Source organism: Cryptomeria japonica, chromosome 8 (genome assembly GCF_030272615.1).
Source record: "Cryptomeria japonica chromosome 8, Sugi_1.0, whole genome shotgun sequence".
Classification (NCBI taxonomy): Eukaryota; Viridiplantae; Streptophyta; class Pinopsida; order Cupressales; family Cupressaceae; genus Cryptomeria; species Cryptomeria japonica.
In genome coordinates, this window is record NC_081412.1 from 695796649 (window position 1) to 695868737 (window position 72089).

Below are 72089 nucleotides of genomic sequence, written 5' to 3' on the forward strand. Positions count from 1 at the left end.
GTTCTTTACTAGTCTAAATGACTCAAGCTTTTGCTCTAGCTTAATAGTACTTTTTCTAAACTTAGCAAGTATTTCCTTTGACTCAGAGAGTTCTTTGGAAATAGCAGTATTTGTCTCCATTAGGCTTGCATTTTCAGAGATGGCTATGTTTAGTTCTCCTTACATGTCTTCCTTTTCCATTCTGCTCTCATGAAGGTGAGTAGTTAATGCACTGATCTCTTGTTTCAACTTGGAGATCTCATGATCTCTGTCCTTTACCAGATCTTCATCTTTTCTCCAGTTCTCAAGCTCTTGACTAAATTGGATAGTCAGTCCTTCTAACTCCTTTCTCAGATTGGAGTTTGAATCATTCAAATTATTTACTTCTACAATCATGGCTTCCATATTTGCTTCATCTTAGGAACTACTTTCAAATAGCTCCATTAGCTTCTCTGCATGTTCTCTCCTTTTTGCTTAAGATGCCTTGTATTTGACCATAAGATCATCATAGGCTTGCTCAGACTGAGTGAGCCGTTGAGTAAGTTCCCTCAAGGTGTATTCTCCCATATCTCTTTCTAAGTGGTTAAACTTATAGAAAGGTAGGCTTTGATACCAATTGATGAATACTAAGAGGCGGGGGGGGTGAATTAGTATGCCAAAAATCTCTATCTTAAAATACTTAAACAGTCTGAAGACAAACTGGTAAAACAGTTTAACAGACAGACTAGTTATCACACATGCAAACCAAAATGCAAGTAAAGCATTCACCCACAAAAGCAGTACAACCATAACACAAGATATTTGACATGGAAACCCAAATGGGAAAAACCACGGTGAGATGGAACTCACAAGTCACTAACTACAGAATAGAAACCAAACCGGTTAAGGTCTTACAATGTTCTTCACTAGAACAGATCCTGTTAGGAATCTCAATCTTTGTTAGGAGATAAGTTCAATTAAAGACTACCTTGCTAGAGGATTTTAGATTCACAGATGTGAACCACCTTGTTAGAGGATTTTACAAAGGCTTTTGGGCCTACCCAATTAAGGGGTACAGACTTGTCAAAGATGTGAGTAATCAATAATTGTTTGATCTATCTTATAGCACAAACTACTTGGTTAGATCCAGTATTGCTCATTGTTAATGCATTCCAGCATTACTTCAATCTTCTCTATCTCTCTCTCAATTACAACTTGATCTTCTTAGATAAGATCGCTCTTACAACAACTCCACAACCACCTTAAACCCTAGCACAACATAAACCCTTTCAGCAACAACCTAAAACCCCAGACATGATGTCCTTTTAAAGGAATCTGATTTCATGTTGGTTCAATAGGATTACATTACAATTTCCTAGATTCAATGAATCTAGACATACTCAGTAACATGACACAAAAAGCACCATCAGTGTGTCAGCACCGTCAATCAATCAGTGGATTGGTAACTCATCACAAAATGTCAGTTGGTAACTCATCACAGAGTATTACCGGTTCATAAAATACTGGTTGCCAGTTTGAAAAAAATGAAGACTGGTAAGAATGTGTTATGCCGCTTTTCTTCCTCATACCGGTTGAGATTTATGAACCGCTTGGGGTCGACATGCTGCTTTAGACTGGGAAACACATTCTGCAAAATCACCAATAGTCTAAAGACTAGAATACAACATACCAGTTGGAACAAATACCGGTTGAGCTCTAGCTCATACATATAGAGGGGATCTCAATACAAGTGTGTGTCCATCAATGACAATCACAACATAGACATCAAAAATGCCAACGCAAACCCCTGGAGGAAGTGAAAAAACCATAGGGAGAGCCATTAATTAAAACCAAGAATCTTGCAGAAGAAATACATCCACGAATCCATTTGACCCAAGCTTTGGAAAAACCTAACTTTTCAAGAACAACACATAAAGCCCCCCACTCTACTCTATCATAAGCCTTCATCATGTCTAGTTTAAGTATCATGGTCGGGGTTCTTTGGGTGGAAATAGAATGCAACACCTCATGTGCTAAAATTGCACCCTCTGTCATCTCCCTTCCAGGAACAAAACCACCTTGCTCCAATGAAATGATCCTCGATAGAATTTTTGCAAACCTAAGGGAAATTGCCTTCGTAAATATCTTATATAAAGTGTTACATAAAGTAATGGGACAGAAGTCAGCAAAAGTCTTAGTGTCCTCTTTTTTAGGAATAATTGCAATCATTGTTGTATTAACTTCTTTTAAAACAAACCTATTTCTCCTAGCTTCCTCGAGAGCCAATAAAACATCATTTCCTACAAAATCCCAACATTTCTGAAAAAATAAAGGAGTAAAACCATCTAATCCCGAAGCTTTATCTGGATTCATGGCAAAGACAACACTCTTAACTTCTTCTAAGAAAAAGGGAGACATCACATCTTATTGTCTTCCAAAGATACTAAAGGAGGAATATTAGATATAATATCATTGCTAAGATTTCCATTTTTCGAAGATAATAATGACTTAGAAAACCTAACTGCCTCTGAAGCAATGTCCTCTGGCTCTGTCAATAAATTCCCATTTTGACACTGAATACAAGATATCCTATTCTTACATCTTTTAATCTTAGTTGAAGAATGAAAAAATTTTGTGTTCCTGTCACCATCTAAAAGGCATAACTCTTTAGATTTTTGTCTCCAATAGATTTCCTCTCTAGCTAACACCTCCTTAAGCTGTAATTTTAGTGACTTCAATTCATCAAAAACTTGTGGCACCATACCATGTTAAAGCACATGAGTATTAAGACACACAATCATATCTTGAATCCTTTGTTTCTCCTGAAAAATGTTCTTAAAATGCGATATATTTCATTCCCTAATATTCAATTTCAAATAACTTAACTTCTTAGCAATCTGAAACATACGAGACCTAGAACAAAAAGGAGCATAATTCCACCATTTCATAAGTAGAGGCAAAAAGGAAGAATCCCTAAACCACATGGGCTCAAATTTAAATGGAGACTTAAAAGAAGCCCTATCCTCAATAACTGAAAGGAAAATTGGAAAATGATCAGAACCCGAGACCGGTAGAATAGAGGAAAATAATTCAAAATTTGAATCAATCCAATTCTTAGATAACAAAAACTGATCTAATCTCTCGGCAATTTGAGAAAAATCCCTTCTCATGTTTGTCCATGTGAAAACCCCATTTAGAGACTTACAATCAAAAAGGCTCATATCAGAAATGAAATCCCCAAAGTCATCCATAATCTTTTTATTAGGGACAACACCTCCTCTTTTCTCATCTAAATCAGTGATAGCATTAAAATCACCCCCGAAGATAATAAAGGAACCATGTCTTAAGGGAGAAGAAATCCTCTTTAATTCACCCCATAACTTACTCTTTCCTTGAATTCCTGATGGAGCATAAATGTTAAAAAGCTAGAATTTAACTTTCGAAATCTTGCTTATAACTAAAGTCAACATCCAATTTGTAGCACATGCCACTAGTTGTACCTCAATATTATAATTATTCCAAAGTAGTGCCAAACCTCCTGAAGCACCACAAGCAGGAGAAGAAAGAAAATTCCACCTTCTCCAAGATGAAAAAACCAAATCAGCAGACTCCTTTGACAACTTTGTTTCTTGCAACATAAAAATATGACACTTAATTAAGTCCATCCAGGACTTAATTAAGCGTCTCTTGTTAGGGACATTTAAGCCCCTAAAATTCCAAGAAATAATTCTCATTGTCATTGAGGGGAGGCCGAAGCTCCCCTCTTCCCATTAATCGAAGAATTTTCACTTTCCCTAAAGTAACCTTGCAAATTACATTTCATAGCCCCTGATCTTGTCACAGGAGGACTAGTCACAAATCTTTTACTCCTCTTTCTTTTTACACTTACAGGAGTTAGTCATATTTTCTTAGGCCTACCAAGAGAGACCGAACGCCTCCCTTGCCCACCAGTAGGAGAAAGGGACAGTCTTTTGAATTCCATCATCAATTTCCATTTGAGTCTTAAGATTATTTGGGGGCCTACCTCCCAGGAGAAACCACTGATGGTGAAAAAACTAGAGTTGTTTGGACAATTGGTAAACTCTTGCATGACTTTGGAGAAGCCAGGATAATTGGATTATCTTCAAAACCCAACTTTGTTGTAGCCAAAACTGCAAAAGGATTATTAGATGCAGAAATTGGAAGGGTTGAGTTTATACCCCCCAAATCATTCTCAATTGAACAAACAACTCTATCAGTAATACCCTCTTCCATCTGATGTGCATGATTGTTAAAAATATCATTTACTTGTTGTACCATATTCTCATCTGGCATAATAATAGGGACAACCTCTGACGGATTACTATTCCCTAAGGAAGATTCATTAGCCATATTAATTTCAACATTCAGAGGGGAATTATTACACCAAATTCTTAATTTCTTGAACTAAAGAAGCATCATTAGGAAAACCTATGGCAGGTACATGTTAAATAGATTCCATATCAACCACTAAATTTTATCTAAATTCACATTCTTTGAAGAATCCAAAACCTCCTTATGAGTGCATGAAAACAAATTGCCATCCTTACCCTTTATGTTATTATTTGGCATCTTAGGGCAATCTATAGTCAATGGATGATTTACTCCATTTATCGGGGGATTACCATCCATCACTATACCCTCGTTATTAGAAAATGTCTTTGGTAAGACGAAAGTGAGACCGAACCTGAAGTCCGATCATTTGGTTTCCTAGAACTACAACACAATGGATTATTTTCAAGATTAATGTGACCTGTTTCTACCAATTAATGCGAAGAAACATTTCCACATCCTTCAACCAAAGGTCCCGCTGACAAACTATCTTTATTAAGGGATTTAGGGATAGAGCCAACAACCTACTGGTTTTTCTTAAAATCCATAAGTAACAGAGCATCCAAAAGTAAAGGAGACTTAAGAAACTCTGTATCTAATCTCTCAATTGACTGGTGCCAAATACCATCATGAGACTTGACATTACAAGTACGGGGGCAAACATTGTTAGGGTTAATAAGAACACAAATTCTTACAAGAACCTCCCCCTCCACAAAGTCCATTTTAGATGTTAAAAAAGTTCCAATAGTATTTCCAATTTTCTCAAGAACATCTGGATCCATAAATTCAAAAGGAATTTTAGGTAAACCAAACCAGAAAGGAATAAGTTTCGAACTAGACCAAGTGGGAACAAAAAAAGGTTTCCGAGCCGCAATTCAAATTAAATGTTTTCCAAACCAATGATGCAAAGTTCTTAATACCTCATCTCTGAAAGAAGGAGAATCAAAGACAATAATAAAAGCATTCGTAGACAATAATTGAAAATAATGCATATCCCCCCATCTTTTCTATAATTTATGATAAAGCTTTAACAAACTAATTTGATCACCCCAAATTTCCCCAAAAATAACATTCGTATGCAAACAATTCGCTTTCTTATCGACAAAGGAACCCAGAAGATCGATACAAGGGATAGGAGCCCAAACCTATGATGAATAAACCCCCGACACAATAGGATCCGTAGATATATTACTTACCTTTTCCGGGCTAGCTTCCTTGAGGTTCACATTTACCTTATTTCCCACCTGCTGTGAAGAAACAAAAACCCTAGCCACAGACTCCTTATTTGCCAAGCCAACAACCCTAGCAAACGTTCGCTGATTGCCCAGATCTAAAGAACATTTCCCTGAAAATCCCTTCAATTGCTTCTTAGAATTCCCTTGATTTGCACCATTATTAAAATGCCCTCGAGTGAATCTCCTTCCATTGTTACTCTGCCTCCATGCCACACTGCGTCTATTTCGAAAGAAGCCTTGAAAGTATTTTGAAACTGGCCGAAAAACCTTGTTATTTCTGCTCTGGTTTACCTGTACCGCCATGTCCTTCCATCTGCCATTCGTGTAAACCCACTGTGGAACATGAGGCGGGTCTTCCCAACCCACATCCACCCATGAACCCAAATGCCTTCTATCGGCCATTTCCGATCACACAAAGTTATTCATCGTTATAATATTACCTTAAATGGAGATTATTTGTTCGCGGGCTCAAATCCATTTACCCTCACAAGCCACTCCGATCTCATTATGATGAATTCAGCTATGCTCTAAATTTTGACGAAGACTCTTGGCAAGAATCAGATGATCTTTACCACTGTAGTTCTGCCAGATTCGCTCTGCCATTGCAAAAGGCTAGGGTTTTCTGAATCTAGATCTTTATTCTGGTATGGTTGTTGGTGTTGTTGCTTCTGGTCACTATGTATCCTTCCGCACAATTGCAATTATCCAGATTGCAGATCGCTTTGAGTTTGCAGGAAAAATGAATTCTAGGGTTTGTAAAACTGCGATTCTGATATGCTTCCAGATAACTTATTCGTTGCTGCATAGATTTGATAAATGCACGGATTTTCAAGAGTCAGAGTTCAATTGGGCACTTGTGATTTGCAATGCTGGTCCATTTTGGCTCCTCAGACTTTTTTCATATTATTTCACGTCAGGGCAAAACCATCTGGAAAGGAAATCTCACTAAGAATTGCTCCAAAATGTGTGGAATATGAAGAATTCTCCAAACTTGCGTTGCTGCTCAACTGAACAACTATTTCCAGTCCAGGAAATCTACTATGCTGAAGACCACACGTAAACGATTTAGCTACATCTCTAGTTTTCTCTATATTACAACAATTTTGAATAATAAGCATTTCTTTAATATTTTTTCTAAAATTAGATATGTTATTTTTTAGGTAGTGAAATTTGGCTGATTATTACACCCAATCTTGTTGAAGTGTAAAACCTTATCCTTCAAAAATCTAATATGTAACTTACATCATACTTTAATCATCAAACTAAGACTAGATCAAATGATATCTGTTATTCCTTTTGTAACTTTCTTTATTCTATGAACTATACAACCTTACCCTTTTCAAATGGAATATATAATTTACTCCATAAATTAACCATCAAACCAACTTAGACTATACCAAATGATGTATGAGTCTCTATTTATTTTCTAAGCATTATTTTCTATAAAGATTCTTCTTTGTTCCATAAAGTAAACATCCATAGCCTTTAAATACTAAATATATAACTTACACCATACATTAACCATCAACTAACTCAAACTATACCAAATAAATCATTGTATTTGAAAGACATAGAAATGATGGTACAAGAAGATCCATAACAAACCATGAACAAAATTCTACCCACCCCACCTATGATGATAACATATTAAAACCTTCTTGTTTTTTCAATGACAATTCTTTCAATTTGATAGTTCACACTTTAAGGGTTTGTATTTTGAACATACTTTAGGCCAACTCAAGAGTTCCTATGAATAAATTTCATGGTAAAATTCTACACATTATAGAGATGGTTTTAACCATTCTTGTTAGACATCTCCATGGATTATAATTGTGCCAATCATTATGTATAGAAAATCTTTTGGGAAATTATAATGTATGGGAAGTGAATTTGTGTGTTTATGCATGGTAAATCTGTAATAGTGTGTATTTGTGTTTTATATAAAATGATTTATTATTTGTTACATAGATGAATAGAGAAGAGTAGATAAAATTGAATAACAAACCATAATTGAATCAGAGCAGAAAATGACAAAACAAAACATTTTGAATTGGAGCGGAGCTTTCTATCTTGCATTTCATGATTGTAAAAGAGATTGGTGGCTCTTGATTTAAGATATTGGTGTCTCTTGTTGAGTTGATGTTGAGTTTGTGGGGATTAGTGTCTCCAATAGGTTGGTTCCTACAAATTTGGAATAAAGGGATTGGTGTCGCTTGTGGGTTGGTGCCTGCAAACAATTGTTAAAAAAATTTATTATATTTTTTTAGGCTAGATTTGGATAGTAGATCTAAGTAGTTGTTCATTGTATATGTATATGAAGTTGAGTCCCACTTTTGGGCAAAAAGTGGAAGTGTTTTCTCTATTTTTCAAAGTTTCTGTCGATTGATGTCAAAATTTGATGCACTTAGAGATTGAATCTCAGAAAACTTCAGTAATAGAAAATATAGTGCTCGAGTCTACTTTTCAAATATGTAATTTATTTTAATACTCACCTGTTAGAAATCACTTTTTAGTAGGCATGTTTAAAAACCAGTTTTTAAAAATGCCTGTTTCAGGACCATACCACACATGTGTACGACCACCCTTTTTTGATGTAAATAAATGAATGTTTGCAAATCCTTCTGGGAAATGATACCTAAGACACCAAATATTGATGAGAATATTTTTTCTTATTTTTTTATTGAATATTTTTTTTTTAATTAATTTTTAACTGACAATAAAGTATATTTTTAAAACATTGGGTGTATGACCACCATAATTTGATGAAAATTTCATATTTTTCAAATTTTTTTTTTATATTCAAAAGAATTATATGTAGATCGATGTCATAAAATTTATTTTTCTAAAATTCTAAAAACAAAAAGGTTATTAAAGGTTTAGTGAACCTTGGTATTTTAGGTTTAGGTTCCACTTTTGATTAATAAATAATAAAAAAATAGTAAAAATAATCTTATCACTATGAAATTTACATTTCTAAAATCAGGATGCTAAAAACTCTAATGAGTTTTTGTTTCGTCAAAAAATTCAATCAGAAAGGCCCTCAAAAAATTAGGCCAAGGTAGAAATCTGATGTCGTTTTACCTTAGTCATTTTTTGGAGGTCCAAGCATAGGCTTGGTGGGACCAAGCCTATCCCGAAGCAAAAAAAAATGTTAAGGGTTGTTTCTCGCCCCTAATTTTAACAAATGGGCGCCTGTTTCGCTTTGTACCGTTGAAAGCGAAACGGGCACCCGATTTGAAAAAAATGGATGCCTGTTTAGCTTCAGGCACTCGAACCAAAATGGGCGCACGTTCACGAAAAACGTGCGCCTGTTTTTGAATGGCTCGGGCACCCAAAGTGAAACGGGTACCCGATTTGTAAAAATCGGGCACCCGTTTCTAGTGGGCACTTTTCGAGTAACTTTAAAGTAAATAAAATAAATAAAGATAATTAAAAATAAATAAAACTACTAAATAATTCTTATCTATATCTATATAGAAAGAATAAGTAACTAGAAAACATATTTTTAGAAGAAAAAAAATGTAAAGATGTCAAGGGACATAAGCATGTACTCTATTTGTATATTAAAACAATTTTAAACAGTAAGCCTTTTTTATATGTTTTTTAATCTAAAATTAAATATTCTATTTTTTCACTAGTGAAATTTACTTGATTATCACACCCAATCTTGTTGAAAAAACCAAATTTGAAAGAAAATGATGTTTCCCTATTCCTTTCTTAAGCATAATATTCTATAAAGAAGATTCTTTGTTCCACTGAAGTATAAAGTCTTACCCTTTAAAAATCTAATGTGTAACTCACATCATACTTTAATCATCAAACTAAGACTAGATCAAATGATATCTCATGTTCCTTTTATAAGCATACTATTCTATAAAGAACCTTCTTTATCCATGAACTATACAACCTTACCCTTTTCAAATGGAATATGTAATTTACACCATACATTAACCATCAAACCAACTTAGTCTATACCAAATGTTGTATATGTCTCTATTTCTTTATACAACCTTACCCTTTTCAAGTGGAATATGTAATTTACACCATACATTAACCATCAAACCAACTTAGTCTATACCAAATGATGTATATGTCTCTATTTCTTTTCTAGGCATTATTTTTTATAAAGATTCTTCTTTGTTCCATAAAGTAAGCATTTGTACCCTTTAAAAATTAAATATATAACTTACACCTGCATTAACCATCAAACCAACTTAGACTAACTAAATAAATCATTGTCTTTGAAAGACTTAGAAATGATGATACAATAAGCTCCATGACCCACCATGAACAAAAGTCTACCCACCCCACCTATGTTGATAACATTTTAAAACCTTTTTATTCTTTCAATAACAATTCTTTGAATTTGATAGTGCACATTTTAAGGGTATGTATTTTGAACATAGTCTAGGCCAACTCAAAAGTTTTTATGAGTAAATTTCATGGTCAACTTCTTCACATTATAGAGATAATTTTAACCATTTTTGTCAAATATCTCCATGGATTATAATTGTGAAAATCATATGTATAGAAAATATTTTGGGAAATTATAGCATATGGGAAATAAAAGTTGCGTGTTTATGCATGTTAATTCTATAATAGTGTGTTTCTTTGTGCTTTATGTAGAATGATTCATTATTTGTTATAGAGGTGAGTAGAGAATCTTGAGTAGATGAATTACAGAACAAACCATAATTGGATCAGAGCTTAAAATGACAAAGCAAAACATTTTGAATTGGAGCAGAGCTTTCTATCTTTCATTTCGTGATTCTAAAATAGATTGGTGTCTCTTGATTTAAGATATTGGTATCTCTTGCTGACTTAATGTTGAGTTTGTGGGGATTAGTGTCTCCAATAGGTTGGTTCATGCAAATTTGAAATAAAGGGATTGGTGTCTTCTATGGGTTGGTGCTTGCAAACAATTGTAAAAAAAAATCAATCTTTTTTTAAGGCTAGATTTGGATAGTAGATCCAAGGAGTCCTTCATTATGGAACTTATAAACACTATATATTAACACTCAATTAAATAAATAAACAAAAATATAATTAAAAATAAATAAAAACTATAAAATAACTATTATCTATATATATATAGAAAGAATAAGTAACTATGAAGCCTATTTTTAGAAAAATATATGTAAAGATGCCAAGAGACATAAGCATGTACTTGTGGGGGCGGGAAAAGCAAGATCAGGTGACTAGGACCTAATCCCACTTTTGCCAACACATTGAGAATACAAAAGAGCCTAGGGAGATAGATCACTTTGGCTACTTATTGTGGGAAAGAGAGAGCTAAGAATTATCTCTTAGGGTTTCTATTCCTCTTGTTGCAAATGATGAGAAAAACTAGGGTTTGAATGATCAACTAGACTAGGAGATAAAAAATGAAGCACAAATGAACTCAGAATTGAATAAACCTGCAAATCTGAAACTAAGATATTGAAAGAATGAAAGGGAGAGGATACTAGATGTGTAATTGATGCTGCAAATTGAACAAAACTGACTTGGACTAGGGTGCCCTACCACTATCCTATTTCTACAGACAGGAGGCTGCAATCGAAACACTGCAAACTAGAGGTCCTAAGTCTGCAGCCTGTCATAAATGATTGCAAAATGGAGGGACCAAGGTGCCATGCCCCTATCCTGGGCAGGACCAGGGCACCATGCCCCTGTCCTTGACAAATTTATGCACTTCTGAGTGGTTTTGATGCCTTTTCCAGATCTGAAACTGCCTTCAGATGCCTATTCCTATACCTGCTACTGAAAAGGGAAGTTTTGGGTGGGTATATGGGGTTTTTCCTTAGTCAAACCCCTATTTTTGTGGTTTCCACCTTCACAAATACCCAATAATGTACTGAAAATGTGTGTGCTATAACCTTGTGTGTATGCAAGATCCTAAAATGAAAGAAACTAGAGCTACCCTATGCATGAGAGTAAACCCTAAATGTAAATGTGAATGTAAATGATAATGCTTCAAACCAAAAATGTTGAATGATCTAAATCATGAATATAAATATGCAAATTGATGTAAAGAAGCTCATACAAAGACATGAAAATAACATGAAATCATACCAATCCCCAAGGAAGGGAGAGATATTGCCACTAGATCTCCTATTACTCTTCAATTTCTTCAAGGCTCCTAATTGATGATGAATGCTTGATGAAATGTTGTTGAATGTTGTTGAAGACTCCACATAGGCTTCTCTTTCACTACATAGAAGGCTCCTTATGCTTGCTTTTCTGAAAACTCCCTTAGATTAGATAGATCTTCGTTCTTCTAGTTGCCTTTCAAATGAAGAAAGAGAGCTCTTATGTATGAAACCCTAGATCTTAATTTTGACTTAATTTTGCCTTTAGGCCGACCTAGGAATTGAATTTCCCGCCAACCTTTTGGGTTTAAGCATTATAATATCATAGAATTGTGCTCCCAAAAATTTGGGAAAAAAGTCGAGGACCATGTGCATTCCCGCCACAGTCCATCCAACTTTTCACCAAATTTTCAGGACCGTTAGATATGATAATATTAGAGAGAATCTCAAAGTTACAACTGATTTCGAGGTGTTTTGATATGCAAAATCAAGCCTTAAAGATCGAAATAAGACATAATTAAGGTTTATATGATTAAATGATTTATTGGAGGAATAAAATAAAAAGGGGCACACTTAGGATAAAGGGCCCAATTTTATGATGTGGGGAGTGATGAAATATGACTTTAGATTTAATTAAATGCTTAAAGGGAAATAAGAAATGCAAGATGCAAGACACACTAAGGCGGGTGCTAACCTAAGTGTGAAATTGTACCACCCTAGCAAGGGTGTACAATTTACGACACTACAGTACTCTATTTCTATATTACAATAGTTTAATACAATAAGCATTTCTTTATATGTTTTTTTCTAAAATTAGATATACTATTTTTTAGTTAGTAAAATTTGTTTGATTATTACACTAAATCTTGTTACACAAACCAAATTTGAAAGGAGTGATGTTTCCCTATTCCTTTGTAAAGCATAATATTCTATAAAGAGCTTCTTTGTTCCACTGAAGTATAAAACCTTACCCTTTAAAAATCTAAGGTGTAGCTTAAATCATACTTTAATCATCAAACTAAGACTATATATAATGATATCTCCCATTCCATTTCTAAGCATAATATTCTATAAAGAGCCATCTTTATTCCATGATTTGTACAACCTTACCCTTTTCAAATGAAATATATAATTTACACCATACATTAACCATCAAAGCAATTTAGACCATACTAAATGATGTATGTCTCAAGCATTAATTTTATAAAGAGTCTTATTTGTTCCATAAAATAAAAATATGTACCCTTTCAAAATATATTACACCATACATTAACCATCAAACCAATATAGACTATACCAAATAAATTATTGTCTTTAAAAGACTTTAAAATGATGCTACAATAAGTTCATGACCCACCATGAACAAAAGTCTACCTACCCCCACCTATCATAATACCATTTTAAAACCTTCCTATTCTTTCTTGTTCTTTCAGTGACAGTTCACATTTTAAAACCTACTTATTCTTTCCTTTTTCAAGGACACTTCATGAACTTGGTCAGATACCAAGCCCACTTTTTAAAAAAGAAAACCAATTTAATATTTTCAATTCACCATGTGAAAGCAAATTGAAAACTTGTTCAATACAAAGAAATCCACTAAAAACATGTTTAATACTATCAATTTCTCACATGAAAAACCTTGCAAGCTTGTTTAATCTTTCCCTGTTGCCACTTTTGTAAAAAGAATCTTTTGGGATTTGATGTGTGCCAACTTATAGATTTTGTTGGGTCTTTTCATCGTATGTGCACTGGTCAACTTCTTCAGTGTGTTTTTTTTTTAAACATAACTCAAAAGATTCGTCAGAAATTATAGTGGTGAGAGCACTCAAGCTGTGCAAGTCAATTATATTCGAGGGTGCTATTCAGTACAGTTATTTCTTTCTACAAATAGATTAGAATGTGGCTTTATTGCTTGAAGGTGCTCACTGAGTTTACAAGCCAAGTGGAATATGGCTGTAGAGCCAAACAGAGGACAAGAATGGGTAAATGATGGATCTGTTGATATCAAAGGAAGACCCGTGCTAAGAGCAAAAACTGGCGGATGGAAAGCTTCACTATTCATCATTGGTAAGTCTTCGTTTTATGAATTACATATGCTAGAAAATGGGCTTACAGTAGGAGACCTCTAGTATGTTTTGTAAATAAAAAAGTTGTGAGGATTTTGTAGAGTTTTTTATTTTTATCTTTTTCAAATGAGAGTTAAAGATTGAGTGGTATTCGTTTCACGAAAGTCTACAGGCTATTTTGATTTCATTCTTTTTATATCATATTTTTGAGGGTTTAAATTTTGAGGGTTAGCCGCGTAATCAAAGAAGATATCATTACCTTCACCAGTTGTGTTCAGCCTGAACCAATTGTTATTGAACAAAACTCTTTTATATTAGCTATAAATTTGTTTTTCTATGTCCCTTTTTTTACTAAGAGTCAAGGAACAAGGAGTAGTCATTCCACCAAAGTTAATTCCCGGACATGATTCCAACCTCATCTCTTATATCGTAACCTAACCTTTGAGGTTTACACTTTGGTGGATGGTGTACTCAAAGAACATACCATCACCTTCACCAATTGTACTCAATCTGAATAATTGAACTACAATCCTTTGATGTTTTGTTACTATTTAAAATTTTCAATTATTTCTTCATAAACAACATAACTTTAAACTTGAGAGATGAGTTATAGAAGAAATGTAATAGATGAATGAATTAAGAATCAAATATTACATTCTAAAGAGATTTATCTTAAAATTAATTAAATTAGTTATAGATTTTACTAGATATCTTAATGGTAATAGTGGAATCTTGGATGATCGCGTTGTTCGTAGGAGGAAAGGTCTCTGTACCTCTTCCCATACGCATTCTCCTGTTGTGAGTGATAAGTCAATGGTATAGGGTCGGGGCCCTTGTTTCCTGCGAGTTCTATGTTCTGATCAAAAGCATTGCTGATTTAAGTTTGGGTTTCTCAGTCTTGCTGCTAATCAGACTTGTCCAACTTGCCTCTATGACTGTTCTTGTAAAGATTTGGGGCCCTTCCCACTTTATCAAATCAAAACAACAGATTTTATGACAAAAAAATAATTAAAAGCTATACAATTCTACTTTTCCTTGCGTTATGGCGGCCATGAATATATCTGTGCTATTAGGCTTTCAGAATGGTTTCTTATCTATGCATGAAGGTGCTAGAATCTTTAGTGATAAACTTAACGAATTTTGTCCAGGAGTTGAGGTCACTGAGAGACTGACTTACTATGGAATAGCAGCCAATTTGATCACATATTTAACTACTGTCCTGCAAGAAGGAGTTGCAACTTCTGCTAAAAATGTCAATTACTGGACCGGGGTTACAACTGTCATGCCTCTTGTAGGAGGCTTCCTGGCAGATTCATATTGTGGGCGTTATTGGATGGTCCTCGCTGCTTCAATAATATATCTTTTGGTAAGCAGACATATAAGTACATAGAGGGTTGTTGGAATATTATTTAATAATTTTTTTAAAACTGTTTTAATTTTTTATTTTATTTTTAAGTCTTTCCATGTATCTAATATCTCTATATAATTAAACAATTGTCAAGTCTGATTTTTGATCATGTGTGTATTATTATATTGTGTTTATTTCATTACAGATAGTCGCTATGAACTAATGAACTAGTCATGGTTGTGTTCTGCATTGACAGGGATTAGTTTTGCTTACCCTTTCAGTGTCCCTTCCTGCCCTCAAACCACCTCGATGTGAGAAGGGCACTGTGGGGTGCTCTAGTGAGGCAACACCCTTACAGATTGGGATATTCTTTCTAGCCTTGTATTTGATATCATTTGGCACAGGTGGTCACAAGCCCTCTCTACAAGCATTTGGTGCAGACCAGTTTGATGAACAAGATGAAAATGAAAGGATAAAGAAGACATCCTTCTTCAATTGGTGGTTTTTTGGGCTCTCCAGTGGTATTCTGTTAGCAGTCACTCTTATTGTATACATACAAGATAATGTGAGCTGGGGATGTGGATTTGGGATCCTCACTTTTGCCATGGTTGTAGCAATTGCTTTGTTTACGTATGGGACTCCATTTTACAGGCACAAAGTTCCTTCACGAAGCCCTATAGTTGGCATAGCAAAAGTTTTTGTTGCTGCAATACGGAATAGGAGTAAAAGCCTGCCTTCAGATGAAAACTTGTTCAATGAGGTCGGGGACGTGGAATCCATGAAGTCTGGACAGAGACTGCTATCACACACAGACAATTTTAAGTAAGCATGTTTTTTCTATGTTAATTTAGAAATTTGTCTTTGTTTTCTCTTCTCTCTCTTTCTGAAAACATAGGCTGCCAGTCTAAAAATCCAGCAACATTTTTTATTTATTCATCTCTAGGATAACACCTTCCTAGCATTGGCACGTTTTCATCTTTATTCGCTTTAAGTTTCAGACATAAATTTATTCCAGTTATGAATGAAAAATACTTCCCAGTTCACTAAACCCTAAAAGCCTCGGTGCAGAAAAGCAGTTCATTTTTTTATAATTAATGAATCACTGAAAGCTGCACTGCAAAACCAAACTTTCTTTCAATTCAAAATAAAATATACTTCTTTTATAGTTTGTGACCACTTCAAAACTACACACAAAAAACAAAGTTTTTCTTTTTATTATAAAAGAAAATTATTTCTTTTAATAATTAGAGGAAAGAATCTAGTAATTAGACATTCATATTTCAATAATGGTAATAGTATTTGTTGATTTTTTTACTTTTTTTGGTCGGTAAAGGCAGAGCTAAGATTTATATTAATTTAGATTGAATATAGAAATTTCTCAGCTGAAAATCATTCCATTAAAAACCTATTCTCAGCAATCCCAGCAAACCATGATTTCCTCAACAGGCAAGAAAACATTAAACTTATGGTTTAACCATTTTAACAGAGCCATCAAAATTAAGAAGTCTGAAGAAAATGGAACTAGAAACGATTGCAGCAGATTCCCAACTGCCGAGAACCAGAGTGTTTAAGCATAAAAATAGGAAACCAAAATAAACTTTATACAGTTATATGTTAAGTATCGAGAAGGGAAATTGACACAACAATAAAAGAGAGCCTAGCTTGCAGTGGGAGGATCGGGTCGGTGCAGCTCAATTCTTCCTCTTCCTCGGCCTTTGCCTGCTGGATGACCCCGGCCACGACCCACACCTCTACGGCTTGTGGTTCTGCCTCTGCAGCTTTCATAGGCAGAATTCCATTCAGCTTTGTAAATTGGAAGAGGTCCTCCTCTTTTCCTTGGTGTTGACGTGTATTTTGTACACCATCATACACAGAATAAAATACCAATAGGCATCTTATCCTCTCTTGAGAAAATAGTCTCTAACTGCTGAAGATACGCATAAAGGATCAGTTAGGTAGACTCCAAGGTTCTTTTAGTAGGGTCTCTACGTGTGGACAAGCTTCCAGCGGTATGATGTGATTTGCTGTTTCCTCCAAGGGGCCTTACGTATTCCGAAAGCTCAAGATTTTACTAAACTTAAGAAACTTTTCAAAAATAACAAAAGAGTAGGGTTTGAAAGAGGTCTAATCTAATCTAACCCTATGAATGACTTAGTATGGACAAGACTTGGCAAGATTCAACCAACTTCAATTTTGCCATAAGATAACAACTCAATTGAAATTAGTGCGATCTTCTAAGGTAATAAAATGATATTCAATGCATCAAAGGTCATGGGCACTACCACGAAGGTACATATCCAAGACACAATAATGGTTGAAGATTAGGGGATTCAAAGTATTTTCCAGTCGACCATGCAAGGCGTTCCTACAATCAGCAAGAAGCTAGTGGTTTGGATTACGAATCCTACCAAAGATCAAGTCTCACACTATGTCCTTCAAATTAACAAGCTACTTTGATTGAGCATGATTCAAGTAAGTTAAACAACCATGAAGATAACTTAAGAAAGTTGCAACAAAACACCATAACTTCAATATTTTATTGATTTCCAAGTCATCATATACAACAATTGCTTGAATTTCTCTCTTCAAACTCAATCTTGCTACAAAATAAAATTGCTTCTAACTCTAATCTCTCTTCTCTATTACATCAACTATTGACTATTACACTATTAACTATTTTCAAATGAAATGAAAAATGGGGGTATAAATAGCATCCCCAGTTACAATGAAAGGTCCGGATCGAAAGTAGATCAACGGTCAAGATCATGACACCTAAACCCTAATTAGGGTTTGTTACAAATGGCCTCCTTTTTACTGAACAATATTTAAATGCATAGCCAAATATTAAATTTGGCACAAAAACCTAGGAGACATAAACCAATGAGAAATAAGATGTCATGTCATCTGTAACAACCTTTCATCTAGAATCTTATTCCCTTTCCAATTCTCTTTCTTAGCATATGCAATGAATCTTGAAACGATTCCTTCGATTTCTGTGATTGGAATCTCGGGAAGATTCTTCATACTCTCTTCTAAGTGGATGACCTGATCGAATGCATCTAGAAGAGCTGCGTCCCAAGTAGATTCAAGTTCCTTCGTTCTTTCAATCAAGAGCATGATGGAAAACATCTGATCATACTGCTCATCTGTAACATTTGCGTCCTTGCAAAAGATGATCTTGATTCTATCCTCTAGTTCCTGCATATCCACATCTGTCTCGACCTCGATCCTTCTGCCAAGAATGGTACGAAGTACCTCAAATACTCTGTCCTCGATCGGATTGATCACCTCCTCAACTTGGCCACATCTAGTACTGATGTCTTCGAAGAAAACATTCTTCATATGGAGTAAGGTTGACCAATGAAACAAACTGTGAGGTTCTCCATCCAAGATCTTCTCCTGCGCTAAAATCTTCCTTGATGTGTGTCTAATAACTTTCAAGACAGGAATGATAACGTCCTTGGTATGGGCGAATGCAGCTACTCTTATCATCAAATTGTGGATCATCTCAAGAACCTGGATAGCTTGATGAATAATCTTCATCATCCTTGTTACAAACTCTATAGCCACTGTATGAGATCTATCCATCCAATTACTTGTACGTTGGACCATGTTCCTGAATCTTTCTACTTCATTGATTGATTGAAGCGGCAATGCTTGCACTGGTGATCTAACTGGATCCTGACGTCCCAAAGGTTCATTGATGTGACTGAAATATGTCCTCCATGCACCGACCTCTCTCTCAAGCTTTCTATTCTTCTCCATTTCTTCTCTAAGCTTGTCTTTCAATGCTTCAAATGAATCGGTAGCATCATCTAAAGTCTGCTCTGCTGTGGATGGTCCTAACTCAAAAGTCTGTATATCATATTCCTCTGCTAGGATCTCACCATCATATTTGTCTGCTGCCGGTGTAGCTATCTGCAGTTTTCTGGATCCAGTCTCATCTCGAATCATCTTGGACATCTTGGTAGCCTTCTTCTTTTCTGTTACTTCATGTGAGCGTCCAACAAGGCTCTCTAAATCAATTGCATTGTCCTCATCCTCTACTACGATCACCTTGGTTAATCTTTCCTTCAACCAATCTGGGATAATCGATCTGGTTTCTTGAACTTGAATCTCTTTATGCACTATTTCTTCTTGTCTGGGAGGAGATGTTATTTCATTGTCTTCTTTGTCTTCATCTAACTCATAGTCTTGGAGAGATCCATCTGGTGATCCATGTTGTGCCTGTCCTTCCTCCTGCCTATCGTTCTGTACCATCGACTCCATGGATTCTTCAACTTGAATTGTTCTCTTCTCAGGTCTAGAAGAAGTACCGGATGATCGATCTCTGTTAGCCTCTTGTTTCTTCTTGGAAGACTCTCTCTTTCCAGGTCTCTCTTTCCTCTTCGAACCTCTTGAATGGAGATTGCCCTCACTGGCACATCGAAGGTTACCTTCACCTGAATTCCTAGGATTAGGATTGCCTTCACTCACACTAGCTCCACCTTCGGCTGGTTTTTCTTCCAAAGTGAAAGACATAGCTATGCCTTGTTCTCTCAACTTCTGATGTTGAACGTCTACCCATCTGCGAGTACAAGACAAGACTGGTGCCATCAAAGCATCTAAATCCACGACCTCGGGCTCATTCCAATCCAACCTTATTGATTTGCTTTCTCGATCATAGGAAGACTGGATATGTCTGCCACTGTCCTGAGCTTGGTCGGCCACTCTGTAAATCCTGCATTTCCTGATGAAATCCAAAGGCAATCTAGAATGCATTTTCCGTTTCACTTCAAGATCATCTAAGAGATTCATCATAAAATCTTCAATCTGGTACTCATGTCTAAACTTCCTGCCGACTGTCTCCTCTAAATGTCCATGTGGATCAAAGCTTTCTCTCAAAGAAAAAGATGAAAAAGAATACAAGGCTAACTCCTTCTCTGCGTCATCCTTAGCTAAAGCATTAGGACATACCTCAACTGAATTACCCAAAATGATAGGTACTGGAACTCCATTCTGATGTCTGTGTCTGAATGCCTTCACATATGCTGCCAACTGTCTTGTTACTTCAAGTAACACAATTCTGTCTGTCGGATATCTCGGCAACATGTATGGAGGTAAAGGACATCCATGCACTCTAATATAAGTGAACTTGGGAAACTGAATGAACCAAGCACCGTACCTCTTTATGAATTCCTGGGCATCCTGAGATAATCTGTTGTGAATTCCACCTTGCAACGTCCTGGTGATGTTCATCGTGAAAGTATCGTTAACCAACTTATAGTTGCTCCCTGGCGGATGATGCAAGTAGGCGTAGGAATCACAAGCTCTGACCTCGCCAGGTCCTCTTCCAATCACTCCTCTGTGAGGTAGTCCTGCGTATTCAACACTCCTGATCAAGGCATAGATGACATATGAACTCATGTGGAAGGACTTAGTAGCCTTGAGTCTCCTCAACTGTACGTCCAAGCAATGGCTAATCATCCTAGCCCAATGTATCGTACCTTTCCCTTGAACAATCACCTGGATGAAGTAAAACATCCACTTCTCAAAATAGAAGGCATGAGGGGCTCCTTTAACTCGGTTGAGCATGGTAATTAAATCTCTGTACTCCTCCTGGAAATCAATCCTGTGCGGTGTGTTCGGGACCTTGCTCAGACGGGGACGGCTTTTGAGTAGCCAGTTCTTATTGATAATGCTTAGACAAGCATCTGGATCATCTTCGTACATTGATCTGGCTCCCTCTATTCTCTTGTATATCATGTCCCTGTGCTCTGGAAGATGGAAAGCTTCACTTATAGCTTCCTCTGAAAGGTATGCCAAAGTGTTTCCCTCTTTGGACATGATCGTCCTGGACTGTGGATCATGGTGACGAGCACACTCGATCATCAACTCGTGGCACTGAACAGCTGGAGGAAAGCCGGCCGCCTTAATGATACCACTCTCGATTATTCTCCGGGCGACGGGTGATGGCTTGCTAATGTAAGGGACCTCTCGAAACTTCTTCGTGCTGAAGTTCCCCAAGTTGGTATCTCCAATGTTGTTCCACTTCGACACGATCTTGGTCTCCACTTCTTCGGTCTTCTGATCTTCTTTCATGAGAGCTAAGCGACTGGTGGATGCTCCTGCCTTCGGGGTCGCCATACCTACACAACATTTCATAATGAGAAGCTAGATTTTGCAATAAATAACATAGATTAGAGGATAAATTTTAGGAAACTTCATGATAAGTCTTTGAGTTATCATTTCCTAAAATAAAACGATTGAGCTAGGAATTCAAAATTCAAAATAACTCAAAATTTAAAATATGACGATGAATAAATAAAACAATAAAAATCAAATCGCCATACCTCAATAGAGAGCTAACTCTAGAATGCAAAAAGACAAAATTCGCCTAGGCAAAACTGAGGTATAAATGATCTTCAACGTGATCTCCTCAAGAAATCAATTTCGCCACCTTTGTCCTCAACGTGATCTTCAAATATCGCCCTTGACGTGACCTTCAAATCTTGGCAAATTCGCTCAATATAGATCTTCAAATATCGCACCACCTTGGAAGTATTAGCGCCACCTTTGGATGATATTCGCACTTCTTCAAACACAATTTCGCACCACCTTTGATTGGGATGAAAGCTCGCACTTGAATGATAAAATAATGATGTAAAAATGATAGTTTTCACTCTCCTTTTATAGCGCTCACCTCTTCCATTCATTAAGGCCGACTTGGTGATATAAATCAATTTTCAAACGATTTTAATTAGATAATAAAGGCCGACCTCCATGTCAAAGCGCTCCATTCGATTTTTTCTTTTTTTGATTAATTAATTAATTATTAAATGCCTTTGATTTTTAATTAATAAATTTTGATTTTTTTTTTTAAACAAGGCAAAATAATTAATAAATGCCAAATGCAATTTTTTAAATGCTAATTTAATAGGATTTTCAAAACTTATCAATCTTAGCATTTAAGGTAAATTTAAAATGTTCATTTGAGCGCCAAATTTTGAAAATGGAGTAGACGTACCTCATCGCCTTGGTCCCTTGGAGAGGGACAGGAGCGATTCACCATTTTTGTCATGATTTCTTGTAACTTCCACGTTCAACTTCTTCATTTCCACGTTCAAATCACCCATTTTGTCGTGTCCTTCAAGTTAGATCGCCTTGCATGTGCGCATAAGTGGCTTTGGATGTATCATCGCCCTTATCCCTTGGAGAGGGACAGGAGCGATCCTAAGGTTTTTGCTTGAAATTCTCCATCTTGATATGAACTTTTCCTTGTATCATCTTCCAAATGCCATTTAAAACCTTGTGCGTCTTTATCTTAACATGATTTTCAAAGGATATCATGTGTTTTGGCTAACATCGCCCTAGTCCCTTGGAGAGGGACAGGAGCGATCTCCATGTCCTGGCTCAAATTCGTAAACATCTAACCTTTGTTCATCGTTTATTGCCTTCCAAATAGCATCTTTTACCTTGTCCATCCTCGCCTTGCCTTGACTTTGAAGGAGTATGAGTGTTTTTGATGAAATCGCTTTGGTCCTTGTCCAAAGGACAGGAGCGATATGAGCTTTTTAGCTTGTTTGACAACATTTGGACGTTCCAAACTTTGATATATCACCTTCAAAAGACACCTTGAACCCCTTACGACCTTGTGAAGTCTTGTCTTAACGTCATTTTTGCATAAATTGATCAATATACCCAATATCGCTCTGGTCCCTTCCTGAGGGACAGGAGCGAAGTTCAACATTGTGAGCTTGTTCTTGTTTTCTTCAACTTGCAATTATCTTCAATGCGTGAAATGACGTCCTTTCGATTCTCTTGGTAGCTTGACACTTTCTTGTCTTTTGAAATTCATGCCTTTATGGAAATATCGCTCTGGTCCCTTCCTGAGGGACAGGAGCGAACTGGGTCTTAGAGTGCAAATTCCTTCAATGTGATGACCTTGGTAACTTGTGCTTGATTGAAATGCCTTGAAACGTCCTTGCCTCCTTGTTCCTCATCTTGGAAGGTCTTGATCTTGGAGGAACGGTTTTAAACTTGAATAAGAAGCAATATCACCATCATATCGCCCTGGTCCCTTGGAGAGGGACAGGAGCGATTCTAGCTCTTGTGGTCTTCATTTCACTTTATCACCTTCAAAGTTATATTCAACGGGTTCGTAATGCGCCCTTCCATTCATCCATGCCTTGGGATCGATTGAAACTGGACAAGAAAATCATGCATAACAAAAATCGCTCTGGTCCCTTCCTGAGGGACAGGAGCGAACTAGGCATTTTGGGTCCTTGCTGACGTTTCAAAATCTTCAATTTGTCTTCAATGAGTTCATTTCATCGTCTTCCTTGCCATCAAACACAAACTTGCCTTGATCTTTGCCTGAATTTTGTCCTATGAAGAATATCGCTCTGGTCCCTTGGAGAGGGACGGGAGCTATAATGTATTTCGCCCTGGTCCCTTCCTGAGGGACAGGAGTGATTTTGGCATTCTGGACCATTTTTCTTCATGTTTGCTCTTCAAGTTATATTCATTTGATAAAACATCTTCCCTTGGACCTCTTCGAATTGTCAAGTCGTCAAAATCTTGCAAGGACAAAGCAAAATTTGATTTGTAGCTCCGGTCCTTCACTGAAGGACAGGAGCGAACTTGACCCCTGGAGGCATTTCCGTGCTCATGAAAATCTTCAATTTATATTCAACGGAAAGATCATGCCTTCCTTGATCACTTCCAATTCGTAACTCATTTTGACCCTGCAGGAATAGTGAGATATTTGAAAACGAGCTCCGGTCCTTCACTGAGGGACAGGAGCGATTTTGCTCCTACAGGCCAAAATATCATAATTTTACACATTTTATCAATTCACGAGGCGAAAACAAATCATTCTCAATGCCCGGGATCAAAAAATCAAAAAACTCAAAATTTGGTCAAAAATATTCAATTGGACAAAAATTCACATTTCATAATCAACACTTAGACAAATTTAAGCTCTGCATTCAAAATTCCAATTGAAAATAGACCAATTTGGCGAAATCATTGCATTCAAAGTTTGCATCCTAGAAAAGGAAGCTCAAAAGCTCTCAAAACTGACTGGATTCTGGCTTGAAAAGACATTAATTAAAACCCTAAGGCTTAACCCTAAATCCAGACAACTGACTGACTAACAAAATCCTAAAAGCGAAGCGAAAAGCGAGCGAAAAACGAGCAAAAAGAAGCGGTCCCCATTTGCGATGGGGCGATGTGTGAAATGGTCACAACATCTAGCGACACCACTAAGAAATGTTGAAAAAACATTTGGGAATCAATCTTTCTACAGGAAAACTCAGAAAACCTCCCTCAACAAAACCAGGAGTTAAGAAACACTTACAAGAAGAGACCATCATATCGAGACAAAGTATCAAGTCCACAGTTACCCATGTGTGTGCAAATGCGTTAATTCCCCTCAACAAGACAATCATGATCTTCAGGTTCCCCTGTGATAAGCTACGTAGTTCGTCTCGACTCCAAAAGCATCCTAGATAGAGCCTCGCTGCCAGTCAGACGTCTATAGTCCCGACGAGGTTATCTCCGCAAGCTCACGAATATTGCTCCATTGCCAGCCAGGCGTTTATAGCCCCGATGGAGTTATTCGTAAATTCCCTTTAGCCAATTTGATATTTCTTTTAGCTCATTTTTTCCTTTTGATTTTCTTTTTCCTTTTTCTTTTCATCTTTTCTTTTGATACTGCTTTTTAGTTCCGTCAATTCTTGTGGCTCGTGAGAAGTGAAACTCACTAGGGTTTGAGGATTGCGGTGGCGCTGAAGCTAGACTTTAGATTTTTCACTGATCACAGCTTCGCCTGTAAACCATAATGACTCGGAGATTATAAGTGTGTGAAAATATAATAACTGGAGGACAAAAATACGTAAGTTCAATAAGCTAATCTACTTCAATGCAAATACGTCCTGACTCAAAGCTTTATTAAAAGAAACTCCCTTTGCAATTCCAAAAGACCTCATGATTTTCCAAATGCAACCAACAATCTAGTGGGAAGTCAGAGCATTACATAACAAAATCACCCACTGTCAAATGGATACCCCTCAAACAAAACAACTAACCTAAAACGAAAACAAAACACCTAAACTAAGAACGAAAACAAACAAACGAAAAACAAACAAACGGAAAACAACGAAAACAAACTAAACTAGCTATGTACAAGGGAAGGCCTTGGGCATTTCAGGACTGGAAATAATGTTTGAGATACCTCCCATTGACAGGCAACGGGATGTCTTCTCCAGTTAAAGTCTGCAACCTAAATGCGTTTTCTCCCAATATCTCTAAAATTTGATAAGGGCCTTTCCAAAGCTTATCAAACTTATCATGTTCTCCTCTTTTTTCATGTGCTTTGTCCCAATACAGGACGAGATCTGAAATTCGAAATGCCTTGACTCTTGCTTGGCGATCAAACCATCTCTTCACCACTCCTTGGTGTTTCGCAAAGTTCTCTAATGCTTGATCTCTCTTTTCTTCCAGGTTCATTAACTGCGTTAGTCGGGCTTGTACTGCATCAGTGTCTTCCATGTACTCCTGAATAAATTTCAAAGTCGGGATCCTGAGTTGCATGGGGAAGACTGGGTCTTGGCCATAAACTAGAAAATAAGGTGAAATGCCTAATGCGTTCTTTGTCCTGATTCTATCCGCCCATAAAGCGAATCTTAACTGGGTGTGCCATTCTCTTGGGCTTCTCTCTAGTAATTTCTTGATGACGCTGAGTAAATTCTTGTTGGTGGATTCAGCTAACCCATTACCCTGAGGATAATAATTTGATGAGAATTTGAGGGTTATTCCGTAATCAAAAGCCCAATTTGAGAATCTCAATGATGTGAATGCCGATCCATTGTCGCAAACCAACGCATAAGGACATCCAAATCTTGTGATTATGTTTTCCTCCAGAAATTTGATTACAATTTCAGTAGAGAAAACTTTAAGCGCTTGTGCCTCTGACCATCTGGTACAATAATCTGTAGCTGTAATGATGTACTTGTGTTGTGCTAAGGATGCGGGGTTAATAACACCAATAAAATCCATTCCCCATTTAGCAAATGGTCTAGCCTCAATCACTAGATTCAGTGGCATGGCAGGATTCCTTTCTCTAAAAGCTGCGACTTGACATGTGTGGCAAGTCCTGATATGATTAAATGTATCTTTGAAAAGCGTAGGCCAGTAATATCCTGCTCTCAGTATCTGGTGAGCTGTAGCGAGGTTGGCTCCATGTCCGGTTCCAAACTTGGAATGGAAATGTTCAATTATCTGCTTTGCTTCATCTTTGCCAACACACCTCAAATATACTCCCTCGTGATTTCTGCGATACAAAACAGATCCTTGAAGCATGTAGTGCTGACACTTCATTCTTAGTGCTCTCTTCTGTGTAGATGTCATGCGGGCAGGACATCTGTGATTAAGTAAGTATGTCACAATATCTTTGTACCATTCATCGTGTGTGACGTCTTCTAATTCATAAATTTGCTGGACTAATCCTGGTCCATCAACTGCCAATGTTTGCGCCAAAGCTTGCCCTCGGACAAGTTTCATGGGCTGGATCTCAATATCAAACTCTTGGATAATGGCGACCCACTTACCTCTTCTTTCTCCTAGTTCATTTTGCATGAGAAGAGTCTTGACTGCTGCATCAGGCACTATTGCATAAATCTTGGCTCTCAGGAGGTAATGTCTGAATTTCTTTACTGCCTTTACTAATGCGTACGCTTGTTTTTCAATGTTAGGATATCTGAGTTCTGCATCTTTCAGCGGAGTACTCATGAATGCAATCGGATTTTCATCTCTTTCTTCACTTCTTTGGGTCAGAATAGGGGCACAAGTGTAATCAGAAGCGAAGGAATATAAATAGAAGGGCTTGAGATAATTAGGACTTATCAATACTGGTGCCTCTGAGATGGCGGTCTTTATTTCTTCAAACACCCTTTTAGCTTGTGGAGTCCATTCAATTTTGGCATCCTTCTTCAGCATCTCATTCAAAGGTCTAACAATCTCGGCAAATCCGGTGATGAACTTTCGGACGAAGTTGATCTTGCCAAAAAATGACTTGAGTTCTTTCTTGCTTGCTGGCAAATTGATAGTGGATATAGCCTTCACTCTTTCAGGATCAATGGATATTCCCCTTTCTGAAATGACATGTCCCAAAAGCTTTCCTTCTGTTACTCCAAATATGCATTTCTTCGGATTGAGGGAGACACCGTATCCTCTGCATCTTTGGAAGACTCTTCTTAAGTCGTCCACATGATCTTCTCTCTGCCTAGAGAAAACTGTGATGTCATCCATATATATAATAATGCATTTACCAATTAAATCTCTGAAAGCGATATCCATAGCTCTCTGGAATGTGGCCCCGACATTTATAAGTCCAAAAGGCATCCTCTTGTAAGCAAATGTTCCCCACTTGGTGGTGAAAGCAGTCTTTAGTCGATCTTCAGGTTCGACTAGAACTTGGTTATATCCTGAATATCCATCTAGAAAAGACATCATCTGCGATCCATTGACGATCTGCAATACTTCATCTAATGATGGTAGCGGATAATTATCTTTCTCTGATGCTCTGTTGAGATTTCTGAAATCAACACACAATCTGATCTCTCCATTTTTCTTTCTAACAGGTACCAAGTTGGCGACCCATGTCGAATGTCTTACTGGGAAGATGATCTTGGCTGTGAGTAGCTTCTTCACTTCTTGGTATATCAGTGGTTCCAACAAAGGATTAACTGGTCTTTGTCTTTGCCTGAATGGCTTGCTTCCTGGCTTCAACGGGATTGTGTGAGTGATAATTGCAGTGTCGTAGGTCTTGAGATCTTCATAGCTCCATGCGATGACATCTGGGAAGTCCCTCATGTTGTTCAGGATTTCATCTCTTTCAGTCGCTGTGTAGGACTTTCCAATGAAGACATTCTTAACTTGTGTCTCATCACCTAGATTGATCGTGTCACACGTATTGCCTTCCACGTTGTGATTTTTCTTTTCTTTTAACTTGTCAGGATCAAAAATCCTTTCTAATTCTACCATTCCTTTTGGAATAGTGTTTGTCTTTAAATTTAGGACACCTTCAACATCGAATTCAGCTTCACCTACCTCATCTTCATCAATGATTTGTGTCAAGAAGACGTCTGTGTTGGTTAGGAAATCTAGAATATGCTTGTCGTCTTCGAAAACTTGGAAGTTGGTAATGTTGTCTGGGACTGAAGGAACTGATACTAACTCGACTGTGAACTTCTTCAATCCTTCCATTGCTAATGGTATCAATGAACTGGCGGCCTGTGCAAGGGAATTAGCCACTTGATTCTGGTGTCTATATATAGAATTGATATTGAAAGCCTCAAAACTTTCAATGAGATCCTAGACTCAATTTCTGTACTTGGTCAATCTTTTATCATGGCAAACATACTGCTTCCTGATTTGCCTTACGGCAATTTCTGAGTCTCCATATACTTGCAATACTTTCGCCCCCTTTTGGATGGCTAATAATAATCCATGAATCAAAGATTCATATTCAACTACGTTGTTGGTACAAGGAAACTGCAATCTGTGAGCGGCAAGGTAAGTTTCTCCTGTTGGACTAATTAATTCGTAACCAGCTCCAGATCCTTGTTTAGACTTAGATCCATCGAACCTTAATGTCCATATTTGATTTTCTTGTCTTTCTGTTTCTGGGCCTTCCTGACTTTCAGATGATGTATCGGATAAGACTTTGTCTTCCACAGAACTTTCATCTTCTGAACCTTGAATTTCTTCTAAGACCAATGTCTGTGGGGCTCTTTTGTATACTTGCTCCAATGCGGTCCGGCATAAAGCACAGGATAATTCTGAGTGGACGGCATTGTGAATTCTACACCAATTCAGAAGAAGCAAATCTCGGATGGATGCTAGGTTGCCAAGTTGCACACTTTGCTGGATGTTTCTATGTACGAACCTTCTTAAATTTTCAAACATCCCTTCATCCTCTTGGTCGGATCCTTGATCGCTTTCAATAACCATCTCTGTTGATTCTATCACCTCTTGCTGGGTATCTTCATCTTGCACGTTTTGCATCATTAAAAATTCCTCCACTTTAGGCTTGTACGTCCCCAAGTCGGATTCTAAAAACAGGACTTCATTGTCTTCCCCATATTCAGTTATCATCAGTCTCAACCTTGGAGTGCTATCAATCTTGATTTGATTCGGGACTCCTCTCCATGGGAGCCACATATGTGCGAAATCAGTCGATACATATCCATTCAATTTTCATGACCAATCTCGACTTAGGAGCATCCCATATGAATCTGGAATATCCACTACTGATATATCTATGAAATTCTGGACTCTTGGGTCTGCGGCCAATTGCATATGAATGTTGTTCAATTCGCCCATGACTGGAACTTCTGTCTTGTCAAGCTGAGTGACTTTTCTCTTGGTAGGAGCGGGAGTTATACCTAGTCTTTGACAAACAGCCAGGGGCATCACGTTGCTTGAAGCTCCGGAATCATAAAGGCAATTGTGTAGTAACTTTCCAAATATTCTAACTGATAACAGAAACGGGGCCGGTTCGTCTTTTCCTTGAGAAGGAACTGAAGAATTGCCATTGTGTTCTTGATTTTTGACTTCATCAATCTTTGAATGATCGTCCTTAGTTAGACTCTCCTCTTTTGAGTGATCGGCTTTGTTTGTGGATTTTCCTTTCTTGATCACATCTTTCTTAGTTGTGACTTCCTTTTCTGGAAGAGTCTGATTAGTAGCGAGGCCTTCCATAATGGTAGGCTGAGTCTTCCTATTTTCGCCCCTTTTGAGTAATACTTTTCCTTCCAACATATCTTCCTTTTTGGCTGGGAAGGTTATGGTCTGGACCATGCACTCGTTTTGTTCGGGTTGTCCTTGGGGATCGGCTTCTTCTTGGGTCATATTGATAGTAGCTTGAACATTTGACCTAGCTGTACTAGACTCACTTAGGCTATTGATCACTGCATCTTTGATTTCTGAAACTTTGAGCAACTCATAGAGTGGTAGGCTCACTTTGACCTTCTTAAGTTCATCCAACACCAGCGCGGCCAATCTTTTCATCTCATTTCCCGCGGGAGGTGCAATATTCCCTGGTCTGTATTCTTGTGTGTTCTGCGGGTACTCTGGAACGTTGCTGGCTTGGGGATCCGGCGGAGTTGAGAAATTGTTTGGAGGGATGGACGTAGTTAGAGGTTCTTGATTCCTCTGATTTCTGTGATAAACTCTTTGATTCACACCTCCTGATGATTGGTGAAATACCTCCTTTATTCCTTCTACTAGGACACTGTCGTTTAATGGTGGAAAATAATACTCTGAATCCTCTACAGGTCCATTTGCATATGCAGGTGGGAATTGAGATCCTGGTGGTACCATCAGTCCATTAGCTGACTCTGGTGGAAATCTTCCATTTTGTACTTGACTAATCTCTTCTGGTGAATACTTGCAGGTTTCCACAATCATGGCTTGACCATATTGTGTGGTTGGAACAATTTCGTATCCTGTCGTGGGAGGATTTTCAGGTGGATTAGTGGTGCGCATCTCCTGTTGGAAAATGTCAGCCGCAATCTTGAACTCAGGACACTGCAACTCGGAATGTTGATTCGTGTTGTGGAGTCTGCACCAACTGGACAAGGCTGCTTCAGCTAAAAACACTTTGCTTGTAGAAGGATTTTCTTGATTTTGCGAATTTAGTGGGTTGTCTAGAGGCGTCACCACATTTCCATTGTTGGGAGCCGTATTCCATGGTCTCCTCTGGAAACCTTGGTTGTTATTTCCTTGATAATTATTCCTAAATCCTTGATTATTGTTTCCTTGGAAATTTTGATTGTTCGTGTGTTGGCTATGGTTGGCTCTCTGCATGCTTTGGAGCTGGTTATTCTGGTTCCTTAGGTGGGTCACCTCGGTCGATAGTCTCTTGACTTGTTCAATCAGTTCTTTCATTTCGTCCTTTTCTTCTTGTGTCCTTGACGAGCTTGTGGCATTTTGCAGGTACACAGGTTGTGCAGGTGGAGCTTGAGAAATTGGGGCTCCAGGGTGAAGTACCAACTGATTTGCCGATTGTACGCTCGGATAAGTTGCCTGCGGAATTGGATTCATGACTGGAGTTTGGTTGACCAAGGCCGTACCAACTGCCTGCATCTGGTTCGGTGCCGCGACAGGTCCCATGTGTAGTAATGGCCCAGTGATATTCTGTCCCATGTGCTTACTCACTTCAATAGCCTTTGCATAGGCCACATTTAGATCATTCGGAGTCGGATGCGTCCTTACAAACATAGCTGTGAGATGATCTAAGGCTCCATAGTAAATTTCTCTTGGATCTGCAATGAGATAAGGGGGACGCAACATTGTGTATGCGCGGTGAAATCTGTTGTTGAAGGAAGTAATAGGTTCATGTTCTCTCCTTCGAACCTCCACAATTGTCTGTATAACTCAGCTGGTGTAGTTGGCATACCAAATTTATCAATGAATGCATCTTTCATCGCGTCCCAAGTCCTGATGGACCCTGTAGGCAAATGAATGAACCAAAAGTATGCCTCTTCTCCCAATGAATAGGGAAAAAGCCTACATGCCACATCTCCATATTCAATTTGTCTGTTGCGAAGAAGGTCCTCGAACATCTTGATATGATCTTCTGCTGTGCGATGGAAATCACTGACATTGAACTTGGAACAAAAGTGCTCTGGATTCTTCGGCATATCATGATAAATTGCAAATTCCAACGGTGATGGATTGTTGACTAGCCAAGTCGCACCATTAAGTATATGGGGAGGAGGAGGTGGAGGTGGAGCACGTTGAGCCATTGTACCTTTTGAAGCTGAACTTGATGAACTGGCTTGGCCTTTTGTTTGGGAAATTGCCTGGATACTGGATTGGATCGCCGCTTGTACTTGCTCTTGAAGAACTTGTGATGACTCAGGAGATCCTTCCAATCTTAGTTCGAACTCTTTGGGAGTGTCTTCTCTTTTAACTCGCTTTGCTTTGGAAGTAAACTGAAGTTCACATAGATCCTTGATGCCTGGTGTGGACCTCAACAACCTTTGATGTTTCTCGGGCGAGAATGAACCAATGCGATCCAGCGTGAAATCTTGTGAAGATTATTGTGGGTTCCTTTGATTGCGAAGTTCTCTAGCTATGACCCTTCGATGTTCTTCGGCTCTATCTTCCTCTTGTTCCAAGACAATTCTGACTCTATTATACTCAATTTGACTTCTCCTTGCGGTCCACGCTACTTGATTCAATCCTGAAATGATATCTTCTTGAGTGTTACCTATCTGCAAATTTGGTTGTATCACTTGATTCAATCCTTCATGTGGCAACACCATCGTACTTCATGATCACTCTTGCAATGTGTTCCTTTTCAAAATCTTTGGACTTTCAGACTTTCGGAAACTAAGGCCCTCCTTCTAGCGCCAATTCTGTTCACGTGTATTTTGTACACCATCATACACAGAATAAAATACCAATAGGCATCTTATCCTCTCTTGAGAAAATAGTCTCTAACTGCTGAAGATACGCATAAAGGATCAGTTAGGTAGACTCCAAGGTTCTTTAAGTAGGGTCTCTACGTGTGGACAAGCTTCCAGCGGTATGATGTGATTTGCTGTTTCCTCCAAGGGGCCTTACGTATTCCGAAAGCTCAAGATTTTACTAAACTTAAGAAACTTTTCAAAAATAACAAAAGAGTAGGGTTTGAAAGAGGTCTAATCTAATCTAACCCTATGAATGACTTAGTATGGACAAGACTTGGCAAGATTCAACCAACTTCAATTTTGCCATAAGATAACAACTCAATTGAAATTAGTGCGATCTTCTAAGGTAATAAAATGATATTCAATGCATCAAAGGTCATGGGCACTACCACGAAGGTACATATCCAAGACACAATAATGGTTGAAGATTAGGGGATTCAAAGTATTTTCCAGTCGACCACGCAAGGCGTTAATACAATCAGCAAGAAGCTAGTGGTTTAGATTACGAATCCTACCAAAGATCAAGTCTCACACTATGTCCTTCAAATTAACAAGCTACTTTGATTGAGCATGATTCAAGTAAGTTAAACAACCATGAAGATAACTTAAGAAAGTTGCAACAAAACACCATAACTTCAATATTTTATTGATTTCCAAGTCATCATATACAACAATTGCTTGAATTTCTCTCTTCAAACTCAATCTTGCTACAAAATAAAATTGCTTCTAACTCTAATCTCTCTTCTCTATTACATCAACTATTGACTATTACACTATTAACTATTTTCAAATGAAATGAAAAATGGGGGTATAAATAGCATCCCCAGTTACAATGAAAGGTCCGGATCGAAAGTAGATCAACGGTCAAGATCATGACACCTAAACCCTAATTAGGGTTTGTTACAAATGGCCTCCTTTTTACTGAACAATATTTAAATGCATAGCCAAATATTAAATTTGGCACAAAAACCTAGGAGACATAAACCAATGAGAAATAAGATGTCATGTCATCTGTAACAACCTTTCATCTAGAATCTTATTCCCTTTCCAATTCTCTTTCTTAGCATATGCAATGAATCTTGAAACGATTCCTTCGATTCCTGTGATTGGAATCTCGGGAAGATTCTTCATACTCTCTTCTAAGTGGATGACCTGATCGAATGCATCTAGAAGAGCTGCGTCCCAAGTAGATTCAAGTTCCTTCGTTCTTTCAATCAAGAGCATGATGGAAAACATCTGATCATACTGCTCATCTGTAACATTTGCGTCCTTGCAAAAGATGATCATGATTCTATCCTCTAGTTCCTGCATATCCACATCTGTCTCGACCTCGATCCTTCTGCCAAGAATGGTACGAAGTACCTCAAATACTCTGTCCTGGATCAGATTGATCACCTCCTCAACTTGGCCACATCTAGTACTGATGTCTTCGAAGAAAACATTCTTCATATGGAGTAAGGTTGACCAATGAAAAAAACTGTGAGGTTCTCCATCCAAGATCTTCTCCTGCGCTAAAATCTTCCTTGATGTGTGTCTAATAACTTTCAAGACAGGAATGATAACGTCCTTGGTATGGGCGAATGCAGCTACTGTTATCATCAAATTGTGGATCATCTCAAGAACCTGGATAGCTTGATGAATAATCTTCATCATCCTTGTTACAAACTCTATAGCCACTGTATGAGATCTATCCATCCAATTACTTGTACGTTGGACCATGTTCCTGAATCTTTCTGCTTCATTGATTGATTGAAGCGGCAATGCTTGCACTGGTGATCTAACTGGATCCTGACGTCCCAAAGGTTCATTGATGTGACTGAAATATGTCCTCCATGCACCGACCTCTCTCTCAAGCTTTCTATTCTTCTCCATTTCTTCTCTAAGCTTGTCTTTCAATGCTTCAAATGAATCGGTAGCATCATCTAAAGTCTGCTCTGCTGTGGATGGTCCTAACTCAAAAGTCTGTATATCATATTCCTCTGCTAGGATCTCACCTTCATATTTGTCTGCTGCCGGTGTAGCTATCTGCAGTTTTCTGGATCCAGTCTCATCTCGAATCATCTTGGACATCTTGGTAGCCTTCTTCTTTTCTGTTACTTCATGTGAGCGTCCAACAAGGCTCTCTAAATCAATTGCATTGTCCTCGTCCTCTACTACGATCACCTTGGTTAATCTTTCCTTCAACCAATCTGGGATAATCGATCTGGTTTCTTGAACTTGAATCTCTTTATGCACTATTTCTTCTTGTCTGGGAGGAGATGTTATTTCATTGTCTTCTTTGTCTTCATCTAACTCATAGTCTTGGAGAGATCCATCTGGTGAACCATGTTGTGCCTGTCCTTCCTCCTGCCTATCGTTCTGTACCATCGACTCCATGGATTCTTCAACTTGAATTGTTCTCTTCTCAGGTCTAGAAGAAGTACCGGATGATCGATCTCTGTTAGCCTCTTGTTTCTTCTTGGAAGACTCTCTCTTTCCAGGTCTCTCTTTCCTCTTCGAACCTCTTGAATGGAGATTGCCCTCACTAGCACATCGAAGGTTACCTTCACCTGAATTCCTAGGATTAGGATTGCCTTCACTCACACTAGCTCCACCTTCGGCTGGTTTTTCTTCCAAAGTGAAAGACATAGCTATGCCTTGTTCTCTCAACTTCTGATGTTGAACGTCTACCCATCTGCGAGTACAAGACAAAACTGGTGCCATAAAAGCATCTAAATCCACGACCTCGGGCTCATTCCAATCCAACCTTATTGATTTGCTTTCTCGATCATAGGAAGACTGGATATGTCTGCCACTGTCCTGAGCTTGGTCGGCAACTCTGTAAATCCTGCATTTCCTGATGAAATCCAAAGGCAATCTAGAATGCATTTTCCGTTTCACTTCAAGATCATCTAAGAGATTCATCATAAAATCTTCAATCTGGTACTCATGTCTAAACTTCCTGCCGACTGTCTCCTCTAAATGTCCATGTGGATCAAAGCTTTCTCTCAAAGCAAAAGATGAAAAAGAATACAAGGCTAACTCCTTCTCTGCGTCATCCATAGCTAAAGCATTAGGACATACCTCAACTGAATTACCCAAAATGATAGGTACTGGAACTCCATTCTGATGTCTGTGTCTGAATGCCTTCACATATGCTGCCAACTGTCTTGTTACTTCAAGTAACACAATTCTGTCTGTCGGATATCTCGGCAACATGTATGGAGGTAAAGGACATCCATGCACTCTAATATAAGTGAACTTGGGAAACTGAATGAACCAAGCACCGTACCTCTTTATGAATTCCTGGGCATCCTGAGATAATCTGTTGTGAATTCCACCTTGCAACGTCCTGGTGATGTTCATCGTGAAAGTATCGTTAACCAACTTATAGTTGCTCCCTGGCGGATGATGCAAGTAGGCGTAGGAATCACAAGCTCTGACCTCGCCAGGTCCTCTTCCAATCACTCCTCTGTGAGGTAGTCCTACGTATTCAACACTCCTGATCAAGGCATAGATGACATATGAACTCATGTGGAAGGACTTAGTAGCCTTGAGTCTCCTCAACTGTACGTCCAAGCAATGGCTAATCATCCTAGCCCAATGTATCGTACCTTTCCCTTGAACAATCACCTGGATGAAGTAAAACATCCACTTCTCAAAATAGAAGGCATGAGGGGCTCCTGTAACTCGGTTGAGCATGGTAATTAAATCTCTGTACTCCTCCTGGAAATCAATCCTGTGCGGTGTGTTCGGGACCTTGCTCAGACGGGGACGGCTTTTGAGTAGCCAGTTCTTATTGATAATGCTTAGACAAGCATCTGGATCATCTTCGTACATTGATCTGGCTCCCTCTATGCTCTTGTATATCATGTCCCTGTGCTCTGGAAGATGGAAAGCTTCACTTATAGCTTCCTCTGAAAGGTACGCCAAAGTGTTTCCCTCTTTGGACACGATCGTCCTGGACTGTGGATCATAGTGACGAGCACACTCGATCATCAACTCGTGGCACTGAACAGCTGGAGGAAAGCCGGCCGCCTTAATGATACCACTCTCGATTATTCTCCGGGCGACGGGTGATGGCTTGCCAATATAAGGGACCTCTCGAAACTTCTTCGTGCTGAAGTTCCCCAAGTTGGTATCTCCAATGTTGTTCCACTTCGACACGATCTTGGTCTCCACTTCTTCGGTCTTCTGATCTTCTTTCATGAGAGCTGAGCGACTGGTGGATGCTCCCGCCTTCGGGGTCGCCATACCTATACAACATTTCATAATGAGAAGCTAGATTTTGCAATAAATAACATAGATTAGAGGATAAATTTTAGGAAACTTCATGATAAGTCTTTGAGTTATCATTTCCTAAAATAAAACGATTGAGCTAGGAATTCAAAATTCAAAATAACTCAAAATTTAAAATATGACGATGAATAAATAAAACAATAAAAATCAAATCGCCATACCTCAATAGAGAGCTAACTCTAGAATGCAAAAAGACAAAATTCGCCTAGGCAAAATTGAGGTATAAATGATCTTCAACGTGATCTCCTCAAGAAATCAATTTCCCCACCTTTGTCCTCGACGTGATCTTCAAATATCGCCCTTGACGTGACCTTCAAATCTTGGCAAATTCGCTCAATATAGATCTTCAAATATCGCACCACCTTGGAAGTATTAGCGCCACCTTTGGATGATATTCGCACTTCTTCAAACACAATTTCGCACCACCTTTGATTGGGATGAAAGCTCGCACTTGAATGATAAAATAATGATGTAAAAATGATAGTTTTCACTCTCCTTTTATAGCGCTCACCTCTTCCATTCATTAAGGCCGACTTGGTGATATAAATCAATTTTCAAACGATTTTAATTAGATAATAAAGGCCGACCTCCATGTCAAAGCGCTCCATTCGATTTTTTCTTTTTTTGATTAATTAATTAATTATTAAATGCCTTTGATTTTTAATTAATAAATTTCGATTTTTTTTTTTAAACAAGGCAAAATAATTAATAAATGCCAAACGCAATTTTTTAAATGCTAATTTAATAGGATTTTCAAAACTTATCGATCTTAGCATTTAAGGTAAATTTAAAATGTTCATTTGAGCGCCAAATTTTGAAAATGGAGTAGACGTACCTCATCGCCCTGGTCCCTTGGAGAGGGACAGGAGCGATTCACCATTTTTGTCATGATTTCTTGTAACTTCCACGTTCAACTTCTTCATTTCCACGTTCAAATCACCCATTTTGTTGGGTCCTTCAAGTTAGATTGCCTTGCATGTGCGCATAAGTGGCTTTGGATGTATCATCGCCCTTGTCCCTTGGAGAGGGACAGGAGCGATCCTAAGGTTTTTGCTTGAAATTCTCCATCTTGATATGAACTTTTCCTTGTATCATCTTCCAAATGCCATTTAAAACCTTGTGCGGCTTTATCTTAACGTGATTTTCAAAGGATATCATGTGTTTTGGCTAACATCGCCCTAGTCCCTTGGAGAGGGATAGGAGCGATCTCCATGTCCTGGCTCAGATTCGTAAACATCTAACCTTTGTTCATCGTTTATTGCCTTCCAAATAGCGTCTTTTACCTTGTCCATCCTCGCCTTGCCTTGACTTTGAAGGAGTATGAGTGTTTTTGATGAAATCGCTTTGGTCCTTGTCCAAAGGACAGAAGCGATATGAGCTTTTTAGCTTGTTTGACAACATTTGGACGTTCCAAACTTTGATATATCACCTTCAAAAGACACCTTGAACCCCTTACGACCTTGTGATGTCTTGTCTTAACGTCATTTTTGCATAAATTGATCAATATACCCAATATCGCTCTGGTCCCTTCCTGAGGGACAGGAGCGAAGTTCAACATTGTGAGCTTGTTCTTGTTTTCTTCAACTTGCAATTATCTTCAATGCGTGAAATGATGTCCTTTCGATTCTCTTGGTAGCTTGACACTTGCTTGTCTTTTGAAATTCATGCCTTTATGGAAATATCGCTCTGGTCCCTTCCTGAGGGACAGGAGCGAACTGGGTCTTAGAGTGCAAATTCCTTCAATGTGATGACCTTGGTAACTTGTGCTTGATTGAAATGCCTTGAAACGTCCTTACCTCCTTGTTCCTCATCTTGGAAGGTCTTGATCTTGGAGGAACGGTTTTAAACTTGAATAAGAAGCAATATCACCATCATATCGCCCTGGTCCCTTGGAGAGGGACAGGAGCGATTCTAGCTCTTGTGGTCTTCATTTCACTTTATCACCTTCAAAGTTATATTCAATGGGTTCGTAATGCGCCCTTCCATTCATCCATGCCTTGGGATCGATTGAAACTGGACAAGAAAATCATGCATAACAAAAATCGCTCTGGTCCCTTCCTGAGGGACAGGAGCGAACTAGGCATTTTGGGTCCTTGCTGACGTTTCAAAATCTTCAATTTGTCTTCAATGAGTTCATTTCATCGTCTTCCTTGCCATCAAACACAAACTTGCCTTGATCTTTGCCTGAATTTTGTCCTATGAAGAATATCGCTCTGGTCCCTTGGAGAGGGATGGGAGCTATAATGTATTTCGCCCTGGTCCCTTCCTGAGGGATAGGAGCGATTTTGGCATTCTGGACCATTTTTCTTCATGTTTGCTCTTCAAGTTATATTCATTTGATAAAACATCTTCCCTTGGACCTCTTCGAATTGTCAAGTCGTCAAAATCTTGCAAGGACAAAGCAAAATTTGATTTGTAGCTCCGGTCCTTCACTGAAGGACAGGAGCGAACTTGACCCCTGGAGGCATTTCCGTGCTCATGAAAATCTTCAATTTATATTCAACGGAAAGATCATGCCTTCCTTGATCACTTCCAATTCGTAACTCATTTTGACCCTGCAGGAATAGTGAGATATTCGAAAACGAGCTCCGGTCCTTCACTGAGGGACAGGAGCGATTTTGCTCCTATAGGCCAAAATATCATGATTTTACACATTTTATCAATTCACGAGGCGAAAACAAATCATTCTCAATGCCCGGGATCAAAAAATCAAAAAACTCAAAATTTGGTCAAAAATATTCAATTGGACAAAAATTCACATTTCATAATCAACACTTAGACAAATTTAAGCTCTGCATTCAAAATTCCAATTGAAAATAGACCAATTTGGCGAAATCATTGCATTCAAAGTTTGCATCCTAGAAAAGGAAGCTCAAAAGCTCTCAAAACTGACTGGATTCTGGCCTGAAAAGACGTTAACTAAAACCCTAAGGCTTAACCCTAAATCCAGACAACTGACTGACTAACAAAATCCTAAAAGCGAAGCGAAAAGCGAGCGAAAAACGAGCAAAAAGAGGGGGTCCCCATTTGCGATGGGGCGATGTGTGAAATGGTCACAACACTTGGGCATCTAGATCGTCTCCTAAAAACCTCCATTTAAGATAACTCAAACCAACTCTAGCAAAGACTCTGTGTCTATCCAAATCTTTTCCTTTCAGATCAAGTAGGAAAGGGTAGTATTTGATGAGCTCTCTGTGAGCATTGAAAAGGATCGAGTGGCTTGGCCGAGGTGCCCCAGAGTCGTGGTAGCATTTGTTGATTTAATGTCTAATATTTTTAACAATATAATCTTAATAGTTGCGACTTTAAAGTTGTTAGTGTTGATCATGAAAAGTCACAAATCATATGATGCCACATTAGCACACCAATAAAACATGATTTGATGCATATTCTACTGTTCTAATCTTTTTTCTTTTTTATCTTTTTTAGACAACTTAACAAAATGCATACCAATGTGATGTCATATCTGATAATGTGACCCTTGCACCTTAATCATAAATAAAAACATGCCAAATATGCAACTGTAAAAAAATAGGACATATCAAATATGCAACTGTTGATGTGATCCTTAAACCTCACAGTAAAAAAAAATCATTCAATTATAAATGATAAATTGGATAAGAAATATCATTTCAAGTAAAATTTTAGAAATGATTAAATTAATTCCTAAAAGCAATGATATTTTGAAATTCTAACTCACTAACCAGGTATGCCTTGTTAAACATATTCCCACTTTGGATGGAGAGTTTGCATATTCCCAATGGCATTGAATATGGAGAGGATACTGTACAAGTGCTGTGCTTTCTTTAGAATATAGACATTGCAACTCTGTATAATTTTATATACAGGTTAATGGTCTTTCATAGAACATAGAACTTTTTCGTGCTCCAAAGTTTCATTTTTTAAGAATTCAATTCGATCATCAAGCTTTGTAGCAAATTTACCTTTGTATGTGATAACAGCCCATCATGAACTGCACTCTTGCTATTCTCGGTATCCATATTTTATATGAAGCCGGTGGCAAGTTCTATGTGCATCAAGTCTTTAGCAAGTTCTACAGCTGCACCTTGCTGAAAAATCCAGAGTGATCTTTTAGATAAGAGCAATAAGCATTCTTTTCATTACTTCTCAATGTTTTTTTACCAGTGAATTGTTAAGAAATATATCTGCATGAAAATATTAGTTTTAATGGAGGTTCATGTTAGAACACGTTTTGTAAATGTGTTAATTATATTCACAGCTAACTATAACTGGTTAACAACAAATTGAAGACTATCAACATTGATTATTCTAACACTCTCTCTTATTAGTAAAGTCTTTTTGTAAACGTGCTACTGTAGCTGATTGACAACAAACTAAGGCTATTGACAACAAATTAAAGACTCAAAAGATACTTATGGGTACATATACATCAGAAGTATAATTCGATTATAAATTATTCTAACACTTCCCCTTATGAATATGGAAATTTTGGTGGACTCCAACCCTACATCTATTGAGTAGAAAATTCACATATTTGTTAAGTCTTGTAAAGTGCATTTTTGGATCTAGCTACTGTTATGGAGATTTAGAACTTGAGAATTTTACAACGTTAACTGCCTTCTTTTATCTATATTTATATGGAAATCACCTGAGTTTTACAGTTGATGTTGAAATTCTTCTTTATTTTCTCAGGTTTCTAGACAAAGCCGCCATTATAGACCCACCAGTTGGGATGAATAGAGCAAGTACAACTATTGAAATTGGCCCAGCAAATCTGAAAACTCATGCATGCACAGTAACACAGGTAGAAGAAGTGAAGCTGATCCTTAGGATGGTTCCTATCTGGCTCTCCTGTCTCATGTTTGGAGTCACCATAGCACAAACAAACACCTTCTTCATAAAGCAAGGGAAGACCATGAACAGAAGATTTCCCAATACCCACAATGAAATCCCACCAGCCTCTCTTTTTGCATTCTCAGTGCTTTCCATGATTACTTTTGTAGCAATATATGACAGTTGCTTTGTCCCAATTGCAAGATACATGACAGGAAACAAGAGAGGCATAACAATTCTCCAAAGAATTGGACTGGGAATGATTATATCCATCCTAAGTATGGTTACTGCAGCTTTAGTAGAAGCAAAGAGGCTGAATGTAGCCAAAAATCATGGTTTGCTTGAAAACCCTAAAGCCACAATCCCTCTGAGTGTTTTTTGGCTTGCTCCACAGTTTGCTTTGAATGGTATTGCAGATGTTTTCACCATAGTAGGATTGCAAGAGTATTTCTATGATCAAGCTCCAGATAGCATGAGAAGCTTGGGGATTGCCTTCTATTTGAGTGTCATTGGTGTTTCAAGTTTTCTAAGCAGTTTTATAATCAGCATTGTTGACAGAATTAGCACCAGAGGAGGACATGAGGGGTGGTTTGTGAACAACATAAACAAATGCCATTTGGACTATTTCTACTGGCTTTTAGCCATACTTAGTGCTTTGAATATAATTTTCTATGGATGTATGGCTCACAGGCACACTTACAAAAAAGTGAAGCATGTCTACTGTGAAAAGGGTATATTGCCTATCAAAAAGTCACATCATGATGAGAATGTGACTGTCTGATTTGAGTTAGGTTCTGGAAAAAAAATTAAAGATGTATTGTAAATATATATATTAATAATTGTACTGTAAGATGTAATGGTATGGTCAAATGTATTTTGAAGTTAGATTTATGAGAATTATTTTAAATGTATGTTTATTTTTATTAGATATATCTGTATAAGTTTTAAAAAGTGGTTCAATGTCTGGTAATAAGATTTTTTATTATCATAATGTTTTATTATTAAATTGATAAGAAGGAATAAATTGTTTTTTAAAGTAGAGTTTTTAGAAATTTTTAGTCATAATAATTTATAGATCTTTGTGTAAATATTTTGAAGAACATAGATGATACATTTCAACCTTGTATATATTATGATTTTTAGATTTAAATAAATATTAAGATTATATTAGTATTCAGTGAGTATTGTAGTTTTAAACAATTTGCATGATTGAATATAATATTATAGAATAAATAATTAAGATGATATGTTATCCTAAGCTTGATATATTATTTCTATAATAGTCCTATTCTCAAAATGCTAAATTGTATTCATATGTGCAACATGAATTCTAGATAGGCTAGACTCAATCAACTTGTATCAAATTTACAACATTTAGATTTGTTATCAAGTTTCAAATGTTGTGTTTCTAATAACAAAATATACAAGTAAAAGTGGTCAGCTTTAGGCTACCAAGGGCAATGCCTCTTGAGTCCATACACTTTTCATAATTCCCCAAGAGATGTCCAATTGTATAAACTCATCGTATCATCAAATGTATCATCCAATACTTAAATTGAATGAGCAATAATGTAATAGAAAATAATAAGAATGGGTCTAATGTATACTCTAATAACATACCAAAAAAAAAAATTGAATTCAAATTTTGTTATTTTTGCATGATTTTTCTTCAAAACCAAATATATTGGAGAGTAAAAATTTAAAATTGTATGAATTTTATAAAAGGGATGATCAAAATTATTAAACTTTTTTTTTTATTGTGAATCACTAACATATATGAATTTAGAAATGATATAAACTAAAGTAAAAATTTATTTGAATGTAGTTTTTTGTAAAATTGACATTATACTTTAGTTGTTGATAACATGTTGAAAAATGGGATAAGAGGGATACTACTTTCCAAAAAAACTTAAAACTAATTTTATAATTTGTTTACAAAACATTCAGCTTATATTTTGGTGTTGATGACATACCTAAAAAAAATTGGGTTTGAATAAATTTTTACCCCTTTTAAGTGTGTATATGTAAATAGTGGAATGATTCAAATCTAATTTAAAAAATGACTTCAAGTTTTAAATTATTAAATTTAATTGTGCTAATTTCAATTGACCTAAAGTATGGATAGATTTGAAATTTCATCCTGAAAGTAAAGAATTTTCATACAATATTGAATATAAAGCAATAAGAATTCATTTAAATAAAGAGAAATTGTATTAAAAGATACAAATTTAGGGCTTGGGAATGATAAGAAAAGTTTCTAACATAGTCCATAGAAAACAAATCAAAAGATAAAATGTCAATTCTAGCACCTTGAATATGAGTGAAGGGATTATTCATTTCTATGAACTCTAATGTCTATCCTTGAACACAGTTTTATGGCATAAGGCTTCTCCACCTACACTATATAGGTAAAATATGCAACACCCAAATTTGTTGTTGTTATCTTTATCACAATAACTAGAGTTAATTTGGTGGATTTGGGGTTGGACAAGAGAGAAAAATAAGTAATTGAGATCAATAATGTCTTCCAAATCACTTGATCTGAGGCAAGGGATTGTGTGGTTGTCCATTACAAGAGATATAATTGTTAATGTGGTTAAGAATACAAAGGAAGTGAATATAATCATGACATGCCACATCATACATGGGAATCCTTGATATATGTGCATTTCTAAGCCTTTTTTAAGGCATGTACTAATACACAATCATCAAATAGTTACTTCTAAAACACCAACCCAATAGAGGCACCTTATGTAGATGGTTGATTATTTTAATCTCCAAGATGAATTCATCTTTTTTTCTTTTTTGAGGGTTATAGAGGCATGTGCTTCACATCATAAATAGTTTTTCATTTGAGAGGGTTGCTTTGTTGGCTCCTAATGTGTTAGAATGATGCTAGTATTTGGTGACACTGGATTTAAGCACAAGGTTTCATAATCATTTTAAAATAGGTGTATACAACTAGTTTTAAATATCATTTGATTCAATAATCAACAAAAACAATTATCTAATAAAAATAAGACAAATATTTATCACCTTTTAATATAAATTAAATATATAATTATTATTGATTGTTTGACTACTAAATTAATAATATTTGAATAAAACAATGTTCTCATTCAATAATCCTTTAAAAAATGCAAATTAATGATTACTCTAAAAAGAAATTGACATAAAATACCACATATAAAAGTAAAACAACTTTCTTTGTTCTCATGGAACAACCAATATTTTAAAGTGTCTGATTTTTTTTTTGCCAAAAAAGTAATGTACCAAAATAAAACAAGAATTATGATATTTATTGTATCAAATTATGCAACAAGTCAATGGGCCCTTGGTCTATTAGTGAAGTTGAATGGCTCCAAATGAGCCCACTAGGGATCAAGTCTTACTGAGTGCAAGGCTCTAACATCATAAGGGAAGAGGGTGGGATCGTGCCCCAGGTGAATTTGGCGGAATGGATACTCCTCAGTCTTTGGCTCTTAGCCGAAGAGGTTCAGCCTGTATCAGGTGGCAAAAAACACTTTGTGAAGGCCCTCGCTGGGCTGGTAGGTCTGTACCTCCATAAAAAAAAAAGAAATTATGCAACAATACTTCCACACCATTCTTTTCATGATTCAATGTTTCCTATGTGATGTGCAACACTCCACATATATTGTAATCATTGGAAATGAAATCAGTATCATAGGCATCATTGAAAATAGGAAAAATGATATTAATTGCTTATTCCATAGAGATAGAAAAAAGAAGACGATGATAGGCATATAAGTTATAAATTTCAACACCATGATTCTCACTCTACTTAAATGTTATATAGTTCATGCATTGAATAGTGACTTTTACATTTAATTTATATTGAAGAATAGTAAATTTATTGGATAAAATTGAGTTTTGATTGTTGAAATAGATTATGTCTAAAAGTAGTCATTGTTTATATTATCACTTTTTGATCATTTATCCAAAAATTTGATAGGTTTTTTAGTAGACACTTCTATCTTTAGGGGTGTAATGAATGAGTTGATAGGAAATTCAAAGGGATGTGTGGATACTTGGTATTATAGTGGTTTGAAATTAATCTTATCATTGTCAAGTTGATATGCAAAGATTTGAGTGCATACATTAAATAATATGGGGCTGGGGGAGGTGGACGGGGAAGGTGGGAGAGAAAAGAAAGATTAGTTAGATGTGATGGATAGCAAGATGTGTGTACCTAATGAAAAAGGCCATCAAAGAAAAAAAATGTTATTTTAAAAGATTAAAACCAGAAAGTTTGTTACACATTGGTCCAAAAAGAACATCAACAACAAAAATTATGAAGGACAAGAAGGTGAAGAAAAGTCCCAACTAAATTTTTATATAGCTACACTTATAAATACTCATAAATCTTAAGAATGTGCACTTCAATTAACTTGATCACCTATAATAATATTTTTCAAAAAATAACTATATAGATATGTACTTAAACAAAGTTTAAAAAAATAATAATTAACACTCTATTTGTAAAAGTGTTGAAAAATTAGGGTTTCCACCACAAAAAAGGATGAAAACTGCTATTTTTTTATTAGGGACCTACCACATTCAAAAGAGGGTTTGAATCCAATAGATCTAGTCACAAACCAGTAAGATAAGGACTGAGAATACTAATTGGATCCAAGGGATGAATTTGTTTGCCCTCTTTTGTGAGTTGAATTATTGAAATTAGGGTAAAGTTTTGGAAATGAAGGTAAAAGCACAAAAATAGTGAGCTACAATTGTTGGATTGAGACACACACCTAGATCTAAGAAATATAAGTAGATTCAAACTTGATCCCTAAAAGAGCTCCTAAAATGTCGGGTCCGTGGCGAAACTCGCCCCATTCCTCCAAAACATTTCGCACACCAAAGAGGGATTGATTTGTCTCTCTAAATGATGTCAATTCTCAAGATCACAACTTCATACATGTTTCATACACAGAAAGAAAGGGAATTAGGCTGGGAATAGGGGTTTTCCTAAGTCAAACCCCAGTTGAGGAATCAACCTTGAATGAAATGTTGCAAATAATGAAATAAATAATGGAAAGATATACCTCAGATCTACAATGATTGATAATGGTGCTTTTCTTCTTGATTATAATCACATATTGTTGGATTCAATGACAGTCCCATAGACACCGAGAGCGGGGGGGAGGGGGGTGAATTAGTGTCTAACTAGTTAATTGAATATTCAAACTTATTTATAATTATGCAACCCAAAAAGGTGAACTGGTAAAGAAGAGTAAATGCAGTAAACAAAAATAACAGAGACAACATAGAAACACACCATAACACAAGATATTTTAACGAGGAAACCCGGTGTGGGAAAAACCCCGGTGGGATTTGTGACCCACAATATTTACTCAGTGGCCAATGAATAAATACTACCTACAATAAAGGGGCCTGCACATGCAGGGAGGGCAACAACCTAGAGCTCACTGCTCAATGAAGAGTCTCACTGACTACAAAATGGATAATTAAATCCATACAATGTACTACTCAAAGCAACATCTCCAATGCCAAGTTCAGTACCGGTTTAAGCTCAGATAGATACCATAACCAAAAACCTTCACTGCTACTAAATAACTATCTTCTAGCATACATCTCTATCTTTTTTCTATTATCCGTCTCTCTCAAAATGATCTATAAGATCTCATACATATATGAGTCTTTACAATATACCATGTCAGCTTACAAAAGATAATTATATTACAATAAACAAAAGTTCATCACATGTCGATCGGAGTGCCAGTATGCTTTGTTGCTGATGTAATCTGAATGCCGGTGTAAGCGCCTGTCGGTGCCAGTGTCTACCGGTGTATGATATATGTGATGTTGGGCATGTAGAAACCTATTGCCAGTTGGTTTCTAGTTGGTTACCATCAATGACAACATCAACTATTCTCATTAGAGTGTAGAATGCCAACAATCTCCCCCTTTGGCATTAATGGCAACATTCATGAGAAAAATCCAAAATTGCTATCCCAAAACTGAAATCGAAAAAGTTGTGCTCCGCCTAAACAAGCAATCTCCTTTGTACATGCATTTTTCTCTCCAGTACTCCCCCTTTGACATCAATTACAAAGGATGTCATAAATAATCAAAAAAGAGTACAAAAATGCTACCTCAAGGTTTGTAACCGGTTAGTTACTATCTGAAAAATGTTTGCCAAAACTAGATTCAAACTCTGCATAAACTTGTTGCTGTCAGTTAGAGTTGCCTCAGTCTATTGGATCATACTGGTGAGATAGTGTATTTGCTACTCTGTTGTTCACTCTCCTTGTACTGTTGCCTTAGATAATTCAACTCTTCGAGTAATAAGATTGTCCAATTTTGGACCAAGTTTACTTTTGATTTCCCGAGCATTGGACCTTATCCTTGCCTTCTCTTTCTCAAGTTTCTCCAACTTGTCCTAAACAACCATCATTTCCTACTCAAAAACTGATATAAGTCCAAATGAACCTATTATATTATCTGCAATGTCATCAATTTCCTTTTGTATCTTTTTAATCTCCTCATCAATTTCCTCTATCAAACAGTGAGGTTTACATGCTTCTCTATATAACTCCTTATACTCCAAAATTGTAGAATTAAATACTAGTAAAAGTGTGTTCAAGTGATCGGTACATTTCTTTATGGTGTTCTCAAAGAATGTATTTTTCTCTTTGTCAACTCTCTCCTTAATGGTATCCTCATTCACCTTATCTATGGTTATTACATTATCAGCAATGAATTTGGACAATGCGTCCAATTTACCTAAAGAATCATTAATGTGATCTATCTTATAATTAGGGGCAATCATCTTTAGAATAGGTAAGGTGTTATCAATTGCCTTAAATGCTAAGGCATTGCAATCAATTATCCTTTTAATAGAATCCAATAGAACCTCTATAATTTTAGTGGGTCTAAATTCACTTGTAGATGTGCTCGGTTCTGTTGTGGGTTTCTTCTCAATAGATGTTTGACCAATTACCTTCACTACATCCTATTTATTTCCATCACATGCATCCACTTTACTTATATTTTCTTCTGGTGGATCTGTCTGTGTCTGTACCTCTACCTTTAATGGTTTCTCAGTTTGATTAAGCTCCTCTACAACTGTTGGTTTCCCAGACTCAACATGAACCTTTGCCTCAAATTGTTTCTCAGTCGGTACAACTGTTGGTTTCTCTGATTCTGTTTGCCCTATGCTAGTTGTCTTGTCCTCTGTTGGTTTCTCTGGTTGCTTTGCTTGAGCTGGTATCTAAGTTTCTTGAGAGTCAATAGTCTGTGTCGAATTCTCTGAGATCTTGTTGTCTTTGAGATCATCTGCCTTAACTTCTATAGTCTCTTTGTCCACCATAATGTTTATATTTTGTGTATCCACATTCATGGTAAAGAGTATTTCTGACTCCAGGTATAGGCAGGAGGCAGGCCAGTCAGCTTACACTTCATTAGCCAGTTGCCTTCCAGAATATAAGGAGGGGTGTCTTGAGCTGGTGGAGGGATGTTATCTATTAATTTTATAGAAGGTGCACCACCTATTTTACCTTTTCCCTTGTCTTTTTGATATACCTTAAATGTCTTTTCCACTTTCGATCAATTTCTTTCCTCTTGCTTTTCCTTCTCAACAAAAAATATGTCCCATTTATCTGCAGTCTCATCTACAATTTCCTTAACCCTTCTAGCCATCAGGATTACTTGTCGGTGTCCACTAACAAATACTAATCGGTTAGCTTCAGATATAAACTCATCTATCTCTTCTCTAGAATTTACCGAATGTACAGCCAAGAGTGCTTCAACTTTCAACTTCTTGTCCAGTTCCATCATAGATAGCCTTTTAGCTTCTAATCTCAAGTATAAATTGCTAGGTAAATCATCAATCACTTCTATCAAAACTTTCTTGTATATATCCAAATGTAGGATAATGATTTCTTCAATGGTTTGTTTGTCAGAATCCTTAAAATAATTATACCATTTTTTTATATTTACTAGATTGCCTTCCTGTGTAATCTCATTTAGTAGATCATCCAGTGTAGGGGTAACCAGTGTTTGTTTCTTCTTTGGTGTAAGCTTCTTCTGCGGTTTCCTAACTGCTTGTTGCATTTTCCTTAGTGTCCTTATTTTCTTAGGTGAAGGAGATGGTACTGGTGGGGTTTTCCTTTTCCTTTCCACTCTCTTAAACTCAACAGCCTTTCCACTATCAGTATCAGAAGATGTTACAACCAGTGAAACATGTGCTTCCTATTGTAGTCCTCTAAGATCACTAGCTGATATACCACTGATGTTCATGACATTTTCCTTTATTTCACTAGCCTTCTTAGAGGCATCTTTGATAAATTTGTCTCTTTTCTTCCTTTCTTTCTGCATAGATACATTACTTGCAATGGTTTCTGCATTACCAAATATTCCTTCAGATGGCTCCCTAGGTGCATCAAGTAGAGCTTTTGCATATATTTCTAGAATAGGTAGGTCTACCTCATAACCCAAACAGTTCTAGAGCTTACTGCTTCCATCTAAGTCTCATCTCAATTAATGACAAAACAAATTTGCTTGTCATACTTATCAACTATGCTATGCCATAATCTCTCTCTTGCTCTCATCTTAGTTTGAAATGTTTTGAAGTAATCTGCAATGTTCTTATCATAGTCAATGCCCATACCAGTGAAAGCTTCCTGTATTTATTTTCCTACCGGGATGTCATAACCAAAATCCTTGTGACCTATGTCAGGTATCTCTTTGGTGAAGTATATCATCAAGCATACTAGAAGGTTCCCAAAATAGAAAGTACCTTTCTTATCTCTCTTAATCTTCTTCAAATTGTCAATCAGTTCATCCTTAAGCCATTCACAAACATCTATCTTAGTATTATTGTTCACCATCTCATATGCACTGTGAATACAAAGGCTAGAAACCAAATTTAGTCTATTGGCATGTGTTGCTTTATATCCAAGTACCCTACTAATATATCTCACATTTGTATCCTTGACATCATTGACTCTAAGTGACCTGCTATCAGATGTGGCTCCAGTTAACTCCATAACTCCCTTGTTAGGTAGTTTCTTAGTTTTATTAGGCCTACTACCAGTTGAAGGTAAACCAGTGACTACCTTAATTGCTTCCTTGGTTATCTTGCAAATAGATTCTAACCATATGAACTCTCCATGGACTCTTCTTAATACAAGTCTTACAACTTCCTTTGGAAATTCGAGAATGTTCAGAATTTCTACAAAACCTAAGTCTTCCACAATCTTATGTTCAGGTTTAATTGTACCTTGTTCATCGGTAATAACCTCATTAAATATTTTCTTCAAATCCTCAGTCCCTAGGTTTTCTATGTTGCAATATATGTAGATTCTAGGGTCTTCAGCAAATGCTACACCCTTCGAAATTTTCAAAAAAGCTCCGATAGAATCATCCTGCTTTGCAATCTCGGGAATAATCTTAAACACGGGTCTAGGGCTTTTGACGTTTTCAACAATGATAGGTTTTACAATAAAATCAGGAACAAAAGATGAGGTTGCCATTATGATAAATACCTCTTAACTAAAGTTCTCTAAATGCTTGAAAATCACTTCGCAGCTCTACCTTAGGATGCCCTCACTCAGTTTCGCACTCTCTAATGTTTGAATGCTTGGTGAGTCGAAATGAGGGATTTTTGGTGCTTTATATCCAAAAAAGGTTCTTTAAAACCACATTAAAGGCTCGTCGACTAAGTGAAAAATTAACACATCTGTCTGTAAAGAAATGTATCTTCTCACCATCAACTAAGGGTAAAATGCATGGTTTTCAACTTGTTGCAATACCCCCTAAGGATTTTTCCTCAATTGGATGAAGAATCTCCTACCAGTGGAGGGTTACTCTATTCTACCAGTGTAGAGATAGATTCATCAACTTTTTGATCACTCTTCTTAATCCATTGTTTTGAAAATTCTTTCTTTACTTCATCTACCTTTTCTCTGCCCTTCAAACTAGACCCTTTCTTGTTTGTCGGTATAGTCTCACTTCTGCAAAATTTTGCAATATGTCCAATCTTGTTACATGCATAACAAGTTACATTATTCCTCTGAATATCCTTTCCATATCCTTGACCAATTTGTGATCTTCATTGATTAGATAAATGCCCAAATCTACCACAAACATAGCATTTCACATTCATTCTGTAATTTTCTGAATTATGACCAACTTTGTTGCATTTGGAACATTGACTGGTGGGTGAGTTTGTATTCTAATTATTTCTAAATCTACACTGATTTTCTCTATGACTATATTTGTTGCAATTGAAACATTTCCCATTAAATTTATAAGCATTAGGTTATCTTACTAGTTTATTCTGATCTTAATTATTTGCAGTATCAGAACTTTCTCTATGTTCAAATCCAAGTCCATTTGTATCTCCATCAGGTTTTTGTCTTTTCAGCATGTCATCAAGCCTTTTTGAACTTTTGTTAAATTTTTCTTTGTGTTCATTTGCAGTAACCAACTCATTTTCCAGAATTCCAACTTGTCTTGTAAGCTCCTCCTTATCCTATTGCATGTGAATCGGATCTATCTTTAGCATATCATTTTCATGACCAAGTCTCATATTTTCATTTCCTACATCATTAAGTCTCCTAGTCAAGTCTTCTTCATTCTTCTTCCTATCTTCAATATCCTTACATAACCTCATAGTCATATCTTTCATTTCATTCTTCATATTAGTGTTCTCTTGCCTTAACTTATTTGCAATGTCTCTAAGAGTTTCCTTTTCATCATCATCATTCTGCATCTTCTCATGAAGTTCCTTTCTCTTATTTTGTGCTATAGCCAGATTTTTTTGAAGTCCTTTAATGAATTCCTTAGCAGTCCTCAGATCATCTTCAAGTTTGATATTCTTCAATTTTTTTGCATCACAATCTTCAAGAGCTCATTCCAACTATTTTCTTAAGTTCTCCATCTATACCCGTTTCAGAATCTTCCTCAAGTTGTTAGGCTTTTGCAAATAGAGGACCAGGCTCTGATGCCAATTATTGGATTCAATGACAGTCCCACAGACACTGAGAGCGGGGGGGGGGTGAATCAATGTCTAACCAGTTAATTGAATATTTAAACTTATTTATAACTATGCAACCTAAAACAGTAAACCAATAAAGAAGAATAAATGTAGTAAACATAAATAACAGAGATAACATAGAAACACACCATGAAACAAGATATTTTAACGAGGAAACCTGGTGTGGGAAAAACATCGGTGGGATTTGTGACCCACAATATTTACTCACTAGCCAATGAATAAATACTACTTACAATAAAGGGGCCTGCACATGCAAGGAGGCCAACAACCTAGAGCTCACTGCTCAATGAAGAGTCTCATTGACTACAAAATGGATAATTAAATCCAATAAAATGTACTGCTCAAAACAACATCTCTAATTCTAGGTTCAGTATTGGTTTAAGCTCAAATAGATACCATAACCCAAAACCTTCGCTGCTACTAAACAACTATCTTCTACCATACATCTCTATCTTTTTTCTATTATCCGTCTCTCTCAAAATGATCTATAAGATCTCATAAATATATGAGTCTTTACAATATACAATGTTGACTTATAAAAGATAATTATATTACAATAAACAAAAGTTCATCCCATGTCGGCCAGAGTGCTAGTATGCTTTGTTGCCAATGTAATCTGAATGTCAGTGTAAGCACCTGTTGATGCCAGTTTCTGTCGGTATATGATATATGTGATGTCGGGCATGTAGAAACCTATTGGCAATTCTGATTAGAGTGTAGAATGCCAACACATATGTTGTATGAAATGGTGTGAACATGACAAAACCCTAATCACACATACACATGTTTGCATATGATTGATATAATGTTGCTCCACAATGAATGAAAAATGCAGCTTTGAAGATCTCTAGAAATGATCGATGATGAATACTTCAATGCCTAAATGATAGATTTCTTGAATGGGTGCCTTATGATTCTCCTATTATCCCCTTGATATCCCCCAAAAATGAGAGGGGAAAGCCTCCTTATATACTTGACATCAACAAAAAAGATTCAAACCACAAAGTTTGTTACCCTATAATCCAAAAAGAACATCGACAACAAAAATTATGAAGGTCAAGAAGGTGAAGAAAAGTCCCCAAAAAAACTTTAAATAGCTACACTTATAAATACCAATAAATATTAATAATGTGCACTTCAATTAACTGTTGGAAACTTGGAGGAATTGATTATGTGTTGCATTGATGTCAATACTAGCTTGTTTGGTTGTCTACTATGTTCCGGTAAAGTGGTTGGTTTGTGATGTTGATTTGGAGACTATCTCCGGTATTCTCCAGTATGTTTAGATTGGTGGAATTGGTTTGGTTTGGTCATTGATATGGTTCAAATGCGTGTCACATTTAGTTGGTTCGGGATTAGGTGATCCCGAAGCTATAATATGTTCTAGTAAGCCTTTTGGTTACCGGTAAGGGTTTTACTGATAGAGCTTTGTTGAAGATCTTTTGATGGATTCGATAAGTGGTGTTGGCACAACTTCTAGAAGGTTCTCAAGATGTTGATGGTTATCATGATTGTGTTCTAGTTGATCGGTGGTGTTGCATTTGGTTTATGGCGGCCTATTTTAGGTCTGATGCTATTATGTTAGGTTATGGACCGGCTTATGTAACATGTTGGTGGATGCTCCCAATGCATTATCGATTGGATTTATTATTTGGTTAATGTTGTTTCAATCTTAGGCTGACTTGTGTTATCATTGGTTTGCGATTTTATGTAATGGATTTATTGTATTATCTTTTAGGTGTCCGACCTAAATGTTTAGGTCAAGGTTAGTATAAATATGATGTAAGATCTCTTTTGTAGATAATGGTCATGGGATATGGGATTATCTGTGTGCGAATAAAGTTGTAATCATATGCAGAGGTTTTGGTTGATCTTACATGATTGAATTGGGTTTGTGTAATAGGTTTAAGACCTCTGGCATTGAGCTTAACCGTGCTCATGCATAGGAGATGTTATTCTTACAGTTCATTCTTATTTCTAGATTGTAGTCCAAAGATCTTTTGTAGTCAGTGGGGCTCATTTGTGATGAGCAGTGCACTCTAGACTATTGGCCTTCCTTCATGTGCAGGCCCCTTATTGTAATCACATACTGAAGAAGTATCATCTAATTGTGGGTAGGGTTTCCCACCACGGTTTTTCCCTTTACTGGGTTTTCCACGTACAAATCTTGGTGTTATGTGTTGTGGATGGATGGTATTTGGTTTATAATTTATGTTTGTGCTTAATTGATATATCTGTTATTCTGGTTAAAGGTTTTGTGTGCTTAAAGTTTCATAGTTTGTTAACAACTAATTCACCCCTCCCCCTCTTAGTTGTTCACCGGTTATCCTAACAATTGGTATCAGAGCTTGGTCTTCTCTATAGAAGCTTAACTTCTTGAGGAAGATCCTATGGTGAGTAAGCATTCAACTTAAATTTCTTATCGAAAGGACAACCCTAGGCTTGAAGGAACAAATTATGGAGTATGGAAGCTTTAGATGGAGACTCATCTAAGATATCTTAACAAGGAGATTTGGGAGATCACTGAGAAAGGTTACACCCTTTATGATCCGACATCTGGCAATCCTCCTCCGGCAGACGATTAATGGACAAATCATCTACAAAAGCTATATGGGATAAGTTGGAGACTCTGAATGAAGGTGACCCTACTGTAAAAATTGCTAAACTTGATGGTTACCGGGTGAGGTAACTTGAGAATGGAGGAAGATGAAAGAATTACTACTTTTATGGAAAGAGTCAATGAAATTGTGTTGGGAATTCAATGTTGTGGTGGATCTCTGAGCGAAGATGCGATTGTTTCTAAAGTATTGAGAGCTTTGCCATTGACTTTCAAAATGAAGGCTATTGCAATTAATGAGTTGAGAACAATGTCTAATACTTATGTCAATAGGGATACTTTGGTAGGAAAGTTATCTTCTTTTGAGCTTGAAGAATTCGATCCTTAAGGAGCTGCAAAGACAAATTTTGCATTCAAGGCATCTACATCATCAACAGATTGGAAAGCATTATATGCGAAGAAATTGGAGGATATGAAGAAAGAAGATGAAGAGATTGAGGAACTTGAAGCCCTATTTTCTAGAAGGGTACCTAAAGGTCCAACAAGAAGTAAGTATGAAGGAAAATCACCTTTCAAATGTTTTGCATGTCATAAGATAGGTCATTTTGCATCTAGATGTCTTGAGAGGAATTCAAGATTTGAAGAGAAAGCTAGAAGATCTTTTAAGCCTAACCATGAATAACATAACAGTCATAAGTACAGGAGGAACAAAGACAAATCATGCTACTATGCTGATGAGGAAGGTGTAATTGATGATTCTAATAATGAACCAACAAAAGATTCAGCTAGTGGATCCAACAATGGAAAGGAATGGGTATTCTTAGCTATCAAGGAAGATGCTCTGGAACCTATCATTCAAAATGAAGAGATGGCCCTTGTTGCTAAAGTTGAAGACAAGGATGAATGGATAATATATAGTGGTTGTTCACATCATATGACTAGAGATAGAAGGAAGTTTCTATCTTTGCAAGAATTTGATGGTGGTCTAGTCAGATTTGGAGATGACAAAGCATACATGATCAGAGGAAGAGGAACTATATCATTAGATGGTAAGCATAACACTGATAATGTTCATTATGTAGAAGGCTTAAGGCATAATCTTTTGAGTGTAGAATAGTTGGTGGATAAGGAATTTCAATTACAGTTCAAGGATGGAAAATGCAAAATCATCAACAGATCTGGATTGGAGATTGCAACCAGTACTCAGACTAGAGGTAACATCTTTCATTTCAACTTTGGTGAGAAGACATGTTTGATTGCACATATTGATGATAGTTGGCTATGGAATAAGAGGTTGTGTCATGTGAATTTTGATTTCATTGTAAAGATCAATTCAATTAAGGCAGTTAGAGATATACCTAAGATTGTGAAGCCTCATAATCTGATATGTAAGGAATATCAAATGGGAAAGCAATTCAGAACTTCTTTTAAGAGTATACAAGACAAATCTAATGATATTCTTGATCTTATTCATATTGATTTGTGTGGTCCTACTAGAATAAGAAGTTTTTCAGGGTGATAGATATTGCATGCTAATCATTGATGACTATTCTAGAATGATGTGGGTTACTTTTCTAAGGGAGAAATCTAAAGCCTTTGAAAAGTTCAAGATATTTAAAACTATTATTGAGAAAAAGACAGGGTTGAAGATCAAATTATTAAGATTCAATTAGGGTGGTGAATTCACATCCAGTAAATTTAACAGTTATTGTGAGAAACATGGCATAAGGAGACAGTTGTCTGCACCCTGAACACCTCAGCAAAATGGTGTTGTGGAAAGAAAGAACATAACTATCCTGGATGCAGCAAGATATATGATGATGGAGCTAATTTGCCTCATATATATTGGAGAGAAGCTATGAGAATGGTGGTATACATATTCAACAGAGTTTATATCAAAGGAGACACCACTAAGACACCTTATGAGTTATGGTTTGGTCATACACCTACAATTAAGTACTCTAGAATATTTGGTAGTAAATTCTATATCAAAAGAGATGATTCTATTGGAAAGTTTGATCCTAGATATGATGAAGGAATATTTCTTGGTTATTCAAATGAAAGCAAACCATATAGATGTTATAAAAAAATATTGCAGAGAATTGTGGAGAGTGCTAATGTCAAGGTGGATGAGCAGTATAGAGGTCAAATCAGAACTTATGAGAGAGAACCGGAAGTGGAAATGATCATAACTGAACCGATAACACCTGTATCGGAACAAAATGTTGAGCTAGTTACTCCGACACTAACAAAAAATTCAACACTAACTCAAGATCAGAGTAGAGAAAGAGAAAGTCAGAAGACTCCTAGGTATGTAAGGTTGAATCATTCAGAAGATCATATCATTAGAGACAAGAGAAAAGGAGTGATGACAAGGTGAAGGTTGGTAGTTGAAGAGGTATGCTTAATTTCTCAAATTGAACCGACATTAGTAGATGAAGCATGCAAGGATGAGTGTTGGATGAAGGCTATAGAAGAGGAATTGGATCAGATAGAAAAGAACAACACATGGACTTTAGTTTCCTGGCCTCTAAAAGAAGAATGTTATTGAAACTAAATGAGTTTTTAGGAATAAATTGAATGAAGATGGTCAAGTTGTGAGGAAAAAGGCTAGATTGGTTTGTGAAGGATAATCTTAGAAGGAAGGAATTGATTATGATGAAACTTTTTCTCCGGTAGCTAGGATTGAAGCTGTGAGATTATTTCTTGCTTATGATGCCCATAAGAAATACAAGGTTTATCAGATGGATGTTAAGTGTGTATTTCTAAATGGAGATCTTGAAGAGGAAGTCTACATTGAGTAGCCTGGTGGATTTTCCCTTTCAGATGACAATAAAATGGTTTGTAGATTGAGGAAAGCTTTATATGGATTGAAGCAAGCCCCTAGAGCTTGGTATGCTAGATTGGACAAATATCTTTTGAAGCTTGGTTTCACTAAAGGTAATGCTGATAGTAAATTATATTATAAGATCACTAATGATGACATATTGATTTTTGAGGTCTTTGTGGATGATGTCATTTTTGGAGGTGAGGAAAAGTTATGTATGGAATTCTCAGATAATATGAAGAATGAATTTGAAATGTCTATGATTGGAGAAATGAAATTTTTCATAGGATTGTAGATTTCTCAAACCGATAAAGGTATTTTCATCTATCAAACTAAGTATGCTAGAGAGTTTTTGAAGAAATTTGGTATGGAAAATTCTAAACCAATTGGTACTCCTATGGTTACAAGTGATAAATCAGCAAAGAAAGATGTATCAACTTCGGTAAATCCTACAAGGTATAAATCTATGATTGGAGGTTTGTTATATTTGACTCAGACTTGACCAGATATAATGAATGCAGTTTGTATTGTTCATCAAGATACCAGAGTGGTCCTAGACAGAATCATGAGAGTGCAGTGAAAAGGATTTTAAGATATTTACAAGGAACAACTGAATATGGTTTGTGGTATCCTAAAGATGATGACTTTACACTATGTGCATATACAGATGCAGATTGGGCTGGAGATATAGATGATCGGGAAAGAACATCTGATGGAGCTTTCTTTCTTGGAAAGAAACTTGTTTCATGGATCAGTAAGAAACAATCATGTACTTCTTTATCTACTGTTGAAGTTGAGTATTTTGGTGTTGCTACTAGTTGTACACAAGTTCTATGGATGAAGCAAATATTGAAAGATATAAGGGTATATTTTAATGAACTGGTAGTTATTCGCTGTGATAACTCTGTTACTATTGAGATATCAAAGAATCTAGTATTTCATTCTAAGATAAAGCACATATCAATCAAGTATAACTTTTTGAAGGAAAAGGTGGAAGCAAATGAAGTCAGATTGGTTTATGTGAACACTAAAGATAAGATTGGAGATATCTTCACTAAACCTTTGTCGAAGGAATCATTTGAGTACTTTAGAAATAGATTGGGGGTCTCTGCACCTCCAATTGAGACTTAAGTGATGCTAATTGGCATCAGTCTGGTATGCATTATCAAAACTATCATTCATTCCAGATTGGTGAGTTGGTGCTACTACTTAGGTGGAGTAGTCAGTTGTGTGGTTCAGAGGATCCATGGTTTTTATTTGATGTTTATGTCATATTTTTGGCATTGATGTCAAAGGGGGAGAGATATCAGTCACAGTGGGAGTTTTCTCTATGGTTTGGTTATTTGATTCAAAACTTCATTGATATATCATTTGTTGGATGTCTTCTATTGGGGGAGACTTGTTTGGCATTTCCTGGCACTTGGATGTTTTTCGCTTCTAGTGTTTCCATCAATGCCAAAGGGGGAGATTGTTAGCAATTTGTTGGAATTGATTATGCATTGCATTGATGTTTGTCATTGATGTCAACACTAGTAGAGTGGTTGGTTTGTGATGTTGATTTGGAGACTATCTCTGATATTCTCTGGTATGTTTAGATTAGTGGAATTGGTTTGGTTTGGTCATTCAGATGGTTCATATACATGTCACATTCAGTTGGTTTGAGATTTGGTGATCCGAAATCTATCATATGTTCTAGTAAGCTTTTTGGTTACCAGTAAGGGTTTTACCGACAAAGCTTTGTTGAAGATCTTTTGATGGATTCAATAAGTGGTGTTGGTATGACTTATAGAAGGTTCCCAGGATGATGATGGTTATCATGATCATGTTCTAGTTGATTGGTGGTGTTGCATTTGGTTTATGGTGACCTATTTTAGGTCTGATTCTATTATGTTAGGTTATGGACCGGTTTATGCAACATGTTGGTGGATGCTCCCGATGTGTTACCAGTTGGATTTATTGTTTGGTTAATGTTGTTTTGGTCCTAGGCCAACTTGTGTTATCATTGGTTCGTAGGTTTATTGTATTATCTTTTAGGTGACTGACCAAATTCTTTAGGTCCCGGGTTGGTATAAATATGATGTAAGATCTCTTTTGTAGATCATGGTAATGGGATATGTGATTATCTGTGCCCAAATAAAGTTGTAATCATATGTAAAGGTTTTGGTCGATCATAGGTGATCGAAATGGGTTTGTGTAAGAGGTTTAAGACCTCCAACTGTACTTAGACATAGGAGATGTGTTGGCATTTCAATAGAAGGAGATTGTTGATATTCATTAAGGATATTGAGAAGGTTGTTGAAGATTATTTGATATAACTGAAAAAGGATGATAACTATCTTTATAACATTATTTTGTCATTGATGTCAAGAAATTGATTTTCTGATTCAATATGATGTTGCCATATCTTAAGAAGTATGTTTTGATGAGTATTAAGTAGTCGGTAAGTGACACAGATCACATTGGATGGATAAAAGAATTATTTAATGAAGGACAATGATGAGCTAGAGTTGATTAAATGATTGGTATGTCATGCATGAAGTTTGTTAAGGATCAATGGCAATGGGAGATTGACAGGAAGATCTACAACTTAGATTGAACTACAATAACCTTGTGCAAGTTCCAAGAAAGGAATGCAAGTCCCAAGGCAAGGTAAAATGTTTTCAGATCGAAGGATGCATTGAACCTAGTCAAGATTGAAGATCTGATGGCTAAGATTGATCATGGGAAATGTGATCAAGGAGATTCAGCGGTTAGCAAATTGTTTATAAATAAGAAATTATTGATGAACAATGTATGTGGCCAAGTGTAAGCACAAGGATGCTACATAGTGATTACCGAGCATAGAAGCTTGAAGACCTATTTGAATAATAGAGTAAGGAGCCCAACAAAGGGACAAGATAAGTCCTATGACAAGATTGTTTTGAGCAAATAAGAATCTGCTTTAGCATTTCAGATGTGAAGTTGCAGATATATTTATTACTGTTGTTTATTTTGTAAGTGACAGAAAATCTCTTAACCGAGTGGACTTAATAGTCTTATTTGTAAACCCTCTAGCAAGGTAACATTCTAAATGAGTGTTTGAAATCCTTTGACAAGGTCACTTCTAACAAGGTGAAGATCCTAACAGATCTGAGGGAAATTCCTTAACTAGGTCACATCTAGCAATGTGTTTGTAATCTTTAACAGGATTTGCTTTTAACCAAGCATACTCTAGAAGAGTATATTTCTTAGTGGGTTCGAAATCCCATAGTGATTTTTCCCTATTTGTGTTTCCACGTTAAATCTGGTGTTATATGTGTTATGATGATTATGTGTTTATGAGTTTGCATGTTTAGCAGTTTTTGGTTATATTGCTGAAGTATAAGTTACCAAGGTTGAATCTATTGATTTTATGGAAGATGAAGTTTGTATGATTCACCCCCCCCCCTCTCATCTTGTTAGCTATTGGCTTCTGAACTTTACAATTGGTATGAGAGCTTTGGACTCTGGAAGAAAAGTTTAAAGGTACTTGAGGCAAAGATTTGAAGATGTATAAAAGGGATGCACCAAAGCTGAACAAGTCAAGTTTCTCCACATGGCAGAAAAGGATGAAGCTGCATTTATCAGGAATTGGAGAATATGCAACATATTATTTGGAGAATGATTACATACCACCAAGTACCAACCTGATGACCTTGGAAGAGATAAAGTCAAATCAAGAACATATTCAAGCTATGATTGAAATAACATCAGTATTGACCGACTCAGAGTTTAATGATCTAGAAGGCTGCAATGATGCAAAAGCAATGTGGACCAAGCTCATATCTGTGTATGATAGTGATGAACATGTTCAAAGAGAAAAAGTAGATAGTCTAAGAGGACAACTTGAATCCATGAGAATGAATGAAGGTGAGAACATAACCCAATATAGTACAAGGTTAAAGGAGACTGTCAATCAAATTAAAGGAGCAGGAGGAACTATTGAAGAAAAGGATATAACAAGTAAGTTGTTGAGAACCCTTCTACCTACTTATGCCATTCGAGTCTCTACAATAAATGAACTAAGGTCTATACCTAACATGCTAGTTTCTTTGGATGCTACTATTGGTAAGCTACATGCATTTGAGTTAAGTAATTTTGATAACAGTGGGTCTTCGGTAAATAAAGTAGAATCTGCATCTAGTTCTTTTCATATTGGTGAGTCTGATGATTACAATGATAGAATGAGTAAGTACTCTAAAGGGAATCATAGTGGAGAAAGTGAAAGATTTTGTAAGAACATGGAAGAAGTGCACAAACTATATGAGGAAATCAAGAAGCAAGAAGAGTTTGAAGCATTATTAGCTAGAAGGTTACCGAGAGGAAAAGGTAAGTATAAAGGAAAGCTACCTTTAAAATGTTTCAATTGTGATAAAACAGGACATATGGCTTCTAACTGTCCTGACAAAGAATCTAGTGAAAAGAGAGAATACCGAGATAACAGACAGAAAGACAACCAATATAGAGGACACCGAGACTTCAAAAGGAGAGATAGAAAGACATGCCTAGTAGCTGATGAGGAATCCAACGATGACAAATTTGATGAAATAGATATAGAGGAAGTTGTTTATGTGGCTATTAAAGATGGATCAGATGAAGAAAGGTATGAAGAAAAAGCCCTAATATCTCACATAAATAATAATTATTCTTGGATCATAGACAGTGGATGCTCACATCAGATGACAAGTGATCAACATGAGTTTGTTAAATTAGAAGACTGTGATGGAGGCTATGTAAGATTTGGTAATGATGCACCATGTCTGGTGAAAGGTAAAGGATTTATAACACTTCTTGACAATGCTAAATGTGATGATGTATACTGGGTTGAAGGTTTGAAATACAATTTGTTGAGTGTAGCACAACTAAACAATACAGGATACTGAATAGAATTTCAGAAAGGAATTGTCAAAGTTCATGACAAGCATGGAAAGTTAGCTACTACTGGGACACAAACAAAAGGTAATACATTTCATCTTGACTCAACTCAGAACAAGTGTATTTATGCAAAGATAGATGATACCTGGTTATGGCATAAAAGGTTTTGTCATGTAAATTTTGATAATCTGATCAAAATAAGTAAGAAGCACCGAGTAAGAGGTCTACCAAGTCTGGAAAAACTGGAGAATGCTATATGTCAAGGATGCCAGATGGGTAAGATGATAAGATCAAGCTTTACAAGTAAGTCCTACACTTCTAAAGGAATTTTAGATCTAGTACACACTGATCTTTGTGGTCCCATGAAAGTTCAAAGTTATTATGGTGATAAATATTTCATATTATTTGTGGATGATTACTCAAGGATGATGTCAGTTATGTTTTTAAAAGAAAAATCAAAATCTTTTCAAATGTTTAAATGGTACAAGGCAAGAGTTGAAAATAAAACAGGAAGACAACTGAAATGTCTTAGATTTGATAGAGGAGGAGAGTTCACTTCTGATGAATTTAACTTATTCTGCAATGATCATGGTATAAAAAGACAAGTATCTGTACCGAGAACACCTTATCAAAATGGGATAGCCGAGAGAAGAAATAGATCAATTGTAGATTGTGCCAGAACCCTGATGATAGAAAAAAGGGTACCTCAAACATTTTGGAGAGAAGTAATCAGCACTATAGTTTACACCCTGAACCGAGTTCAACTGAAGAAAGGAACTATGAAGACACCATATGAAATCTAGTATGACAAGAGACCTAATGTAAGTTACTTTAAAATCTTTGGAAGTAGATGCTATGTTCACAAAGATGACAAAAATGGAAAGTTTGATCAGAAAAGTGAAGAAGGAATATTTCTTGGTTATTCTTCTAGAAGTAAAGCATTTAAATGTCTGATCAAATCATCTAACAAAATAGTGGAAAGTGTAAATGTGAAAATTGATGAATTTGAAGAAAGAAATGATGAAGGAAATTCCAAAGAGCTAGAAGATTATGAAGAATTAGTTTATGTTCAACTGAGAAGTCCTATCGAGAAAGCTGTTGAAGAAAATGAATATAATGTCCAGTTACCGAGTGATGAAGAAGATCATATAGAACCTGCCGAGACTATATTAGCCAAATATGTCAAAAGACATCATGCATCAAGTCAGATTATAGGAGATAAGGAGAATCCAATGATGACAAGGAACAAATTGAGATAGAACACATGTCTGATATCTGAATTTGAACCAAGAATAGTAAAAGAGGCATTTAACAGTGAAGATTGGGTAAATACTATGATAGAAGAGATTGATCAAATCAAGAAGAATGACACATGGACACTGATCCCAAGACTGAAGGATAAAAATATAATCGCTACAAAGTGGATTTTCAGAAACAAGCTAAATGAAAAAGGTGAGGTCGTTCCTAACAAAGCAAGACTAGTTTGCAGAGGTTATGCTCAAGAAGAAGGACTAGATTATGGTGAGACTTTTGCATCTATGGCTAGACTTGAGGGAGTAAGAACATTGTTGGCATATGCTACTTTAAAAAATTTCAAGGTATATCAAATGGATGTTAAATCTGCATTTTTGAATGGTATACTAGAAGAAGAAGTTTATATTGAACAACCTAAAGGATTTGTTGAAGACAAAAGTAAAGATCAGGTATGTAAATTAAATAAAGCTTTATATGGTCTAAAACAAACATCTAGATCATGGTATGAAAGACTGTACTCTTACTCAATCAAGATTGGTTTTATAAGGACAAGTGAAAACAACAATATGTACATGAAGAATGATGAGAACAATGGTATACTGCTTTTAGCCATATTTGTTGATAATATTATTTTTTGTGGTAAAGACTCCTTATGCAAGAACTTTGGAAATGTAATGTGCAAAGAATTTGAGATGTCATTAATTGGTGAGATAAAGTATTTTATAGGTTTACAGATACTGCAAATGAAAGATGAGATTTTCATTACTCAATCCAAGTACATAAAGGATATCTTGAAGAAATTTGGAATGGAGGATTCTAAACCAGTAAGTACTCCTATGACTACTAACTATAAACTATCAAAGAATGATGAATCTGCATCTATTGGTGAGACACTTTATCAACCTATGATTGGAAAGTTGCAATATGTTGTGCATACTAGACCGGATATAGCACATGTAGTAGGTATTGTTGCAAGATTTTCTGCAGATTGCAAGGAAACCCATATGACAGCAATCAAGAGAATTTTCAGATACCTTAGAGGCATTGAAGACTATGGCTTAGTATATGAAAAAAGGAATGATCTTGATTTAAAAGTTTATACTGATGCTGACTGGGCAGGCAACATAGATTACAAGAAAAGCACAAGTGGTGGAGCTTTCTTTTTGGGAGAAAGACTAGTAAGTTGGCTTAGCAAGAAATAAGGATGCATTTCATAGTCAACAACAGAAGCTGAATATGTTGCTGCAACATATAATTGTAGCAATATAGCATGGATCAAACAACTGTTGGAAGGTATAAATGAGAAAGTTACCAAGCTAGTAACTATATTCTGTGATAATACGAGTGCCATTAACATTTCAAAGAATCTGGTAATGCACTCTAAGACGAAACATATCTCTATAAAGTATCATTATCTCATAGAAGAAGTTCAAGAGAAGAAAGTTGTGCTATAATATATTAGTTCAAAGAAGCAATTAGCAGACATCTTCACAAAGCCACTGCCAAGGGACACTTTTGAGTATCTCAGAAGCAAGTTAGGGGTCCTACCCCTATCTTCTACTCATTGACAGAGTTTGGTGAAAGCATCAATTTGATGAATCTATAGAATATTATGTGTGGATTGATGTTGATTTACGCACTTTAGAAGGTTTTCTAAAGGTGTGCAAGAAATAGTGAATAGAGACAAGTTGCTATGAGCGAGACTGAGATGATACACAGCAAGGCAAATCACTTCACCGAGGAAGAAATCATGATTTAGTTCTTTTTACTTTTTGGCATTGTTGTCGAAGGGGGAGAAGACTAAATGGTAAAATCCTAAATGAAGAAGATAACAGAAGACTAATGACAGGGGGAAAAGATTACTGCAAAAAGGGAGTAGACTAAATGCTAGACAACAACTCTAAAGCCTAATGAAAAAGGGAGAAGACTCCAGGAGATTTTAACAGCTCAAGGATAATAGGAGAAGTCTAACAACAATCTGAATCTGAATCAATTTGAATATCTTGTTGGTATTACCATTTCAAAGTTGGTTTTGCCATCAATGCCAAAGGGGGAGATTGTTGGCATTTCAATAGAAGGAGATTGTTGATATTCATTAAGGATATTGAGAAGGTTGTTGAAGATTATTTGATATAACTGAAAAAGGATGATAACTATCTTTATAACATTATTTTGTCATTGATGTCAAGAAATTGATTTTCTGATTCAGTATGATGTTGCCATATCTTAAGAAGTATGTTTTGATGAGTATTAAGTGGTCAGTAAGTGACATAGAAAGAATGTGCTAAGAAAGGGGAAAAATAAGTTATTCAATGGGCAACTATTACCGAGTTAGACAATGACAAGATCATGATGTTTAGATTGTTTTGATATCCTACAAATGTTGTTGATTGTAAGGTTAATACTATACTATGTCACCGAGTAAAGAACCTAGTCGGTAAACCCTAAAGTTATTGATATCGGTTAATGAAGGCAGAATGTCTATTGAGTAAAGTTTAGTATTTATCGAGTTGCAACCGAGTTATGATAGATCACATTGGATGGATAAAAGAATTATTTAATGAAGGACAATGATGAGCTGGAGTTGATTAAATGATTGGTATGTTGTGCATGAAGTTTGTTAAGGATCAATGGCAATGGGAGATCGACAGGAAGATCTATAGCTCAGATTGAACTGCAATAACCTTGTGCAAGTTCTAAGAAAGGAAAACAAGTCCCAAGGCAAGGTAAAATGTTTTCAGATCGAAGGATGCATTGAACCTAGTCAAGATTGTAGATCTGATGGCTAAGATTGATCATGGGAAATGTGATCAAGGAGATTCAACGGTTAGCAAATTGTTTATAAATAAGAAATTATTGATGAACAATGTATGCGGGCAAGTGTAAGCATAGGGATTCTACTTTGTGATTACCAAGCATAGAATCTTGAAGACCTGTTTGAATAATAGAGTAAGGATCCCAATAGAGGGACAAGATAAGTCCTATGACAAGATTGTTTTGAGCAAATAAGAATCTGCTTTAGCATTTCAAATGTTAAGTTGTAGATATATTTATTACTATTGTTTATTTTGTAAGTGACAGAAAATCTCTTAACGGAGTGGACTTAACAGTCTTATTTGTAAACCCTCTAGCAAGGTAAAATTATAATTGAGTGTTTGAAATCCTTTGACAAGGTCACTTCTAACAAGGTGAAGATCCTAATAGATCTGAGGGAAATCCCTTAACTGGGTCACATCTAGTAATGTGTTTGTAATCTTTAATAGGATTTGCTTTTAACCGAGCATACTCTAGAAGAGTATATTTCTTAGTGGGTCCAAAATCCCACAGTGGTTTTTCCCTATTTGGGTTTCCACGTTAAATCTGGTGTTATATGTGTTATGATGATTATGTGTTTATGAGTTTGCATGTTTAGCAGTTTTTGGTTATATTGCTGAAGTATAAGTTACCGAGGTTGAATCTGTTGATTTTATGGAAGATTAAGTTTGTATGATTCACCCCCCCCCCCTCTCATGTTGTTAGCTATTGGCATCAGAACTTTACAAGATGCTATTCTTGTAGTTCATTCTTATTTCTAGATTGTAGTCCGAAGATCTTTTGTAATCAGTGAGGCTCCTTTGTGATGAGCAGTGCAATCTAGGTTGTTGTCCTTCCTGCATGTGTAGGCCCCTTATTGTAATCACATACTTACTACAGAAGTATCATCTGACTGTGGGTAGGGTTTGCCACCATATTTTTTCCCTTTACCGAGTTTCGCATGTACAAATCTTGGTGTTATGTGTTGTGGATGCATGGTATTTGATTTATGATTCATGTTTGTCATTAGTTTATATATCTGCTATTCCGGTTAAAGGTTTTGTGTGCTTAAAGTTTTATAATCTATTAATTGATTCACCCCCCCCCTCTTAGTTGTTCACTAGTTATCCTAACATTAACTTCATTACCTATAATAATATTTTTCAAAAAATTAATTATATAGATGTACTTAAATTTTTAAAGTTTAACAAAAGAATAATTAACACTATTAAAAAACTAAAATAAAACTATTCAAAATCTTTCAAAAGAACAACAAATAAACTTATGAATACTATTTGTCAATTACTATCCTTTTAGTAAAAGAATGTCTATTGTAGTTGTCTATGGATAGCACAATAATTGGGAACTAATTTATTATATAGCTTTTAAGTCATGTTGGTATTCGGTAAAATGGTTCAAATTTAAAAATGTGGGTTAAAACTGTAAATGAATTAGAATCTTAAAAATTATTAGAAAAAAAGTAGCAAAAAGATATTGGTGTTGTCAAGGTAAGTTCACAAGAATGTAATTTTGAATTAGTTTGGATAATTTATTTTCAAGTATATTTTCATCTTTTTATTTTATAAATACCTTCTAGTCTTTATAATTTGGCTGTTTTAAAATGTTTGTTTTGTAGAATTTGTTTTCTTATTTCTATTTTGTTCACCCAAGCAATTCATCAATTCAAATTGGAAGGGCTAGTACTTATTGAGATAAGGTGTTTCAACCTTACTATCCCAATGTTCATGCATTGGTATTTTGTATTAATATTTTTATCGTCTTTTGTATCTTTTATCTCCACTTAGGAAAGTTGATCTTCTATTTTGGAGCGACAAAAGATTCATCTTTTATTTGATTTTGTCTCACTTGAACATGTGTCAACATATTCAAACGTATGTAAGAGAATCTTAACTAGTCTTCATGGAGAAAATATATGATACATTCTTATTATATGAAGTACATGTAAGAAGAAGATTTCATTTGAATCTTGGCTAGCCTTATGATAGTGTTGGAAACTTGTCACACAAAATCTAGTGCATGGAAGAATATGAACCAATTGGATACCTAATTTTGCTATATAGTCAAATATTATGTGTTATGAATCTTAACAACATTTAAGAATAACAACATTTAAGAATAGGTTATAAATTAGATTTTGATTTAAAATATTGGATTACTTGTTTTGCAGATTGTAATAAATAAATAAATATTGCAAGAATTCAAAGAGAAAAGTTGTATTCATGTGACTCTTGTTAAGGATTAATATAATCTTTAGATCTCTTTAGGTGTGCATTTTTTTTTTTGCAAAGATTTCTCTACATATATCATGTGTTATTGTTGCATCTATTTTATGATTATTTCTACTTTAATCTATAATTTATCATTGTTTAAGTATTTGAATGCTTTAATTTACAAAATTTATTCATTTGTTAATTATATCATGTTTTTATAGCAATTTCATCTTCTAGAATGATCTTAATGTTGTGAATCTTTCAAAATATCTATCCCTAAATAGTAACTATTTTTTTATATTTTCATAACCCTCTTCATATTTTAACTCTTTTGATTTTTTTTTGAATTTTAGAAGCATATTAATGAGATTTATAAAGGAAAACTTATAAAAGCTAAAAATTATAAGTATTTTAGTTGGAACATAGTAGGAAATTGACATCATTTTTTTCTTCCTTTCATGATAGTAGTGCATGTCACAAAGATTTGGTTCACTCTAATTTCTAATCATTGATATGTGCATAAGGTTTATAGTTTTTAAAAGTATTGTAGAAGAGTTTGTCCAATAAATGAAAAAATGGTGAATATGTAGAAATGTAAATACAAGTAAATGCAAATGGATAGAAAAGAAACATGAATTAAATCTAATATATAATTGTACTATTTAACTATGTATAATGTATCAAACACATTTAAATTAAATGAATATTATACTAAATAAGAAAAAAATAGAAATCACACAATTTATTATTAGACACTATTCATACAAAGCTATATGAACCTTCTCTTTTATTTTCAAGGAAGTAACTTTTTAGCCTCTTAACTATACTTTAACCTCAACCTTTTAGTAGTCTTGAAAGTGAAATTGTATTTTTTTTTTAATTGTAACTTATAATATGTAGGGAAGCCAATCTCACCACATTCAACCTTTTCATTCTCATTAGTCTTCTATCATAATATTGAATAGATCAAAGAAAAAGTACACAAAATTAAGTATAATAGTTTATATTAATGAACCTAAGAAGTGGTATGGCAAATAGAACATACCATGTGTTGGTCATTTGAAGGAATTGATTATGTTTTGCAAATTGATGTTTTGTCATTGATGTCAACACTAGTTGTTTTGGCTATTTTACCAGTATCCTTCTGGTCCCGGTAAGTTGTTTGGTTTCTAGTTGGATTAGATCATGATGATCCAGTATGCTCCGGTATGTTTTGGCTTTTAGAATTGGCTTATTCATGCTACTCAGATTCATGTTTAGTCAATTGGTTTTGATTTGGTGATCGGATGCTATCCTCTATGCTAGTAAGCTTGGTTTGTTGATCCGGTGAGGGTTTCACCAACAGAGATTTGTTGAAGATCTTTGATGCTATGCATAAGTGGTGTTGGTGCAGCTTCTAGTGGAGATTCAGGATGCTAATGGTGGTCATGTTCAAGACTTGGTTGATTGGGATCATTGCTTTAGTGTGTGTGGACTTGAATTGGGTCCCAATTTATCTAGGTTATGAACTAACTTAATGTAACGTGTTGATTGGACTTCTCGATGTGTTTCTGGGATGTCTTATGGGTTGGATATTATTTGTTTGGTCTCAAGCCGACATATTTTGTAATTATGTAATTGCTTTATTGTCTGGTGGCCGACGTTATTGTTTATGGTTGAGGGTTTATATATATATGATGTAAGATCTCATTGTAGATCATATGTAAGGGATAAGGATGTAAGGAGAGAATAATGTAGTAATCATTCACGCAAAGGATTTGGTCGATCATTGGTGATCAATTTGGGTTTATGTATGAGGATTTAGTCCTCCATTATTGAGCTTAACCAGAACTGTACTCAGGCATAGGATATTCTATCATTGCAATTCATTCATTCTTCTGGATTGTAGTCTTGAGTTCTATGTAGTCAGTGAGACTCCTTTTGTAATAAGCAATGTGCTCTAGGTTGTTGGCCTTCCTGCAAGTGCAAGCCCCTCAATTTGTAATCACATACTTACTGCAAAAGTATTATCTGACTGTGAGTAGGCTTCCCATTATGGTTTTTCCCTTAACTGGGTTTTCCACATACAAATCTTGGTGTCATCTGGATGGTATTTCTTCTCTAATTGTTGCTTGTACTTAATTGGTATATCTGCTATTTCAGTAATTGGTTTATGCATTCCAGTATTGATCTTTTGGGTTCTGGTATTAAAGCTTTAATTTCTTAAGGTTTTGGTAATTTGGTGACAACTGATTCACCCCCCCTCTCTCTCAATTGTCTTTTAGTTATTTGAACTGTCTAACAATTGGTATCAGAGCTCTGGTCCTCTCTACAGAAGCTTAACTACTTGAGGAAGATCCTATGGCGACTAACAGTTCAAGTTAATCTAGTTCATCTCCTGCTATCTTTCAGAGAGGTATTCCTAGGCTTGATGGAAAAAATTACAGAGTATGGAAGATTCAGATGGATGCTCATATGAGATGTCTCAGTAAGGAAATTTGGGAATTCATAGAGAATAATATTACACCTTTTAATCTGGCATTTGGAAACCCTCCTCTGAGAAACTTGGATAAGAAGCTTGAGATTGATTGTAGAGCAAGAGAAGCCCTCTTGTGTGCACTTTCTGATCAGCAAATAATGGGATTAACTGACAAATCATCAACAAAGGCTATATGGGAAAAGTTGGAGACTCTTAATGAAGGTGACCCTACTATTAAGATTGCTAAATTTGATGGTTACCAGGTGAGATATGAAAACTTGAAGATGGAAGAAGATGAAAGGATTACTACATTCATTGAAAGGGTAAATGAAAATGTTATGGGAAGTCAATGTTGTGGTGGAGCTCTGAGTGAAGATGAAATAGTTTCTAAAGTTCTAAGAACTTTACCACTGACTTACAAGATGAAGGCT

At 36.1% G+C, this 72089-nt stretch overlaps 1 protein-coding gene across 1 annotated transcript; it reads left to right on the plus strand.

Moving 5' to 3' along the window:
- The first annotated feature begins 13524 nt into the window (after window positions 1-13524).
- On the plus strand, window positions 13525-42492 carry LOC131064743 (protein NRT1/ PTR FAMILY 5.6). The gene is made up of 4 exons (XM_057999014.2): window positions 13525-13699; window positions 14847-15064; window positions 15303-15868; window positions 41461-42492. The coding sequence occupies exons 1-4, from the start codon at window positions 13582-13584 to the stop codon at window positions 42380-42382; spliced, it is 1824 nt and encodes a 607-aa protein (XP_057854997.2). The 5' UTR covers window positions 13525-13581; the 3' UTR covers window positions 42383-42492.
- Window positions 42493-72089: the final 29597 nt, after the last annotated feature.

Coding starts and splice junctions, on each gene's coding strand:
- LOC131064743 (XM_057999014.2), top strand. CDS start 13,582: ATGGCTGTAGAGCCAAACAGAGGACAAGAATGGGTAAATGATGGATCT. Junction 13,700..14,846: donor AGCTTCACTATTCATCATTG/GTAAGTCTTCGT, acceptor AATTTTGTCCAG/GAGTTGAGGTCACTGAGAGA. Junction 15,065..15,302: donor CTTCAATAATATATCTTTTG/GTAAGCAGACAT, acceptor CTGCATTGACAG/GGATTAGTTTTGCTTACCCT.